At 34.0% G+C, this 60,948-nt stretch overlaps 3 protein-coding genes and 1 long non-coding RNA gene across 8 annotated transcripts; 1 reads left to right on the top strand and 3 right to left on the bottom strand.

The window, feature by feature from the left end:
* Positions 1-9,232: 9,232 nt before the first annotated feature.
* LOC125479166 lies at positions 9,233-13,309 on the top strand. 3 transcript variants are annotated; one of them, XM_048588227.1, is made up of 5 exons: positions 9,233-9,820; positions 10,221-10,846; positions 10,973-11,017; positions 11,441-11,502; positions 12,842-13,309. In XM_048588227.1, exons 2-5 carry the CDS (start codon positions 10,632-10,634, stop codon positions 12,904-12,906), a joined length of 387 nt encoding a protein of 128 aa, XP_048444184.1. In that variant the 5' UTR covers positions 9,233-9,820; positions 10,221-10,631; the 3' UTR covers positions 12,907-13,309. The 3 variants fall into 3 exon arrangements, 1 of the variants encoding a protein (XP_048444184.1); XR_007259834.1 differs by having other exon boundaries at positions 9,236-9,601; positions 9,765-9,820; positions 10,214-11,017; positions 11,441-13,309; XR_007259833.1 differs by having other exon boundaries at positions 9,238-9,601; positions 9,765-9,820; positions 10,221-11,017; positions 11,441-13,309.
* A 913-nt stretch (positions 13,310-14,222) lies between these two features.
* On the bottom strand, positions 14,223-18,050 carry LOC103955439. Of its 3 annotated transcripts, XM_048588228.1 has the most exons (5): positions 17,714-17,769; positions 16,688-17,310; positions 16,517-16,561; positions 16,032-16,093; positions 14,223-14,692 (listed from the first exon to the last, which is right to left on the bottom strand). In XM_048588228.1, the coding sequence occupies exons 2-5, from the start codon at positions 16,897-16,899 to the stop codon at positions 14,628-14,630; spliced, it is 384 nt and encodes a 127-aa protein (XP_048444185.1). In that variant the 5' UTR covers positions 16,900-17,310; positions 17,714-17,769; the 3' UTR covers positions 14,223-14,627. The 3 variants fall into 3 exon arrangements, 1 of the variants encoding a protein (XP_048444185.1); XR_007259836.1 differs by adding an exon at positions 17,933-18,050 and having other exon boundaries at positions 14,223-16,093; positions 16,517-17,317; XR_007259835.1 differs by adding an exon at positions 17,933-18,050 and having other exon boundaries at positions 14,223-16,093; positions 16,517-17,310.
* Positions 18,051-20,133: 2,083 nt separating this feature from the next.
* Positions 20,134-25,258, bottom strand: LOC103955437 (NEDD8-conjugating enzyme Ubc12). The gene is given in 7 exon segments (XM_009367333.3): positions 20,134-20,448; positions 20,450-20,560; positions 20,684-20,800; positions 20,906-20,984; positions 21,070-21,178; positions 21,453-21,566; positions 21,670-25,258. Coding segments are annotated over 6 exon segments (717 nt in total). The 5' UTR covers positions 21,562-21,566; positions 21,670-25,258; the 3' UTR covers positions 20,134-20,256.
* A 14,992-nt stretch (positions 25,259-40,250) lies between these two features.
* LOC108867610 lies at positions 40,251-41,443 on the bottom strand. Its single transcript, XR_007259839.1, has 2 exons — positions 41,049-41,443; positions 40,251-40,502 (listed from the first exon to the last, which is right to left on the bottom strand). It is a non-coding gene; the product is annotated as an uncharacterized LOC108867610 (long non-coding RNA).
* Between the last annotated feature and the right edge of the window lie 19,505 nt (positions 41,444-60,948).

The raw sequence follows: 60,948 nt of genomic DNA, 5'->3' as shown, positions 1-60,948 counted from the left end.
TTTGTCGTGAATCGTGATTGAAGATTTTGATGGTTTTCTGGGATTTTGAGAACCTGTTGGTTATACTGTAATATTCGATTTCGATATGTTGGTTATTTCCTTGTTGGTTTTGAGAACCTTTCAGAAATTGTAATTTGTAATATTTGATTTCGATGTGTTCTTTCCTTGTTGGAACTTGGTTATACATGTTGATTTTGATTTGATAATTGATGTTAAAGACTTTAACATCAGAATGAATGTTGTAAAACTGTGCTTGTTGTAAACTAAGTCAGAATGAATGGTTGGTTTGGGATAAACTAAGTCATTAATTGCATCAGTAAAACTGTGCTTGTTGTACAACTGTGGATCTGAATGGTGATTGTGATTGAAGTTAAAACAAACTGGATCAGTGGATCTGAATGGTTCTTTGCTGCAAGCTTGCATCTGAATGGTTCTTTCCTCTTCATGTAAAACAAACTGGATAGTGGATATTACAAAATGTCTGCAAGTTGTTTTCATATACTTTTTTTTAAGCTACTTGGAAAAAAAAAAAAGAAAAAAAAAACACCGAACCGGGCCGAAACCGAACCGAGAAAATCAAACCGAATACAAACCGAACCGAACACAAATCGATAAAAAACTGAATCGAACCGAACTAAACAGTAATTTCGATTTGATTTCTAGTTTTCGCAAAAAATTAAACTGAACCGAACCGAACCGAACCCACCGCTACATATGCTTTTTCATATCAGTTTTTCTTTCACCTTTTAGAGTTATTTTACTAATTTTGAATGACACTCGTTTTCACGAATACGTAAGAGCAACTCCACCCCAATCCACTTTGCGCCAGCACCCAGCCCATTTATCCACTTAATTGAACAGTAACAGACTCAATGAACAGTAATAGGCCAAAACATCTCCACCCAAAAAAAAAATGTGCTGGCACCTAGTCTAAAAATGCGCTGGCACAAACGATCTCCACCCCTACAAAATGTGCTGGCACCCAGTCCATTTAAAATATTAAATAATTTTTTTATAAAATAATTAAAAAAAAAAAAAGTTTTAATTTCGGATAGGATTTTTATTCAAATGTAGAAAGTGTAGAAAGTGTAGAAAATATTGAAATATGGTGTAAGGTGGAAGATGAGGGTTATGTATTTATAGAAAAAAAAATTAATTTTTTACAATTTTTCTGTATTTTTTTTAAAAATTTTTGACATTTTTTAATTAATTTTTAATAAATTTTAATGTTGTAATTAATCTGAACCGTTGATCTTTGATCGGACGGTCCAATTTAAAATTGAAATTGAAATTTTTTTTACCGTTGGAAATCCAACGGCCTACAAAAACTAGCCGTTGGAAATCCAACGGCTCTGAGGAGGGCCACGTAGCCCTTTGACAGACTCAGTCCACTTGCCCTGCACCGCAGGCCCCACTGCCTGCAGACGCTGTCGGCTACTCGCCATCTCCACCGTGTGTTGTGCACGCGCCAAGAAACGGACCGGCCTCTGGGTCTGTTCATTTTGGGCTGGCCTGCTGCCTGGCGTGGGCTGGGTGCCAGGCTGTTTCACGGGCTGGAGGGTGTGGACTGGGTGCTGGGCTGCTAATTTGACAGGGTGCTGGGCAAAAAAGTGTGGGGTGGATCTGCTCTAACTGCAAACGAAACTCAAATCGAAAGTTTGAAAGGACAACTACGCTTTAAACAGTGAAAATTTTAAATGTTGACTGATGGGACTAAAGACAGGTCTTTGTGCAGTGCGCTCCACTGCCCGTCTGAAACCAGAGACATGCAGGGTCAGACATCATTTCTTTTCCATTTATTAATTACACTCTTTTCTCTCCTACCACCGAACTCTATCTCATTAATTGCACTCTTGTCATCCATCAAACCTCAACCTTCACATCCACCGACATCTCTCTCTCACCTCTCAAACTCTCTCCCGTAGCTCTCGTAATCTTTTACCCTACATTTTCTCGCTCAAACTCCCCGTTTCTGTGAATATTCTTAGCATGCATAGTTTTGATGAACACATAGATACGATTCCTAATCCATCATGTTTTTTTGGCAAGTTGCTGGATTTTTTTTTAGAATAAATTGTAACAATAGTCACAATCGTGATTCTGCCTAACCAATGGATGGAAACGCTTGGTTGTGTCCGCAATATTGCAATACTAATTCATTTAAACATTTTCGTTACATGATTGAACGTATGAGTCACATATGGTTGAACGAAAGTTTAATTTAGGGGTGTTTCGAATGGGTCGGATCATAATAACGTTTTTAATTTTCAACCAGTAATTTTGAAATATGATCGAAACATAATTTTCGGCACGTAATTCAGAAGTTCATATATTTTACAAGCTTTGGAGTATTCTCAATTTTTTATTACATGTCATTTATTTGGTGTTATACTAGTATGATTATTCATTTTAATATTTACAGGGATGATTAACATAAAAGACATGAACAAACTATATCTAAAACTAAAATGCAGAATTGATAACACATTTTATAATCAAGGAGACAACCATCAGAAATCTTAGGTGCACACTTTGAAAAAAATTATATCGGAAATTCCTAGTTATCATAATTGCTCAATGCTTTTTGATTTTCATTTTAACTTTTGAGAAAACATTCAAATTCCTAGTTATCATAATTGCTAAATGCTTTCCGAGTTGAACTCTACATAATGGATTTTCTTCGGATCATTTCCTTTTAATTTAAAGTTCAAGAATTCGGATCATTAAAATTTGATTAAACAGTTAAAATTATTATAACTTTTAAAATGAACCTTTATTTATAACTGTTGAATTAAAATTTAATAACCCAGATTCTTAAACTTGATGAATAAAAAAAAAAAGGGAATATGAAGAAAATCCATTTCCGAACTCTAGCCTACCTTGAAATAATAATCTCATCTTTATCACAAACCGAATGTCGTATCCACCATTAGCTATTTATGTTTGAAACTTCAAAAAGTGGAGTTAATCATCATGAGTTAGCTATCATTATCTCTGGCTATTTACAGAGTTATTTTCTTCATTTTTATCCTGTGCGCCTGTTTTTCTTACTTAACTGTAGGACCATCGGAGGATGGGGAGGGGAATGGTCAGCGGGTTCAATAAGCAGGCCATAGTCAACAAGGGCGCGGCTGCCGTGGCTGTCGTCAACAAGCATGCGTCGGCTGATACCCAAATTACTATCCTACCATTGCATTCCTTTTGCAATCAACTTTATACATTTTATGGATAATATTATTGTTTTTGTCCATGTAGACAAGCTAGATTTTTAAACTCGGTCACATATATTCATTTTACGCAAAATGTTACTGTTTTTGTTCATGTAGCTTCGACTTTCACAGTAGTACATATGCATGTTTTATTTATGTCGTACAAGAATTATAAGACTGTTTATGCAAGTTGAAATAACATATTTGGATATGCTTTAAATTCACTTAACTTATGGCAAGAGAAATTTGAACTCGAACGTTCGAAACTCGTTTGCATAAACATATACCATAAGACCTGCTAGGCAAGTCGAAACAACGTATTTTTGCAGCCAATATTAACACACTAGAAAACCTATGACAAATATCAAGTGATTTAGGTTTGATTATTAAATGTGAGTTTATTCATAAATTTTAATTTTGTTGTTAATTCCAACTTTTACTTGATGATAATTATGAAATAATAATAAATAAATAAAACAATCTACCTTTAAAGTTGGTTTTAAGTCATATGAAGTTATTTTGACCGTTCTCCTATTACAATTTAATTCATCATAGCACACATGATAACTTGGAGAGATTTTTGAAAATCTATCAGGAACAATATTTGGTACAACAAAATGTATTAACTCAATTAGTTGGAAACATTAAAAAAAAAAAAACCTACTAATTGCATATAACATTTGGTGTAATGTATGTTTGTATATTATGCTAAGACCTATTGTATCAGAAAGATCAATCAATTCTAGAGCTTTCAATTTTCCTTTTCAATCTCTCTCTTGTTTCTCTCTATATCATCTTCTTTTGAACTAATCTTTCATCTTTTGCAACATAGTTAACAGTTTCACCAGCTAAATTATGTGTACAAAATTCCATCTTCTAGTTTTAGGTTTGGTATATGATCGAGGGCTTGGTCTTGGAGACTTATTAAACCATCTTCAACCAAAGGCTGGCCAGATGGCTCGTTTTAGCTCTTTGGCCCTCGAAGATATTAATATTTTAATGAACAGTACAATTTCATATTTGCTTCCATCTCCAACCGAGGGTTAAAGGGCCATTGGGCTCGTTTTAACGCTGTCACAAAAAACATTCTTTAATCGATGACCAAAGGGCCAAATATAATTTATTATTTAAATTTAAACAACTACAACTTATGTTTAAAAACTACAACTTAAATTTATAGGGAAAAAATGAGAAATTTTTAATATTTTTTTACAAATTTTGGCCGAAAAAAATTCAAATTCAAATTCATAAGGAAAATGATATAATCCTTTACAAAAAAATGCATATAAAAATTTGTTTCATGTTACTTAATTTAATTTAATATTGTATAATGGCATAGAAAGTTATAGGAAAAAAAATATAAAACAAATTTTGTAAAATAAAGTTATAGGAAAAAAAATTGTAAAAAAAGAATAATAAAAAAATAAAACAGTAAAAAAAAAATAACGGACGTTGACGTCAGCTAGCCATTGTATTAAAATTTTGACCTATCATTCCTGTCGGATATATCCAACAGGAATACTCAAAATTCTGGCTCAACCCCAGGTTGGCTGGCTCATTTAGGCCAGTCGATTGGTACTTTGGCTCTTTTTTGTCTAATGAGGCCCACGAACCCTTTGACATAGCCTCGGTTAGAGACGATTTTCGAGTATTTTTCTACCTTGTGCACCTTTCGGTTGAAGATGATCTTAGGAGAACTCAACGTGTTCTTCTCACGTCTAGGTTAGTCATTAGCTGGCATTTTGGAGGAAGTGTTCAGTGTGTCCATTTCAAAGGACTTGTTCAATGTGCCACGAAAACGGTATATTATACCAAATGTTATAATATAACTGATGAAATTTATTTTTTAAAGTATCCAATACTCAGTGTACCTGACATAGTATTTGGTGTTGTCTTGCTTTTTGTGCTTCTGAGCTCGGAGATTAGTTATTACTATATTGGTAAATCTTATTTATCTGTATTTTCGTAATCGAAAACTGCGACACAATGAGACCTATAATCCAAAAGGGTTACTGAGCCTAGCATGGAGTTTTGCAGGTGCAAGTCATGCCCAATAGATGAAACGATGTTTCATGATCTAATGTGACATTTCTTGGGCTGCGCATAAAAAATTGTGCCAGTACCCCTATCTGACTACATGAAACAGGATTATCATTTCATTTACACAAAACAGTAACATTATCCATCAAAGCTGCACTAGGTGCTAGTCAGATAGGGGCTAGGAAAAATTACACAAAAACAGTAACCTTATCCATCAATGCTGCACTAGGTGCTAGTCAGATAGGGGTTAGGAAAAATTACACAAAAACAGTAACATTATCCATCAAAGCTGCACTAGGTGCTAGTCAGATAGGGGTTAGGAAAAATTACACAAAAACAGTTACCTTATCCATCAAGGTTTCACTATTTATACAAAATTGCAATTGTATATGAATATATACATCATCCTCAAAACAGCAAATAATGACTTCATCTCTCAATTATTTACACAAAATTGCAATTTTATATGAATCTATATATATGTGTGTGTATCAATGCATAATACATAACATTACTACAGGTACGCAAATTTAAATTGTCATGATCAATGTCATTGTTGTGAGATCTCAAACCTATTATTTATTATCACGAGGAAAAATTAATCAACAAAATAATATGTAATTGATTCAAAATACTGTTATAACTAATGACATCTTAACGTTTAAGATGCAAGTAAGTTTCTATTCGCGTAGTATAAATAATGGCGAATGATGATCTCCTTATTTAGGTATGCATGGGAATTTCTATTGCTTTATAATTTCTCTATCAAAATTTAAGCTGTGCTTTAATTGGACAATGGGATGCATGCCTACTACGTACTAAATCTCACATATAATTATGTACATGCGATCTCTATCCTGCCCAGTGTACTTTTGTTGGGGTCTCATTAATTTAGTGTACTTTTGTTGGGGTCTCATTAATTTAAGTCCATTTTTGCATGTTTGGTTGCTAGAAAATGGTACAAAGACTACATCATATCATAAATAGGACTCTCACAGTTCTTCTACTGTACAAATAATTTCCAAGTTTTATTCTTTAACAACTCAAATATACTTATATTTAAATGATTAATTATGTTTTAAAATGTATAGTTTTGTTGCTATATGTATTTTTATTTTCCGTATCCATAGCGTATAGTATCTAAATTTTTATAAATTTTTTGTGTCATCTTATCATGTTATATCGTATTGTTATATCAGTATCTATATCCATACTTCATAGCTCATAAATAATGCCCGATCACTAAGTTCAACAACCTCCATCCATTGTGGACCACATCAAATATCACACTCCAATTTGATCACTCGAAATCCTTTTGTCTTTAGGTGACTCAGTGTAACTGAAGGTCCATCCAAGCATAAGCCCTTATACCAAGGATCGGCCATTAAACAGGTTACTTGTATAGGCTTGTATGCAATCTGCCTTATCATAAATAACTCCATAAACGCAAAATCCTGTGGTAGGTGAACGAAATCACAGCCATTGTAATGCTGTACTCTTGATCCATGATGTTCAACGAATTTGTACCAATTGGACGTCTCCACTTACATCAGCCACAGACCAGGTCAATGAGGTCATAGTCTGAGGAGATAAGCTGCCTACATCGTACCAAAATCCGAGGAGATAACCTGATCTTGTCCAATCTGAGTCTTAGCTCGGGGGTGCCTACCCCTGCCCCTACTCTAACCCTAATACCATCTTCAATAGTTTTTTGTTCTTATTTTTTTATCTAAAATTTTAGTTTCAGATTATTAAAAAATAATTTTAAATTAATTTTTTTCTTAAAGTAGTTTTTTTAAAATAAAAAATTATATAAACTATTATAATTTAATTTTATAAACATTTTAACATAAAAATATTTAGATTCTGACAAATAATGAAAAATCATTAATTGACATCATAAAACTTGTTAAACACTATGAAAACTTCCTATAACATAATACCACTATCCCTCTCAGTCCACTGATAACCAGAATACCATTATGCCCTTGCACTCCTTTAGCAATTAACTTTATACATTTTATGGATACTAGTACTGTTTTTGTCCATGTAGTCATGCAAGTATGTAGAAAAGCTAAATTTTTAAACCCGGTCACTTGCATACATTTCATGCAAAATGGTACTATTTTTATTCATGTGTCTCATACAATAATCATAAGACCGATCATACAAGTTGAAATAAAATATTTAGATATGCCCTAAATTCACTTAGCTTGTGGAAAACAAAATTTCAACTTTTGAAATAAAAAAATTTATATCGAAAATTCCTAATCAGAATCTCTAAATCCATTATGATTGTCATTTCGACTTTTGAAAAATTTATTGTCGAAAATTTTTGTGATGAGATTCAAAAAATTTATTGTCGAAAATTAAAATCCCATTCCGACTTGGACCCCTAGTTGAATCTTATTGTTTAAATCATGAAGATATCAAACGAGCTGAACTCCGGTCTACCTCGAAATAATAATTTCATCTTTATCTCAAACCGAATGTAGTTTCCACCATTAGCTATTAATGGTTTGAAACTTCAAGAAGTGGAGATAATTACTAATTAGTATGTGATATTCGTTTGACACGGACAATGGTGATATTATATGTAAAACCTTTATTTAAATTCTGACCCATAAACAAAATTCTTTGCTTCCACATCTTTTACTTGGAAATGCCAGTTGAACCTATGAAAGATGTGACAAGCTATGACTGATTGGCTGCCGGCTGGGAGGGTCACAACTTTGATTGACCTATTGGCTCATTACAAGTTCAACTTTCACAATTGTGCATGTCCATGTTTTATTTGTTTCACACAAAAATTATAAGATCAATCATGCAAGTTGAAATAATATATTTCAATTTGTCCTAAATTTACCTGACTTATAAAAAGAGAAATTTGAACTCGAACGCGTTAGACTCTTTTGCATAAGCAAATTTCATAACATTGGCCATGCAAGTTGAAAAAATGTATTTTTAAGGCAATATCTCGTCCCTGCAAGGGTATACTTCATTCTGAAACACAAGAGGCTTTTTAGCATCGTTTCCCGACTATGAAAAGGTATTGTATCCCATATCTGAAATGTTGTAATTGCTTCTGTTGATCCTAGATTTTATAATTTGTAATTTTTTTTTAAGATTTATGTATAAAATTTGCTAGTGTGATAAGAGATTTAAAGTCGGTGAAAAAAAAAGCAGGGCACAAAAATAACGAATGAAGGATTAATGGTCTGCAGACTCTTTCGGATCCTTTCTGATATGTCGACGACAATGGTCAGGAAGGAGAGCAATTGCTGAACTGATAAGTTAACCGGAAAGTAGGTGCTAATAAAAAATTAGAAAATTGTTACCTCATCCCCAAATATTTTGTGTCAACTTGATAATTTTTCACCGTTTCTGTTTGAGCATCTCTATATTTTGCCTAATGCAAAACTTCAATTTTTTATCATACTAGTAATTAGTGCACTTTTCCTACGACTGGTTCCATACCGACTGCTATAATTTTTATGAAATTTCTTTCAAATCATCCTTCGGCGATTAACCAAGCAGTTTCTGGGATGGTGACAACTGACAAGGCCGAGCCCTCTCTTCTCTCTGTTTTCTAACCCGAAACGCATTGATGTGAATAAAGCAGCAGAAAGTAAAAACAACAAAATAGTGCGTACTGAGAAGTCCTGGTTGGTTGATCAATAACGTGATTTCGTTGCATGCATGCACGTACTCCATTGATATGCCCTACCAAATCCTTGGTCCCTTGTCGTATATGTTATACAGACACCACCAACTTTATGGTAACTTTAAATGAGTGTCATTACACCCCAGTACTCTCACCCACCAACCTCCTCACATACTTCAATTGCAAAACCTACCGAGTATTCTTTTTTCTTTTACCAAGATATCCCCACCACTCATGTCAAATTATTCGATCACCCAACCTATTTTAGCGGATATTCATCGGCCATTACAAGGTTAATTTGGGTAGTGAGAGTCGGGTAACCTGAGACATTTTTTATATATAGTAAAGCTCAGCGGATGGGTACTGCTCATTTTATTCATGGTTTTTGGACTTTGGTGGAATTGTGCTGTAACTTGGCTATTTTGCCCTTTCATTTTTGTTTGCAGCCGTTGCTCCCGTTTGAAAGGTGCTTTTTGGTGTTTTTGGTTGAGCTTTGGCCACCTTGCATTTTATAGGAAAATTTTATGATTGATCTTCGACCTTTTCTTTTCCTGTTCTTTTTTCTCTCTTCGTTCCGTTTCTCTTTAGTTTTCCCGTCTGTCTTTTGATTTCGGTTCCGATCGGGTCTTCTCGAAGGTGTTTGGCCTTTTTTTCCCTTGTTTTGTACAAACGAATCGCTCCCGTTCAGGTACGTTGATACATGTGTTGGTTTATTTTCTGTTTGGTTAGGAAGAAAATTTTATGATTGATTGTTGTGAATTTGGGCTATTCGGCTTTTTTGCCCAGCGATTTCTTTGTTTTTTCGCGCTCTACGTTTGGTTGTTATATCTGATTTTGCAATGTGGTTGCAGGAAACATTTTTCTTCGAGTTTGAGGGTTTTATTCTTCCTAGCTTTTTCTGGGTCAGGTATATAATTTATCTCTTTGGTGTTGTTTTTTTTTTTTTTTTGGGTTTTTTGATTGTTTGTGCTTCGATTTTTCCCTCAAACTTAAAAAAAAAAAAAAAAGAAAAAAAAAACGAGGAATACTGATGATTAATTTTTGGGTTTTGCTTTGTATGTTTCGGTTTTGTACTGTGAGTGAGGAATTTTTTATTTTGGTGTTTTAATTAAGGGCTAAACATTTCCAGCAACACAAATGGATGATCATGATTAATTTTTGGGTTTAATTTAGCTGTTGATGATTGTGGATGAGTTGCGAAACGTCTTTTCGATTATGTGATCTGTGCCTGTTATGTTGTTCTTATCTTGATTATATTTGATTGAGGTCATGATGATTTATGGGTTTTTTTTTAAAATAGGATCCAGGTCTGAGCATTCTGGTTAGCAGGCCCGCTTAGTTGAATAAGCTAAGTTTCATGGCTGACATCGACGTACTGCTTCCACTGCCTTTGTTATGTTTTCTGTTAATTCGTAACTCATCTGAGAGATCATTTTTTTTTTAATTGAATTCAATTGGATAAGTTTTTTATTTGAAAACCTGGGTACCTAGATGCTCTAGAGAGCATTTTGAGTCATCGATACAATACTGTTGTAATTTAGTAGTTGTGCAGTTTGAGAACTGGTGTGTAGTTGTTTCTTCAGCAACCTGACTAACCTGATCTACTCAAGAAACCAAGCTAAACTGCTTATTTGGGCATTATTGACAACCTAAATGGTTTGGTTTGGCTTGGCTATAATTCATATGAATCTGAAGTCGTTAGTTCTGGTGTTAGGAACATGGAGCAATATGCATATGTACTGGTGAAAATACAAGGTTGTGAGTGTGGTACTGATTCTTTCTTTGTATTAATTGAGCTTATAATATATTTTAAGGCCTCAAATATAGATTTGTTTTTCGTATCAATTCTTAACTTATCGGTGTTAATAGAACTGATTTGGTTTTGTAGATCAGAATTTTTAAACGACAAAATTAACCTGCAAATTCAGTTCAGGTATCAATGTTTGCACTTATTTAGATTGTTGAATTTATCTTTACCTTTACTAGATTTTATTTTTCTATGTTGTTTGATGCATTATCGTGTTACTTTATTATTAATAAAACTAATTTGGTTTTGTAGATTAAGATTTTTTAGTGAGAGAATCAAGTTCAAAATTCAATTGAGGTATGAATCTTTTTGCTTATTTGGCCTGTTGAATTCATGTGTGCAGTTTGCCTTTGCTGCATTTTATTTTTTACAGTTTGGTACATTTTGGTATTAATTTCATTGTAATTTTATGGATTTGAAGTCGTTATTTGGATTTTGGACTGTGAGAAGGATCTGGTGGGTATAAATCTTCACTTCTTTGTATTGCAGCTCATTTTGATAACATTTATAATGGTATATAAATCTGCTGGATTAATATTCCTGTTTAATAGTGTTGTTTATTATGTGTGACAAGTTATATTAGTAACATTTACACTGTTATCTGTCGTAGTTAGACTTGCTGACCATTTTTATCCTGTTTATGACATTTTTGTCCTAGGGTTTTTGAGCTTTGTTACTTACCCTTTCGTTTATTTTTTGGTTACTTGATTTGTTTTGCAGGTTGCATTTGCAAAGGGAGAACAACATCTTAGATGGTTCTTGTGCTTATGAAACATTTGAGGGTAAGATTCACATGGTTATTTAAATTTGTGGGTTTTGTTTCTTTGATTTTAAAATGGAAAAAACTTAAACATTTTTTTTCCGTAGATTTTAATTAGAATGTGTTGTAAAGCTTTTTATGCATTGCTGTGGTTTATTGTAATAAGTTGGCAACTATGTATAAGGAGCTATTAATTTTGGATTTACAGAAATTAGGTGTTCAATTAGTTTGAGATTATTTGGTTTCCTTTCAATTTTCTTTGTTTTCTACTTTCTCTTATTGTCATCTATTTTTGTGACTTATTCTTATTCTGCGGTTGTAGGATTATGTTAGTTTTGCAGAACATTATTATTTAGTCAGTGGTGGTTCTGTTTATGCCTAGAAAATGGTTAGCTAAGTGTATTGACACATGGTCTTTTTTATCAATGTGTTGTAAATTTTTTTATGTGTTGTGGTTTACTATGGTAACTTTTTGCAAGTATGTATAGGGGGAAATGCTTTTGCTTTCCCCTGTTTCCTTTTTTTTTTTTCGCAGAAAAAAAAATTTCATGCAATATTTTTCTGTTTTTGTTAAAATAATGTCCTGATGCGATTAAGTGCCTAAAGGTTACACAGTTGGCCTAAGTTTTATACTCTAATATATTAAGTATACATGAAATATCTAGTTTATCTTATTTATTGGCTATATATGTGCTGCTTAGCAATTTGATTAGCTGAAAAATTTAGCCAGCAAGGCAAATTTTTTTATGCTAAAACTGTTGCAGAGATGTTAGTTAACAAAAAGTGGGTCACTGTTTTTATCTTCTCAATTAAGTTTTAGAGAAACATTTATAATTTTTTGAGGCATTATTTCATCCTTTTTCCATTTAAGTTTTAATTGGCATTTCATCTTTATTTGAATTCTTTTTTTCGTTTCAAATTAACATTGCTTCCCACTTGACTACATGCTTTCTGTACAGATTTCATTTTGTGGCAAAAAAATTTCATTATATATACCTATCATTAGTCAAATTCAAACTTAGCAATAAGATAACTTTTTCATTATATACCTATTAATTCTCAATTCCGTCATCAGAATTGCTCTTAATCTCAGTTTCTCAATTCTTTAGCGTCTAGAACACCCATTCCAAAACACTAGCTTCATTCTTACTAATAGACTTTATCTTTTATGTTTAGCATAAATTAGATAACAATGCATGATAATGAATTACAAATTGTTTTTTATTTCTTATATTCAAATTTAGTTTTTGCTCTTTCATCCTACGTATGACTCCTTGTTTCCATCCATCTCAACTAATTACTATATATTATTTATTAACTGCCATAGAACCCTTTTTTAACACTGTATTTTACAATTTTAGGGGAAAAAAAACAGCTAATTCAGCATGGGATATACAACATTGACAAATACAGTTTCAAGCAATGAAGACACAAATATTCAAAGGTATGTAAAATTAATTAATTGTTTTGTTGACGTTCTACATTTAATTACAATTTTTACTAAGCTTTCTCTTTAGGCGAATTAGCTATTACTAATATATAAATATATATATGTATATATACACTAGCTTCTTTTCACTAGAGATAAAAGTATAAAAGTTGACATTTGCACTAGAGATTTACCCTCTCCACATATTTTAATTTAATATCTTCTTTCACAGATTTACAAAATATGGGCAGGATTTATCTTTAGTGGAAGGATGTCTGTTTATACTTTTGAATATTGGCCTTAAATCTTTCACTAGACAAACAAATAATAAGCCATGTATTCACAATAAGTTAGAAGAAGAAAGTATCTATATAAATTGATAATAGTTAATTCCTCTGAAGAGAAGACAAATGATTATTCTTACTCCAGATAATCAAAACTAAGTTACCAATTTGCATAAATCTGATCCATCTTAGAGCACCATTTAATTTTGTTTTAAAAATTATAAAATTGGCAAATAAACTGCTATTTAATCATAGCATGATTTGCAACACTTTTGTAACTCTTATATACCGCTATCACTAAAAATATTTTATTGCATAAGACACCAATTTCCATCTTTGTTGTACTAAATTGCAACAAACTTATCTTTTCTTGGATGTTATTCAAATTCTCATTCCATGTATGTATCCAATTTCACTTACTCTTTTTTTCTCAATACATTTGTCTGTATAAATTAATATAACATTAGCCAAAACTGTACAACTTACACAATTATGTTTCTAGTAAAAACCCTAAAACCTTCCGCTTCTCTAATACTGTATAATAACACAACCACCTTCCTATTTCTAAATCATTCTAAAACACGAGGCTTTTGTTATATTAATTTATACAGTATTAGAGAAGCGGAAGGTTTTAGGGTTTTTACTAGAAACATAATTTTGTAAGTTGTACAGTTTTGGCTAATGTTATATTAATTTATACAGACAAATGTATTGAGAAAAAAAGAGTAAGTGAAATTGGATACATACATGGAATGAGAATTTGAATAACATCCAAGAAAAGATAAGTTTGTTGCAATTTAGTACAACAAAGATGGAAATTGGTGTCTTATGCAATAAAATATTTTTAGTGATAGCGGTATATAAGAGTTACAAAAGTGTTGCAAATCATGCTATGATTAAATAGCAGTTTATTTGCCAATTTTATAATTTTTAAAACAAAATTAAATGGTGCTCTAAGATGGATCAGATTTATGCAAATTGGTAACTTAGTTTTGATTATCTGGAGTAAGAATAATCATTTGTCTTCTCTTCAGAGGAATTAACTATTATCAATTTATATAGATACTTTCTTCTTCTAACTTATTGTGAATACATGGCTTATTATTTGTTTGTCTAGTGAAAGATTTAAGGCCAATATTCAAAAGTATAAACAGACATCCTTCCACTAAAGATAAATCCTGCCCATATTTTGTAAATCTGTGAAAGAAGATATTAAATTAAAATATGTGGAGAGGGTAAATCTCTAGTGCAAATGTCAACTTTTATACTTTTATCTCTAGTGAAAAGAAGCTAGTGTATATATATACATATATATATTTATATATTAGTAATAGCTAATTCGCCTAAAGAGAAAGCTTAGTAAAAATTGTAATTAAATGTAGAACGTCAACAAAACAATTAATTAATTTTACATACCTTTGAATATTTGTGTCTTCATTGCTTGAAACTGTATTTGTCAATGTTGTATATCCCATGCTGAATTAGCTGTTTTTTTTCCCCTAAAATTGTAAAATACAGTGTTAAAAAAGGGTTCTATGGCAGTTAATAAATAATATATAGTAATTAGTTGAGATGGATGGAAACAAGGAGTCATACGTAGGATGAAAGAGCAAAAACTAAATTTGAATATAAGAAATAAAAAACAATTTGTAATTCATTATCATGCATTGTTATCTAATTTATGCTAAACATAAAAGATAAAGTCTATTAGTAAGAATGAAGCTAGTGTTTTGGAATGGGTGTTCTAGACGCTAAAGAATTGAGAAACTGAGATTAAGAGCAATTCTGATGACGGAATTGAGAATTAATAGGTATATAATGAAAAAGTTATCTTATTGCTAAGTTTGAATTTGACTAATGATAGGTATATATAATGAAATTTTTTTGCCACAAAATGAAATCTGTACAGAAAGCATGTAGTCAAGTGGGAAGCAATGTTAATTTGAAACGAAAAAAAGAATTCAAATAAAGATGAAATGCCAATTAAAACTTAAATGGAAAAAGGATGAAATAATGCCTCAAAAAATTATAAATGTTTCTCTAAAACTTAATTGAGAAGATAAAAACAGTGACCCACTTTTTGTTAACTAACATCTCTGCAACAGTTTTAGCATAAAAAAATTTGCCTTGCTGGCTAAATTTTTCAGCTAATCAAATTGCTAAGCAGCACATATATAGCCAATAAATAAGATAAACTAGATATTTCATGTATACTTAATATATTAGAGTATAAAACTTAGGCCAACTGTGTAACCTTTAGGCACTTAATCGCATCAGGACATTATTTTAACAAAAACAGAAAAATATTGCATGAAATTTTTTTTTCTGCGAAAAAAAAAAAAGGAAACAGGGGAAAGCAAAAGCATTTCCCCCTATACATACTTGCAAAAAGTTACCATAGTAAACCACAACACATAAAAAAATTTACAACACATTGATAAAAAAGACCATGTGTCAATACACTTAGCTAACCATTTTCTAGGCATAAACAGAACCACCACTGACTAAATAATAATGTTCTGCAAAACTAACATAATCCTACAACCGCAGAATAAGAATAAGTCACAAAAATAGATGACAATAAGAGAAAGTAGAAAACAAAGAAAATTGAAAGGAAACCAAATAATCTCAAACTAATTGAACACCTAATTTCTGTAAATCCAAAATTAATAGCTCCTTATACATAGTTGCCAACTTATTACAATAAACCACAGCAATGCATAAAAAGCTTTACAACACATTCTAATTAAAATCTACGGAAAAAAAATGTTTAAGTTTTTTCCATTTTAAAATCAAAGAAACAAAACCCACAAATTTAAATAACCATGTGAATCTTACCCTCAAATGTTTCATAAGCACAAGAACCATCTAAGATGTTGTTCTCCCTTTGCAAATGCAACCTGCAAAACAAATCAAGTAACCAAAAAATAAACGAAAGGGTAAGTAACAAAGCTCAAAAACCCTAGGACAAAAATGTCATAAACAGGATAAAAATGGTCAGCAAGTCTAACTACGACAGATAACAGTGTAAATGTTACTAATATAACTTGTCACACATAATAAACAACACTATTAAACAGGAATATTAATCCAGCAGATTTATATACCATTATAAATGTTATCAAAATGAGCTGCAATACAAAGAAGTGAAGATTTATACCCACCAGATCCTTCTCACAGTCCAAAATCCAAATAACGACTTCAAATCCATAAAATTACAATGAAATTAATACCAAAATGTACCAAACTGTAAAAAATAAAATGCAGCAAAGGCAAACTGCACACATGAATTCAACAGGCCAAATAAGCAAAAAGATTCATACCTCAATTGAATTTTGAACTTGATTCTCTCACTAAAAAATCTTAATCTACAAAACCAAATTAGTTTTATTAATAATAAAGTAACACGATAATGCATCAAACAACATAGAAAAATAAAATCTAGTAAAGGTAAAGATAAATTCAACAATCTAAATAAGTGCAAACATTGATACCTGAACTGAATTTGCAGGTTAATTTTGTCGTTTAAAAATTCTGATCTACAAAACCAAATCAGTTCTATTAACACCGATAAGTTAAGAATTGATACGAAAAACAAATCTATATTTGAGGCCTTAAAATATATTATAAGCTCAATTAATACAAAGAAAGAATCAGCACACTCACAACCTTGTATTTTCACCAGTACATATGCATATTGCTCCATGTTCCTAACACCAGAACTAACGACTTCAGATTCATATGAATTATAGCCAAGCCAAACCAAACCATTTAGGTTGTCAATAATGCCCAAATAAGCAGTTTAGCTTGGTTTCTTGAGTAGATCAGGTTAGTCAGGTTGCTGAAGAAACAACTACACACCAGTTCTCAAACTGCACAACTACTAAATTACAACAGTATTGTATCGATGACTCAAAATGCTCTCTAGAGCATCTAGGTACCCAGGTTTTCAAATAAAAAACTTATCCAATTGAATTCAATTAAAAAAAAAATGATCTCTCAGATGAGTTACGAATTAACAGAAAACATAACAAAGGCAGTGGAAGCAGTACGTCGATGTCAGCCATGAAACTTAGCTTATTCAACTAAGCGGGCCTGCTAACCAGAATGCTCAGACCTGGATCCTATTTTAAAAAAAAACCCATAAATCATCATGACCTCAATCAAATATAATCAAGATAAGAACAACATAACAGGCACAGATCACATAATCGAAAAGACGTTTCGCAACTCATCCACAATCATCAACAGCTAAATTAAACCCAAAAATTAATCATGATCATCCATTTGTGTTGCTGGAAATGTTTAGCCCTTAATTAAAACACCAAAATAAAAAATTCCTCACTCACAGTACAAAACCGAAACATACAAAGCAAAACCCAAAAATTAATCATCAGTATTCCTCGTTTTTTTTTTCTTTTTTTTTTTTATTTTTAAGTTTGAGGGAAAAATCGAAGCACAAACAATCAAAAAACCCAAAAAAAAAAAAAAAAACAACACCAAAGAGATAAATTATATACCTGACCCAGAAAAAGCTAGGAAGAATAAAACCCTCAAACTCGAAGAAAAATGTTTCCTGCAACCACATTGCAAAATCAGATATAACAACCAAACGTAGAGCGCGAAAAAACAAAGAAATCGCTGGGCAAAAAAGCCGAATAGCCCAAATTCACAACAATCAATCATAAAATTTTCTTCCTAACCAAACAGAAAATAAACCAACACATGTATCAACGTACCTGAACGGGAGCGATTCGTTTGTACAAAACAAGGGAAAAAAAGGCCAAACACCTTCGAGAAGACCCGATCGGAACCGAAATCAAAAGACAGACGGGAAAACTAAAGAGAAACGGAACGACAGAGAGAAAAAAGAACAGGAAAAGAAAAGGTCGAAGATCAATCATAAAATTTTCCTATAAAACGCAAGGTGGCCAAAGCTCAACCAAAAACACCAAAAAGCACCTTTCAAACGGGAGCAACAGCTGCAAACAAAGGGAGTATTTGAGCTTTGTTAGACTTGCTCAAATTATCAAAGGGAGTATTTGAGCTTTCTGTCGGAGTTCGACTTGCTGACCATTTTTATCCTGTTTATGACATTTTTGTCCTAGGGTTTTTGAGCTTTGTTACTTACCCTTTCGTTTATTTTTTGGTTGCTTGATTTGTTTTGCAGGTTGCATTTGCAAAGGGAGAACAACATCTTAGATGGTTCTTATGCTTATGAAACATTTGAGGGTAAGATTCACATGGTTATTTAAATTTGTGGGTTTTGTTTCTTTGATTTTAAAATGGAAAAAACTTAAACATTTTTTTTTCCGTAGATTTTAATTAGAATGTGTTGTAAAGCTTATTATGCATTGCTGTGGTTTATTGTAATAAGTTGGCAACTATGTATAAGGAGCTATTAATTTTGGATTTACAGAAATTAGGTGTTCAATTAGTTTGAGATTATTTGGTTTCTTTCAATTTTCTTTGTTTTCTACTTTCTCCTATTGTTTTTAAGGACCTCGTTGTTGTCGCAGTGCTTGGGCAAATTGAAGTTCCCTGAGCTCGGAGGCCGGCGAATATCTTCGCCGCGATGGCTCTCCTCCTCCGCTCTCTCCTCCGGTTGTTCTCCCTCTCCCGCCACGACGGCTTCCTCCGCGCCGTCGTCGCCGCTGAAGTCGCCCCATCCGACGTCATTCTTCGAACCAATTAGCTCCCTCTACCTCTCTCTCGGCCGCAGAGATTGTAAATGGTCGAGCTCAGGTGCGTCGCAGGGGATTTAAACCCGGCAGAATCACGAGGAATGCGCTTTCGCTTTTTCGCTGGTTTGTGTGGAAGAATCTCTCTCTTCTACTTCTCTCTCCTCTCAGTGTTAGCCGAAACAAAAAAGAAGCCGAGAAATGATACCACGCATTGCGGGTGCACTGAAAGGCCTTGAGGTCGGCGTCGTTGCACTCATAGTCGTTTCGCGACAACTAATCAAGGACCGTTAGTTTAGGATCGTGGTATATATACGATCAGTGATTGAAGACCTATCTTTTGCATGGTGTTTCTGAGCGCAGGTGAGCGGGTCTCCGTTGCGAGTGTGTGAGAGAGAAACGCTTTTCGCCGCGTGGATTTTGATTAGATAACTGTTTTTCCCGATGAACTAATAATTCTCCCGCGGGTCCGGCCGTTTCAATGGGACCCACGTTTCTGGTTGGGTTTTTCTACTTTGAACGAGCATTCTCTCCGGATGTTGTAAATTTTTCAATTACATTCGTTCATCGTAAATTATATGATCAATTTTTGTTATGTACTGTTTATATTTAATTTTAAATAAAAGATTTACAATAATTTTTTATTACACAATATACGATAAACGGATATGATTAAAAGATTCATGATATCCTAAAAAAGAGGATCCTCTTTCTTCTGATTTGTTGTCCGCATGGGGATTTGGGTTTGCACAGGTGGAAGAAAGAAAACGGCTTTTGGGTAAGATAATGGGCTTTCAATTCTAACATTTAAAGCCCATTTCACCAGGCCCAACCCAAAATAACAGGTTATGGATCAAATCAAACACGCTGAAAAACTGATTGCAATTTGCATTCATGCATCTTTGGGAGAAGAACTTGCATACAACTAAAATACTAAGGTGATAATGTTTTAAACTAATCATGAAATATTATTTCAATAAATTAAAGCACATGACGATGCATAAGGGATTGGGATACCACCACTATGTAGTCCCATTTCTCTAAAGTTTCGTATGTTTTCACTTGTTTAATCTAATACTTCGAATGAGCAAAATGTTAAATCATGCATATAATAGTTATGATTTTATACATGCACCCCCAAATTATGGCCCGAAAATTTGCCACAGGACAAGACCGTAAATGATTGGGGTTGAATTAGGAAACACGATATGTTTTGTTGTTTTATTAATAACTGCACCCCCAAATTATCAAACAATCAACAAACAACGGCCACGACATTGATTCAATTAAATTGATATAGTCAAAGTCAAAATCAAGCCTTAACATGATGCCATGTTATTAATGGAAGGAAGATCAAAATTACACTAGTACACACTCTCCTGCTACAAGTATGGGCTGAAAATGTGCCACAAGACAATCCCCCACCAAGTACTCACCCGAAATGCAAAAAACACCCCAAAAACACACAAACCTTCAACCTCATACAACCATGGTTGGACCACGGAGAAGCAAAACCCTAGATAAACCGAATCAGTAGAAGTCGCCTGTTTTGCACCCAGGGAAATGGGCGCCTCCCACCCATATGTTTCCCTCGATCGATTTTCTCACGTTCAATCCGAACAATTTTGGATTGTCCCTCAAAAGATCTGCTGCTTCTTGATTCAAGGGGTCCTCATGGTTAGGTTCCTGCATTAAGAAACTAAGGATTTGAGTCCACACAAAGTACACATCCAAATAAAACCTAGCATAAAAAGAACGGATAATTTGTTTGGGGTCACGAAATATATTTAACGTTATGATTAGAGATACCGTGAATAGGTGATACAATCCGTAAATAACAGTGTTTATATTCAAGACAGGTTTCCAGTCTTCCCGAAGAATGTTAAGGCAAGTGTTTCCTTCTAAGTCGATGTTGGGATGGTAGATCTGCGCAGATTGGTATGCATTATACAACACCAGATATATAAGATGGTTTGGATCGTAACCAATAGACTCGAAAGTTTAGTTCCGATATAACTTAGGTTTCGTTACCTTGGTTTTGCACTTGACCTTCGGAGGCTCGTGAGGGTAGACTGCGGGAACTTTAAATGTGAAGACAAACCCACCACCCCTACGAAAAGAGGCACAAAATGTCGGATTCAGCAAGATGACATCGAAGTTGCAAAATCCAAAGCTTCAGATCAAAGGTTACTTACATATAATATCCCCGATAAGGTGTAATGGTGATCTCAAAGTCCATCAAATCATCCTTTCCATTGGGGAATGAAATCTTGCATTCTTCTGGCATGTTCAACTCACTTATATCTACAAGACAACAACATAATACAATTGAAGGACTACAACAACAACAATAATAAAGCATTTTCCTATTAAGTGGGGTCTGCTATATGAATTATAAAACGTCATTGCGCTCGGTATTATGTCATAATACAATTGAAGGACTAGTTGAAGGAATTGAAATAAACATTGAAACCTTGCCTTTACGTACTTTGGAGTTAAACGTGTATTTAGGAACTTAACATGCGTGCAAGAGTATAACTTTGTACCACATTGCAGTCCTAAAATTATATTAATTTACCTCTATGAAGACGTAATTCTCCTGCACTTTGCTTCTTTACGAGACCATTCTCCTTCGCGTTTTCAGCTGTTTCCTTTTGCTTTTCTTTCACTTTGAACAACCTGATCATGGTTTCTGTAATTAAAAGAAAAGCACACATTTAAAACGGATAATAAGATGAACCATACATGTCTGTTGCAAGTGTAAACAATTCGTGAAAAAAACCATCGAAGAAAACCTGCTCGACGAAATGCCGCCGAAAAGCAAAAGGAAAGGAAATGGAATGGGAAAGCAAAGACGGGAGAGACACAACGAAGACGGACAAGGAATGAAATGGATTTATAGTCTTCCTTTCCTCTCTATTCTTGTCTTCCTGCTACTTGTTCGCGCGGCCACAGGCTACATTTTAAAACTTTAATTATTTAGTTAATTTGATGGTGCTTAATTTCAAATAAAGCTCTTGAGAATTCTCCTGTTTTCATAAAAACCCCCTAAATTTTAAAAACCAGACAAAACTCCTTCAATTACATAAGACTTGTAACATATGCAGAGATGTGTATGTGCCTCTAGGAAGTCGGATATACATTTTGGTATACCAAGTGTAATAACATAATTGCTTGGAAATTTAAAGAAAAAAAAAATATTTTCAACTAATTATATTAGAACACTTAATATACAAAACTATAACTACTTTTTTTTTTTTTTTTTTTTTTTTTTAACCGAGCCATATGTTATACACTAAAATTTTCTTTAACACATGTGCATAATAAGTTAAAATTACAAAAAAAAACAACCTCGCAGATTTCAACTAGTGTTTAGTTAATAAATTTTGATTAAATCAAGTAAAATCTCCGAACAACTCGGCCAAACCCTCCTATCCCATGCATGAGATGAGATTCTTCAAAACCATTTTCCTACGTTTATGGGGAAAGTATAGTTTTCTTGTTTAATTTAAATAGCAGTCGACCATACCATATTTCATATTGGGAGAGAAAAACTAAATATGGGTCTACGAGGGAAAAAATAATGAAAAAGAATAAAAAAATAGCATACAGATTTTGAAACAAATAAAAATAACGACTAAGAAGGAGCTATAAATAACTATAGTATATTAGCACTCCACATGTGACATCCAGTCGTAAAAATTTATTTTATTTCATTTTAAATAGTAATAAAATTATCAAAACGCCTGTGAGATGCTATGTACGCCTCCCACTTCAAATTTTTTTTTCACTTTTTATTCTTATTTTACTACTTTTAAATAATACTTATTTTTACGAACACGTAACCGCAGACCTAATTCAAATCGAATTTTCAAACAGCCAAATTAAGCTAAAAACAGTGAAAATTTTATTTTATTTCATTTTAAATAGTAATAAAATTATCCAAACGCCTGTGAAATGCTACGTACGCCTCCCACTTCAATTTTTTTTTTCACTTTTTATTCTTATTTTACTACTTTTAAATAATACTTATTTTTACGAACACGTAACTGCAGGCCAAATTCAAATCAAAGTTTCAAACGGCCAAATTAAGCTAAAAACAGTGAAAATGCACTCTTTTCTGTCGTACTACCTCACTCTATCTCATTAATTTGTCATCCAACAAACATCATCCTTCACATCCCACCAACGTCTCTCTTAATCTTTTATTCTCTTCTCGGCCAAACACAACAAAACACCATCACCACCTCAAAACTCCACCAGGCGTCAGCAAACACTCTCATAACTATCCGGGACTCTGCAACTTTTTGGCCATGTCACACTCGGAGGAAAACGAAAATTTTCCGTCTTAATATCATTGAAATCCGACGAAAACTGAATCGTCTTGATAAGGCTTCATTTTCTCACTCAAACTCCCCCTTTTATGTGAACATTCTTAGCATGCATGTTCGTTTTAGTGAACAGATAGATATGATTCTAAACCCACCATGTTTTCTAGCAAGTTGTAGGATTTTTTCAAGCTAAACATTGTTGAATTAATCGAGTTTGTAAGAAGGCTTCCCACAACCCCTAGGCTACAGAATTGAGTTTCGAACAATAAACCTGTCTAGAAAGTCTGAATTTGGCAGCCTTCTAGGCCATTTATTTTGTTTATTCCAACCATCTCAGCAATCACTCGTAGCTGGGTTCTTAGATATTTTAGAGAATTAATAGAGGTAATTTTATGGGAGGGCAGCTTAGATATTTTAGAGAATTAATAGAGGTATTGTTATGGGAGGCAGATTTTTTGCCCTCCCACCCCCTCCTGTTTTGTTTTGTCTCTTCCTTAGCTTTCTATAAACTCAGTCCCTCTCTCTTTTCATTTTATAAAATGAAAGCTCGTTTAGATATCATTCTTCTTTTTATTTACGCAGCTATTTTCTTGTATCTCATTATGTACGTCCGATTTTCTTACCTAACCGAAGAAAGGGGAGGGGAATAGCCGGGACAACCATTGATTCCTAAGTCACATAAATAACCACCGGTTCCATGTCGGCATCGATGGCCAACAGGGGGAAGCAGTTACTGAACTGGAAATCATATTCACCAAGGCAACGGTATCCTTTCATATCTTTCACATATTCATCGTGTCCTCTATTACGATTATTCCAACTTTCTCAGCAATTACTTAAAAGTAGTCGGGTTTTTTAAAAATTGAATACGGTAGAGAATTAAAATAGGTATTTTTATAAGTTAAGACTGTATTTACAGATTATACCTGAATACATAATATTCATTTTCATTTTCCGTAACATTTAAAATAAGATTAAAGATATCAGGTAATATGAAAAGTTACGCGAAATGAAGAGGAATATTATGTATTCAAGTTTGATGATGTTCTGTAAATACAATCCTAAAACTTACTAAAAAAACGTATATTAATTCTCTAACATATCCATTTTTCAAAAACCCTGACCACTTTCATGTAATTGCAGAGAAAGCTGGAATAAACAAAATAGAAGGCACATCAAATACATGAAAGATATAAAAGGCTACCGTTCGCTTGTTGAATTTGATTTTTACTTCAGCAGCTGCTCGCCCTTGTTGACCACCGATGCCGACATCTTACTCAGGAACTGATGGTTACTCATGCAACTCAGGAGTCATTGGTTGTGCCGGCTGAGCATTCCCCTTCCCATCCTCTGGTGGTCCTTGGGTTGGGTAAGAAAATCGGGCGTACATTATGAAATACAAGAAACTAGCAGCGTAAATGGAAGGAAAAATGATATTCACACGAGCATCCATTTTAGAAAAGGAGAGGGAGAGAGTATAGAAAAGATAATAGAGGGGGAGACGGGGCAGGAAAGGAAGGAGAGACGGACTCGAGAGAGAAGGTGGTGAGTGAATGGGCGGAGGAGAGTAGCTGTATAAATAGGGATTTGTTGTACGTGGCAGCTGGCAGGAATGGCGTACTACAGATTTATTTGGACAAGTAAAAAAGGAAAATAGAAAAATAAAAAATATATAGCCAATGTGACCGCAACGGCACACTCAAAACTTCCAGAACCCAATGATTTTTTTCGTTTAAGAAAGGTACATTTTAACACTTTAATTATTTAGTTAATTTAATGGTGCTTAATTTCAACTACATGTCTTAAAAATTCTGGTGTTTTCACAAAATCTCCTAAATTTTAAGAAGTAAACAAAACTCTTTCCATTACATAAGACTTGTAACATATGGAAAGATGTGTCTGTGGGTCTTGGAAGTCTGGTATATATTTTGGTATACCAAATGTAATAACATAATTACTTAGAAATTTGAAGAAAAAAAATATTTTCAACTAATTATATTAGAACACTTGATATACAAAATTATACCTACTTTTTCTTTCTGTTTTTTTACCAAGCCATAGGTTATAAGGAAAACTAATGAAAAATGGTTGAAAACTTTAAGTTTTAATGATAAAGATAAAATAAAGGGTAAAGTGAATAGTATCAAAATTGATTTTTTAATGTAAAAATATGATTTTTCATTAAAACGAATAATACCGAAAGTTTTTCATTAAAGTTCTATATATTATATGCTAAAATTTGCTTTAACATATGTGCACAATAAGTTAAAATTACAAAAGACACCATCTCATATTTCAACTGGTCAAAGTGTGTAATAAGGGTCCCATAACTCATCAAAGTGTGTAATTATGATCTTTTTCATCAACTACGTCAAAAATTTTGTCAAAATGAGTTATGTTGGAATGATCATTACTACAAATTAGGTTAAAATTAAGGAATCATTTCTCAAGTTGAATTAAAATTGATGGATCAATAATAATGAATTTTTAATTAAAAGATCATAATTGCACGTTTTGATGAATGTCGAAGGACCATAGCCCCTAAACCACATAATTGAGTTTCGAACAATATACCTCTGTCTAGAAAGTCTGAATTTGGCATAGGCCATTTATTTTGTTCATTCCACCTGGTCTAAGCCATCACCACGTAGTCGGGTTCTTAGGAATTGAATGTCGAATTAATAGAAATATTTATGGATTTTAAGATTGTATTTACAGAATATTATCGAACACGAATGCATAATATGCTTCTCTACTTTATCAAACTGTTGGTATTACCTAATTTCTTTTTATCTTATTTTTTAAGATATAAGAGAGCCCTAAATTTTCTGATCTTTACTATCAGAATAAATACTGTTATTTTAATATACTTCATAAAACTAATTGATAAAAATAAAAAATTTAGGAATTACGAATATGAATTATTTAGTTTATCAATTACAACTTCCATCTTTATTTTTTGTTTAAAAAACATCAGGAAACTGTGATAGAGAAGATTAAGAATCCACAGACCGTTTTTTCATTTTTAGACATTTGTTTTTACGCAATTCGCAGAATGTATATGAAATTGGTTGAAGATTAAATATACTGCCAGTGTAATTTATGCTGTCGCTAGAGCATTGAACCTAACGACAACCCGAACCATAAGGGTAGAAAAAATAAAAAATTTCACTAAATTTAATTCATGTTCAGCGAATTGTATAGTAAGTGTGGAGGCACATAACTTAAAAATGAGAAAACAGTCTGCAGATTCTCAAATCTCTGAATTACAGTTTCCTGATAACTTTTAAACAAAATAAAAGAGATGAAAGTTGTAATAGATAAACCAAGTAATCTATACTTGTAACATTTAAGTTATTTACCATTATCAAATATACTAAAATAAAGATATTTATATCTAGGGTAAAGTCTAAAAAAAACAAAAGTTAAGAGTTCTAATATGTCTTAGAAATAGGATGATAGAAATCAGGTAATATGAACAATTTAGTAGGATGAGGCATATTATTCTAGGTCGATGATGTTTTGTAAATACAATTATAAAACTCATAAAAAATCTACATTAATTCCCCAACGCATCTAATTTTTAAGAATCCAACTAATTTCGAATTAATTCTGGGAAAGTTGGAATAAACAAAATAGAGGGCATGATGAATACGTGACAGAATATAGCCACTCTGGTGAATATAATTTCCACTTAAGCAGCCACTCCTCTTCTTGACCACGACGCCAACATGTGGCTCAATAATGGTTGTTCATGCGATTCAGAAGCCAGTGGTTGTCCTGAGAGAGCATTCTCCTCGCTCTCTCTTAACTTTCTGTAGACTCATGTCTGTAGACTCACATGAGTCTACAGAAAGCTAAGAGGGAAAAGAGGAGAATGCTTAGACGGGACATTGGCTCCTGAGTTGCATAAACAACCATCGGTTACCGAGCAACATGTCAGCGTCGGTGGTCAAGAAGGGAAGTAGCTGCAAGTCTACATAAAGCTAACAAAGAAAGGAGAGGATATAGCGAAATAAGGAAGGGAGAGAGAGATTGAGTCTACAGGGAGAAAGAAAAGAGGGTGAGTGAATGAGTTGAGGCGAGTAACTCTATAAATAGGGCTCTATCAAATTGTCATATCCAACTTTCTTTAAAGAAAAAATAATAAAAAAGGTTAAAAAAACATTGAATTTTAAAGATAAGGATAAAATAAAAGGTAAAATGAATAATATCATGATTGACTTTTTAGTGTAAAAATACGATTTTTCGTTAAATAAACAATAGTGAAAGCTTTTCATTAAAATTACCTTTTCTCTAATACATATAAACACAACTCTCAGTTATTATCTGCTTTGTTAAGAAACAAAACCAAAATCCGTGTTGATTTTATGCTGAGAAACAAAACCAAAAACATTATCGGTTAAAATTATTATAACTTTTAAAATGAACCTCTATTTATAATTGTTGAATTAAATTTTAATAATTTAAATTTTTAAATTTGATGAATAAAAAGAAAAAGATCCGAAAATAATCCTTTTCGAACTCTAACCTACCCTGAAATAATAATTTCATCTTTATCACAAACCGAATGCCGTATCCACCATTAGATATTTATGGTTGAAACTTCAAAAAGTGGAGATAATTAGTAAGTGATAATCGTTTGACACGTACAATGGTAATATTATATGTGAAACCCGTATTTGGATTCTGACCACAAACAAAATTCTTTGTTTCCACATCTTTTATTTGGAAACACCAGTTGAACCTACGAACCTATGAAAGATGTGATAAGCTATGACTGATTGATTGCAGGCTGAGAGAGGGCAGCCTAGCATTTTCTGACCACAACTTTTCTTTACCTATTGGCTTAATTGCATGTTTAATTTATGCATTTTGAGGGTATCGCTACAGTCTTCTACTAACTCACTCTCCCCCTACTCATTCTCTCTCTTAGCTCTTTGTAGACTCACTGTCTTTTTCCTTCCTCTCTTTCTCTCCCTCCTCCTCTCTTAGTATCGTCTCAATGCCTCATTCCTTGCTGCCAACGTATCCTCATGAGTTAGCTATCATTATCTCTTCTATTTACAGAGCTATTTTCTTCATTTTTATCATGTGCGCTTGTTTTTCTTACCTAACCGTAGGACCATCGGAGGATGAGGAGGGGAATGGTCAGCGGGTTTAACAAGCAGGCCGTGGTCAACAAGAGCGCGGCTGTCGTGACCGTCGTCAACAAGCATGCGACGGCCGTAGACGAGATCAACAAGATGTCGGAGATGGTGATTGTTGACCTCGTCTACAACCATCGTGCGCTTGTTGACGACAGCCACAGCCGCCGCACCTTTGTTGACCACAGCCTGCTTGTTGACCCTGCTAACCATTCTCCTCCCCATCATCCGATGGTCTTACGGTTAGGTAAGAAAAACAGGGTTACACAACAAAAATAAGGAAAATAGATCCGTAAATAAAAGGGATAATGATAGCTAACTCATGAGGATACAATGGCGGTAAGGAGGCATTGGGACGATACCAAGGGAGGGAGAGGAAGAGAGGGGAAGAAAGAGGCAGTGAGTCTACAGAGAGCTAAGAGAGGGAAAAAGAAGAGGGAGAGAGCGAGTGGAGGACTGTAGCTGTATATAATGGAGGACTGTAGCTGTATATATAGGGCTTTAAAGGTAGCAGATGGCAGGAATGGCGCACTAAAGATTCATTTGGACAAAGGAAAATTGAAAATCAAACAACATGTAGCCACCGCAACGGTATACTGGTGCAAAACTTCCTCGACTTAATACCAAAACCCACCCACCTCTCAGTCCACTGATACCCATCATACCCTTGCATTCCTTTTGCAATCAACTTTATACATTTTATGGATAATATTACTGTTTTTGTCCATGTAGACAAGCTAGATTTTTAAACTTGGTCACGTATATTTATTTTACTCAAAATGTTACTGTTTTTGTTCATGTAGCTTCGACTTTCACAAGTGTGCATGTTTTATTTGTGTCGTACAAGAATTATAAGATCGTTCTTGCAAGTTGAAATAACATATTTGGATATGCTCTAAATTCACATAATTTATGGCAAGAGAAATTTGAAATCGAACGTTCCAGACTCCTTTGCATAAACATATATCATAAGACAGGCCATGCAAGTCGAAACAACATATTTTTGCAAGCAATATTAACACACTAGAAAACGTATGACAAATATTGAGTGATGTAGGTTTGATTATTGAATGTGAATTTATTCATAAATTTTAGTTTTATTGTTAATTCCAACTTTTACTTGATGAAAATTATGAAATAATAATAAAAAAAACAATCCACATTTAAAGTTGGTTTTAAGTCATATGAAGTTATTTGAGCTCAAATAAAATCTCTCTTTTAAAAATCTAGGGAATTTTGTTTAAACACAAAAAATCTTAAGAGGGGTATATATTGAACAACATTAAATTAATTTAATGATTAAAATTTTAATCATTCTTAACCCTCTAACCTAACACCAACATATCTACTATTCTTGCAAACCAAGCTCCAGCTTCTCCCTCACATTTGCCCGCCACCTTGCTCTCCCACAATACAAACCAAAACAACGAAGCAGCCACCTATTGCTAGACCAAAATTGTTGGAGCAGGCTTGGCGTTGTTATTGAAAGCAATTCCGGATAATAAAAAAAGTTAAAAAAAGGGTTATGAGGCGGCATTGAATCGGAACCCGAGATCGTCGTCTTTGTCATTTCCGGACCATGACCTGTTTTGTAGCTGTTTGGACAAACAAAAAATGGAAATAGAAAAGCAAAAAAAACGTGTAGCCAACCTCCTCCTCCTCCCACCTCCTCTTCACACCTCAATTGGAAATTTGGATTTCAATTCAACTTTGTTTAAGTATATATATGGTATTATTGTTTCTTTAAAAACATTGTTAAATTCAATCTTCGATTATTTTAATTACACTCTTTTCTCTCCTACTACCTCTCTCTATCTCATTACACCCATCCATCAATTTAAAGACATCAATCATTTCTTTTCCATTATTTTAAATACATTCTTTTCTGTCCTACTGCCTCTCTCTATCTCATTACACTCATCTATTAATTCGAGGTATTTTTTTAATATAATTAGAACATCTAACGAGACGTCACATATTATTAATAAATAATCAAATATATACATTAAAAAATTAATAATTTAAAAAATATAATATTTCATTACTTACATAAAAATATGTAATAAATTACCATGTTCAAATAAAAAAATTTCTCCATCAATTCCATCAAACGTCAATCTTAACATCCCACCAACATCTTTCTCTCACCTCTTAAATTTCTCCATCAATTCCAGCAAACGTCAACCTTAACATCCCACCAACATCTTTCTCTCACCTCTTATCAATTCCAGCAAACGTCAACCTTAACATCCCACCAACATCTTTCTCTCACCTCTTAAATTTCTCCATCACTTCCAGCTAACGTCAACCCAACATCTCTCTCTCACCTCTTAAATTTCTCCATCAATTCCAGCAAACGTCAACCTTAACATCCCACCAACATCTCTCTCTCACCTCTTAAATTTCTCCTTAACATCCCACCAACATCTCTCTCTCACCTCTCTTAAATTTCTCCTTAACATCCCACCAACATCTCTCTCTCACCTCTTAAATTTCTCCATCAATTCTAGCAAACGCTCTCAACCTCTCAACCTCTCTTCCGTAGCTCTCTCAATCTTTCACTCTCTTCTTCTCGGCCAAACACAACAAAACACTACCGCCACATCAAAACTCCACCAGGAGCCAGCAAACGCTCTCATAAGTACCTGGGACTCTCTGCAAATTTTTGGCCTGTCACACTCGGAGGAAAACGAAAATTTCGTTCTTAATATTATCGAAATCCGTGCAACTGAATCGTCTCCGTAAGGCTTCATTTCTCACTCTCGAAGTCCCCTTCGAGTTTTCTGTGAATATTCTTAGCATGCATGCTTGTTTCTATGAACACAGATGAATCCTAACCCACCGTGTTTTCGGCGAGTTGTAGAAATTTTTCAAGCTAAACCCGCTCAAACTTTGTTGAGTTGATCGAGTTTTAAGGTGTAAGACGACTTCCCACAACCCCTAGACTACAGAATTGAGCTTGCATGTTCGAATATCCCTGTGTCTAGAAAGTCCGAATTTGGCATTGGCTTATAGGCCATTTTCCGAGCACCTTCGGCCAATCTTTGGTCCCCAATGAGGTATAAAAATGTTCTTTTCGTCCTAAGCTTCGTGTTGATACTTCTTATGCATAAAATGGTTGAAAAATGACTTTATTGTGCTAATTTGGAATTTTCCAGCGGAAATTCTGTTCTTGAGCAAACTAAAGGAAATTAGGTTTATTACATTAATTATTATTAGTTTAATAATTAGTGTAGTAATTTTCTGTATTGGAGAGGACAGACCGGAGGAGTACCGCAGGTAGAATGGTTGGGCTGTTATGATTTACATGTACTTGTGAGTGGGCTTTTCGTTTTTACGTTTGTGATTTTTTCTTGACTACTGGTTTTATATACCATGAGCAAACTAATTGTCATTAGTTTAATAATTAGTGTAGTAATTTTCTGTATTGGAAAGGACAGCCCGGAGGAGTAACGCAGATAGAATAGTTGGGCTGTTATTATTTACATGTATTTGGGGGTGGGTTTTTTTGTTTTTACGTGTATATATATTTATATATATATATATGTGTGATTTTTTCTCTACAATTGTTTTTATATACTATGATGTGTAATGTCATGTTTATTCTTATAAATAGACTTTTTGTACACTTTATGTTTATAATATAATTTGTGAGCATGAACTTATGGCGTCACATTTTTACGTTTTATTTGCTCATTATTACATATTTGCACGGTCTTAGTTATTTGCATTATCGTGGGCCAATGGCTACCTTCACATGTAGTTCACATGCACTGTTACATTTGCTTTAGATACAATATTAGATGCCAGCTGGTCCTTTTGTGTGATGTTTTGGATTCGTATGTGATGCGATTAGCGCAGCTCAGGTGATGTATTACCAGAATGTAAAATCTACCCCTAGCTTGTTTCCTTGTCTGAATGTCTCTACAATGGACTTGTGTCTACATAAATTAATGAACATTGATTTCTTGTGATAACGAATTAAGATCTGATGTTGATATACCTTGTTGTAGGGTTCTACAGCCATTGACTCACTTGTGTTACTAAGTAACTATTACATACTATTATTATAATATTTTTGGTAAAGTATATACTTGTTTTACAATGGGGTTACACATTTTCGAAAACGGTCAACAAAACTTTATTTTTCAGGCCTACTCAAATTTGTTTTCTCATTTTCAGAATTTTAGTGGCAAAGAGTTTCATGACGACGAGGATTGCTGGTAAAACCTGTTCTGTGGGAGACTTATCCTTTCGGTATAAATGTTCTTACTATTATTTTACAGCAATTTACTAATGCTCTAAACATCACTTATGCGAATGGGCCGATCACCCTTACATGCGGACTTTAGAATTAGTTACTTTAGGTTTAAATTAGTAGTACTTCCCACATCATCATCACTTAATGACTTGGTCACCCTTCAAGTGTCGGCCAACATAACTTGATCCGCATGTGCAAGTGGATATTTCGGGTTAGGATGTGTCACCACAAATCTTGTTTTGTACTTTAAACTTTCTATAGTTAAAGATAAAAATATAATTTTGGAGTGTAAAATGAGATTATTGATGAGTTATTAACAGTTCTCATAACAATTATTCAAAATACAAACACATATAGTTATTATTCAATTCAAATTATAACACATGATTCTATAATTTGGTTATGTATGTGCATTTAATTATTTATTTTGAAGAAAAAAACAAACCATTTACTCCTATTTTAATTATGCTTTGACCCCCAAAAAAGGGAAGATAACAAGTAAATTAACATTTTCAATGTGTAATAGGTTCGGTGTTCAACCTAGACACTTTAATGAGCAATATGGTTATATTATCAGCTTGAAAACTGAAAACTATATGGAAAATATGATCAAGTAATTGATATATTGAATACCAATTTGTGTTCCAAAAAATAAAAAGATTGAGCCAGGATATATGAGTTTTGATTATGGGTGGTCAAGGGATAGACCTTGTTTCATTGATCTTAATTAAAAGAAATTTCCATTGAACATGTAATTTGTTATTAGTGCACGCTACTCATTAGTTCTCAATATGCGGATATACTGATGTGGATGTAAGCTCTGGTCACAAGAAAGAAGATGAACGGAAGTGAGATGGCCTTCATCTGCAAACCATTATTATTACTTTCTTTGTTGATCGAGTCTAATTTTTTCTTACAAAGCAATTGAGCAAGCGAATTTAAAAAATACCATGGAGTTAGGTATGTTACCAGAGTGGAAGAGATGACAAAAAGTTGAATTGAATGTGCATATCTATTGGGGGTTTATATACTATGCAACTTTTATGTGCCATAGAAAATAAAGGGCTTATATCTAGGTTGGTGACAATTGACAAGGTCGAGCTTTTTCTTATCTCTTTCCAACCCGAAACGCATTGTTGTGAATAAAGCAGTAGAAAAAGAAAACAACAAAATAATACGTATTGAGAAGTCTTGGTTGGAAGATCAGTATTGTGATTTTGCTGCATGCATGCACGTACTACATTGTTATGTCCTACCAACCTTACCAACTTTTAATGAGGATCATTACACCTCATTACTCTCATCCACCTACCTTACCTCTTAAGCTCTAATTTCAAAACTTACATAGTTTTTTTTGTTTAACTAGGATATCTTCACTACTTATACCAAATTATGCGATCACCCAACACATTTTAATGGATATTCATAGATCATTACAAGGTTAATTTGGAAAGTTAGAGTCAAGTAACTTGAGAGATGAAAACCCTAAAACCTCTCGTTTCTAACATTGTATAATAATGCTACCATCTTTCTAATTCTAAATCTTCTCATACTTTCTTTAGACCATCATATTTTACTAATTCATTCTGCAATCCTCATGCTTCACTTTTTCTATTCTTAATTCCTCCCAACTCTCGTCCCTGCAAGGATATACTTCCTTTTAAATCACGAGGTTACCGACTTTCAAGAGGCTACCACCTTTCTCATCCCTGCAAGGATATACTTCTTTTGAAGCACAAGAGGCTACCGACTCTCTTTCTTCTCAATTCCTCCCAACTCCTGACTCTCTTCTCAGTTCATCCTCACTCTTGTTCCTACAATACCTTTCCATATTCGAAAATAATGCTAAAGTCTCTTGTGTTTCAGAATGAAGTATATCCTTGCAAGGATGAAAGTCGGGAGGAATTGAGTAGAGAGAGTGAGACAAGAAGATTGCATAATGAATTAAGAAAAGATGAGGGTCTCAAGAAAGTATGAGATGATTTAGAATTGGGAAATGTTAGTGTTATTATATAGTGTTAGAGAAGCGAGAGGTTTTAAGGTTTTCATAGGTCATTACAGGGTTAATTTGAGAAGTGAGATTCAGGTAACTTGAGAGATGAAAACCTTAAAACCTCTCGCTTCTCTAACACTATATAATAACACTAACATTTCCCAATTCTAAATCATCTCATACTTTCTTGAGACCCTCATCTTTTCTTAATTCATTATGCAATCTTCATGTCTTACTCTCTCTACTCAATTCCTCTCGACTTTCGTCCTTGCAAGGATATACTTCATTCTGAAACACAAGAGACTTTAGCATCATTTTCGAATATGGAAAGGTATTGTAGGGACAAGAGTGAGGATGAATTGAGAAGAGAGTCAGGAGTTGGGAGGAATTGAGAAGAAAGATAGTTGGTAGCCTCTTGTGCTTCAAAAGAAATATATCCTTGCAGGAATGAGAAAGGTGGTAGCCTCTTAATAGTCGGTAACCTCGTGATTTAAAAGGAAGTATATCCTTGCAGGGACAAGAGTTAGGAGGAATTGAGAATAGAAAAAGTGAAGCATGAGGATTGCAGAATGAATTAGTAAAATATGATGGTCTAAAGGAAGTATGAAAAGATTTAGAATTGGAAAGATGGTAGTATTATTATGCAGTGTTAGAAACGAGAGGTTTTAGGGTTTTCATTTCTCAAGTTACTTGACTCTAACTTTCCAAATTAACCTTGTAATGATCTATGAATATCCATTAAAATGTGTTGGGTGATCGCATAATTTGGCATGAGTGGTGAGGATATCGTAGTTAAACACAAAAAACTATGTAAGTTTTGAAATTAGAGCATAAGGGGTAAGGTTGGTGGATGAGAGTAATAGGGTGTAATGATCCTCATTAAAAGTTGGTAGGGCATAACAATGTAGTACGTGCATGCATCAAAATCACAATACTGATCTTCCAACCAGGACTTCTCAATACGTATTATTTTGTTGTTTTTTTTTTCTACTGCTTTATTCACAACAATGCGTTTCGTGTTGGAAAGAGAAAAGAAAGAGCTCGACCTTGTCAGTTGTCACCAACCTAGAAATAAGCCCTTCATTTTCTATGGCACATAAAAGTTGCATAGTATATAAACCCCCAATAGATATGCACATTCAATTCAACTTTTTGTTATCTCTTACTCTCTGGTAACATACCTAACTCCATGGTATTTTTTAAAATTCACTTGCTCAATTGCTTTCTAGGAAAAAAATCAGACTCAATCAACAAAAAAAGTAATAATAATGGTTTGCAGATGAATGCCATCTCACTTCCGTTCATCTTCTTTCTTGTAACCAGTGCTTACATCCACCTCGGTATATCAGCATATTGAGAACTAGTGAGTAGTGTGTACTAATAACAAATTACATGTTCCATGAAAATTTCTTTTAATTAAGATCAATGAAACAAGGTCTATCCCTAGACCACCCACAATCAAAACTCATACATCTGGGCTCAATCTTTTTAATTTTTGGAACATAAATTGGTATTCAATATATCAATTACTTGATCATATTTTTCATATAGTTTTCAAGCTGATAATATAACCAGTATTGCTCATTAAAGTGTCTAGGTTGAACATCGAAACTATGACACATTGAAAATGTTAATTTACTTGTTATCTTCCCTTTTTTGGGGGTCAAAGCATAATTAAAAATGAAAAGTTAATTCTCGTTTGTCAAGAGCCTAGCCTACTTCTAGCCTAGAGTTTAACCAACTCGTTTCACACCCATCCGGAGTAACGACCTCAACAGTATAGCAGATACATTGGGAATATGTATTATAATTTATTGGAAGGTATTTTTATGGTGTGACATTGTCAACAAAGAAAGTAATGGTTTGCAAATGAAAACCATTTCATATCCGTCCATCCTCTTTCTTGTGCCTAGAGCTTACACCCCACTCAGTATATCAGCATATCGATGAGTAGCGTAGTGTTGACTAATTACATGTTCAATGGAAATTTCTTTTAATTAAGACAAAATAAACAAGGTCTATCCCTAGACCACCTATAACCGAGTTGCAAAGGTAAATCAAAGCTCTTATATCTGGGCTCAATTTTTTTATTGTTGGGAACACATAAGGTCTTCAAAATATGTTAGTTATTTGATCATACTTCCTTCCGAAACACAAGAGGCTTTAGCATCATTTTCCGACTATGAAAAGGTATTGTATCCCATATTTGAAATGTTGTAATTGCTTATGTTGATCCTAGACTTTATAATATGTAATTTTGTTTTAAGATTTATCTATAAGATTTGCTAGTGTGATAAGAGACTTAAAGTAGGTGAAAAAAAAAAAAGGCAGAGCACAAAAATAACGAATGAAGGATTAATGGTATGCGGACTCTTTCAGGATCCTTTCTGATATGTCGACGATAGTGGTCAGTAAGGGGAGCAATTGCTGAACCAGTGAGTTAACTGGAAATTAGATTCACCACAGCAATGGTTTGCTTCCATATCTTTCAATGCGTATTAATTGTGCTGTTTATTTTAATTATACCAGCTATCACAACCATAACATCCTACATATATCACCTTTGTATCATGATTCCATTTGTGATTTTGGATTTAGTTATAGTGGGGATCATCCATCGATATAGGGCAAAAATCATCCGAAGGTAGTTGAGTTCTTAGGAATCAAATACTTCAAGAGAAGTAATAGAGGTATTTTTATGGGCTTTAGGACTCTACTTACAAAATATCATTGACCTCGAATGCATAATTTGCCTCTTCACCCTACTGAACTATTCGTATTACCTGATTTCCTTTGTTCTGTTTCTGAGACACACTAAAGTTCTAATTGTTCTGGAATTTGCATTAGAAATAAATGTCGTTATTTTAGTACATTTTTAGAAAATTGATTCATAGTGGCAAAAAACTTAAAGGTTACGAATATGGATTATTTGGTCTATCAATTACAACTTGTATCTCTGTTCTTTTGTTTAAAAGTCATTAGTAAATTGTGATAGATTGGATTGATGATCTGCGGACTGTTTTTTCTTTTTTACTCATATTTGTCTTCATCCCTACTAGGCGATTCGCCGAACGTACTTGGAATTAGGTGAAAATTAAGTCTACACAGTTTCCTAATGACTTTTAAACAAAAGAACAAAGATGCAAGTTGTAATTGATTGACCAAATAATTCATATTCGTAACCTTTTAAGTTTTTTGCCACTATCAATCAATTTTATAACATGTACTAAAATAATGACATTTATTCCTAGTGCAAAGTCCAGAAAAGTTAGAACTGTATTATGTCTCAGAAATAGGACAAAGGAAATCAGGTAATACGAATAGTTCAGTAGGGTGACGAGGCAAATTATGCATTCGGGTTAATGATATTCTGTAAGTAAAGTTCTAAAGCCCATATAAATACCTTTATTACTTATCTGAAGTATTCAATTTCTAAGAACTCGACTACCTTAGGAGTGATTTTTGCCCTATATCGATGGATGATCCTCATTATAATTAAATCAAAAATCACAAATAGACTTATGATACGAAGGTAATATATGTAGGATGTTATGGCTGCGATAGCTGAAATAATTAAAATAAACAGCACAATTAATACGCATTGAAAGATAATGAAGCAAACCATCGCTGTGGTGAATTTGATTTCCAGTTGACTCACCGGTTCAGCAATTGCTCCCCTTCCTGACCACTGTCGTCGACATATCAGAAAGGATCCTGAAAGAGTCTGCATACCATTAATCCATCATTCGTTATTTTTGTGCTCTGCTCTTTTTTTTTTTCACCAACTTTAAATCTCTTGTCACACTAGCAAATGTTATACATAAATCTTAAAATAAAATTATAAAGTCTAGGATCAACAGAAGCAATCACAACATTTCAAATATGGGATACAATACCTTTTCATAGTCGGAAAATGATGGTAAAACCTCTTGTGTTTCGGATAGGGCTGCACTGCCCCAAGTTTTGGCTACACAAAGACTTGAAGCTTCAATACGATTACAATATATATATATATATATATATATATATATATATATGTACGTGTGTATGTATATAGGAAGTTAAGCAATATAAAGATCCTTACATACATGAGAAGATATGCAAGCATGAATATTTATGCCAGCCAAATGATAGAGTGTCAGGTACTACTAGTTGATCAAATTTTAGTATTCCCTAATAATGTAAACTCAGGAATCAATGGCTACTTTTTTTCACCCCAACTTGATCACAATTCTTAGACAACATATATATATATAGTAGGATGACATCCCTATGTCTTTATCATTAACCACCCCACCCCAAATTGTAGATTCTTGTATCCCGTCATATATAACTACATTACCTGTATTCATTACATGATTAGAGATATAAATATAAGAGGATACACTCCGATTGTGAAGATTTTTAGATACGTACAAGTCTTAAGAACTTGTGTGATACGTATGCAAATTGATAAACTTTTCAAACCCATGTATGTCCATCGCTAATATTGTCCTAACTTAATCACCTATTGCTGGATGTGTTTTATAAAAAAAGTCTAAGTGATATTAAGTTTGGAATCTCTCATACATTAATTGTATATTATTTTTTCATATGCATGTTGTGTGATCCAATTCTCAAACAAGCCCTTGTTGAAATTAATTTTTTTGAATCTATTGAACATGATTTAATTAAAATATGCATCGAGATTTATTTAATTAAAAGGGATCCAAACTACAAGCCTAAAGTAGGAATTGATTAAACAAGACGCATGGGACAAAGCCCATGGCGTCAAACTCTATAAGGAGGTGTGGCATGGGTGATCATAAATATCCATGCGTTTTCTCATATACCCCTAATGCTATTGTGAATGCAATTAGTTTTGTACATCAGAACGAAAAAAAAAAATAGAGAAGGAGAAAAACAGTGGCATTTGGCATAAAATGCATATACGTGACCGAGTTTAAAAATCTAGCTTGTATACATATTTGCATGACTACATGGACAAAAACAGTAATATTATCCATACAATGTATAAAATTGATTGCAAAAGGAATGCAAGGGTATTTAATGTATTTTGGATATAAATGGACTACGAGGGAGAGTGGGTTGTGGTATTAAGTTTTAGGTTGAGGAAGTTTTGCACCAGTATACCGTTGCGGTCACGGTGGCCACATGTTTTATTTTTGTTTTTTTTCTATTTTTTTTTTATTTGTCCGAAGGAATTTTTAGTTCGCTATTCCCGCTAGCCGTCACGTAAATCAAGGCCCTATGGTACCGTTTGGTATGCAGACGAGACGGGACAGGACGGAACGGAACGAATGTTCTATGTTATATTTGATATGCGCAGGACGGAACGGAACGGTTGTTCCGTACTACGTTTGGTAAGTGTATGACAGCATGGAACCAAACGATTAAATGACCAACTTACTCCTGTTTCGTTTATTGTTTGGTAAAATGTTTATGTGTGGAACAGAATGAGACAGTTTTATTTTATTTTATTATTATTATTATTATTTAATTTTTTGAAGTTGTTCATATTTGAACACATATTACATATATGCTTAAATGTTTTAGGGTTTAAACATTCAGAATTTAAACAAAGAAAATGAAATCCCATAAAATTGACTTGAAATCCTCATCAACCAACAAAAATGGAAGCAAATTAACAAAGACCAGCATCATGCATCAGAAGTCCATTAAAATTCCACATTATATAGACAATTCTGTTATTACAACCCCAGAACATCCAAACAAGCCAAGAGGTTCTGGGAGGTAGTAGCAAACTTAATACAACGGTAACAAACTCAACTACGACTCCATGTCCTCAGAACCCATGAATCTTGATCTAATCCTTCTTGACAATCTTGGCTTGAACGAGAAACTGCAGTACGGCCTTGCACTGATCGCCTTGGAGCTGACTATGCAAAGCCGTCAAATGTATATTGTAAGATACATGTATATTGCACAATATGCAAAGCCATCAAATGTATGCAAACCGATAACTAATTTAATTCTCGGTATTTAACATTTCTAATCATTCGAGTGGATATCCAAATCATTATCACAACATATTAAGTACACTATCAGGTTCAAAAACATGGATCTATAACTCTCAGATAAATAGAAAACTACTAATCTTACCCAAACTTTTTGTACAAATTTTCCTCACTGTGATTATCATGCAGCATACAGAGAAGTAATTTAGTTACCATCATTAAAAATTTAGTTGAAGAAATCAAACCAGAAAGAAGGAAAAAAAAAAAAAAACTTCAAAGGATGTAATGCAAACTATACATACATCTCACCAAGAAAGCAACTCAGAACTTTCACTAAAACAGGAAAAAGTAAAAAAGCATAAAGTTTAATGGAATCGCTGCAATCTATCAATCCAAAGAACCCAAGTAGCAGATTGAAAGAAAAGGGTTGTATGCTACAGCTGAAGAAAGAGAGAGAGAGAGACCGTTCTTGTGCTCGATGAGGAGGGTCCAAGTCTGAAACTTGACACCGATGGTGGCCATGGAGTCTAAGCTAAACTCGTTTCAATAATATCTGGCCAGAATATGAAACTTGCCCACAGCAGAGTCACCTATCAGTACCACCTTGAACACATAGTCTACCTCATGGTTTCAATTGAGTCAGAAAATATTGTGAAAAAAAAAAAAAGAGATTGGAATTGGATGCAGAGAAAAGAAAGGCTATGGGAGAGGATGAGGACAAAGGTTGGAGAGACCTGTGAGAAACGAGGTAGCGGCAGAGAAGATGGAAAAAAGATGATAGAATTTTAGGGTTTGTTTTGTGATTTGGTTGGTGTAAATATTGAAAAAGATGAAGGGCATTTTTGTCTTAAAATTTCAAAATTTTGTGTTGCACGGATGTGGAACAAGTCGTTCCAGGGGGTTAAGGTGGAACAAAAATTCAACCAAATTTCGTCCCGTGGAATAGCGCGTTCCACTGTTTTCCGCGCACCAAACGTAGGACGAAACGCCTCGTCCCACTGCATTTCGTCCCGTCCCACGTTCCGCGCACCAAACGTAGGACGAAACGCCTTGTCCCACTGCATTTCGTCCCGTCCCACGTACCAAACGGTACCTATATATATAGCTACAATCCTCCACTCACTCACTCACTCTCTCTCCCTTTTCCCTCTCTCTCTTTTAGCTCTGTAGACTCATTATCCCTTCCATTTACGTGGCTATTTCCTTACATTTTGTCTTGTACGCCTGTTTTTATTATCTAACTAGGACCATCGGAGGATGGGGAGTGGAATGGTCAGCGGGGTCAACAAGCGGGCCACGATCGTCGCCGTGGTCAACAAGGGCGTGGCGGTTGTGGGTTTCGTCAACAAGCGCTCGGCAATGGCGGTCAAGAAGCGGGAGTTGTTGCTGAACCGGTGGGTGAACCAGAAATCAAATTCACCACAGCAACAATATGATTTCATGTCCATCAATGCTTCTTTACAATCCCGTCTATTTTACTAATTCCAGCTGTTGCAGCCATCACATCCCTATAAATTACCTTCGTACCATAGTTTCATTTTTTATTTTTTATATAATTATGGTGGCGATCATTCATCGATATAGGTTAAATATATAAAAAAATCACCACCATAATTATATCAAAAAACACAAATGGAACTATGGTATAAATACTTTCTTTCCTTTTGTAGTCGGGTTATGATGGTTATATACAGAAACAGTAAAAGAAATACATTGATACATTCTTCAGTTTCCTTTTCAATCTCCCTTCATCTGTACATTTGTTGATTTCTATAGAATTCTTCATTGTTATTAAGAATAGGCCCAGTCGTCGTAGAATCAGTTGCATAACATCTCCCGTGAGTTTATTGGACCAGGGGCTGCTGTCCTCTACTTTCGAGATGATCATTCTGAACTTCCGGCCAATGAAATCGAGAATGACCAACACAAACATTCTTGATAGGCGGTAGTATGTTAACATAGGTGGAAGAATTCTTTCAGGATATGCACGAATAAGTGCCAACGATCCAAAAAACACAGCGTAAATGATTATGCCTTCCACGAAATTCACAGTTATAATCTTGTCACGCCTTTCTCTGCGGCACATAGAAAAACAGAAAATGGATTGTTAGGAACGGAATGTGTAAGGCTAGCCAGATTAAATGCAGGAACAAAAAATAATTCTCCTACAAAGCAACAATTAAGAACAAAGAATAATATAGTGATTTAGAGCACATTTGCATATACATATATTGCACATAAAACCTCCAATTGACGAAATATCTTTAGTTTGTTATTAAAATTGCAGACTTTGAAGCTTATTACCATCACGAATGAAATATTTGTAGTTTCCAAATCAATTATCTACAAAGTAACATATGAGACATACATTAATACGTGATTATCAATCACAAGGGCAGTAACCGAGTGTGCATGTGATTACCTCATTTTTTCGTCAAGGTAGACCATCAGTAGGCGCCTCATCGTGAAAGTTTTGAAGAAACCCTAACTCGAGTAAGACTCTGAAAGTTTTGAAGAAACCCTAACCGACCTAATTAATAAGGATCTTGACTTGCGTGTGCACCCCTGGTTGGAAATGAGCGAATTTATATATACATACGTGCTGTTCCCATGCTTTAAAGTCTTTACGTGTTTATCTCTAATTTTTTGACAGAGTCTTGGTCTTATCCTTGATCTCTAGTGAAGATAAGTAGTATCACTACTTTGGTTTAATTTACCCATTAGAATCACTTGTTATAATTAGATTTAAACCCTCAAAATTTGAATTTCTTTTATTAAACATTCATGCTTTTTAGAATTTTGATCAAGACGCTTTGATACATTAGGCTACATCAGTATTTCTTATTTTTTAAATTAAAAAAAAATAATTGTATTTTTTTAAATTAAAATTTTACATATTGATTTCTAAATTTGTCCTTTTAATTAGTTGAGAGATTTTTTTTTTATCCGGCTATTTTTTTATTCATGTATTTTAGGAGTTGTGGACTCTTTTTTAATTAGGAGATAATTTTGGTTTTTTCGCTCAACGTATTTTTCCAATTATCTCTTTTAGTTTTTGTTTTCGTTCAAAACATTTTTTTTATCCTAAAATTGAAAAAATAATTGAAATGATGGACACTTAGATTTTTTTTGTTTGTTTTTTATTATTTAGTATACTTTTTTGTTAGATAATTATTTTGTATACATTTGAATTTGTACATATCATTGATTAGTGATAATGGTACGTTTATTGTTGATTATCATATATTCGTTTTGTATTGATTGATACGTTTATTTTTAATTTATGGGTGTACATATCGTTGATTGGTACGCTTAGTTTTAACTTTTGGTATGTTTTGTTTTAGCTTTTGATATGTTTAGATTTAGCTTCCGGTACGTTTAGTTTTGTTCTCGTTGATCGGTAGGTTTTTTTTACGATTTTATTACGATTGTTTTTGTATACATTGTGGATTGTACCATTTAGTATCATATGGGTACGATTAATATTATACATATCGTTGATTGGTACATTTACTTTTGTTCTTCAACGTTGTTTACTAGTACGTTTATTTCCGGTTTTAGTAGGTTTGTTTTCATACATATATTTTTTATTGGTACGTTTGTATTATTCTCGATGTTATTTTCTTATATGAATTACTACAAAAATTTATATATGGATTACTACAAATATCTTAAATGGTGTTTTATTTCTTCATTGAAAGGAAAAAAAAAAATCAAACGGCAGGGCATTTTATTCCTGAATAAATTGTATATATATAATCTTCTCTTTTTTTTTTTGCATAATTATCTTTAGAGGGAATCAAGGGAGCTAGATTGTAGGAATTTGTTTCAATAAAGGATATTTATGATAGACGAGACTCCAAATTTGTAGGAAAATTGTTTAATTAAATCTCTAAAACCAACAAATGTTTTGTCTATAGAGTTGAAAACTCAACCACTTATATCAAAACGCCCCTTAAATAAATAACTATACTCGTTTGTGTTTTGAATACAACAGAATTTTTGTTGATTGTGCTAGCTCTTTCTTACTAGTTCTTTTTATTTCTTTGTCATTAGTTTTTTCCTCCTCTTATGATATTTCTGCTATTTAAAAGAAGAAAAGTATACTTTCCATAAACGTAGGAAGAGCAATCCCTATGTACTGAAAAGAGGGAAAATGGTTTTGAAGAATCCCATAGAAGCATGATGGAAAATGAAGTCACAAGTCCTTTATGATGCATGTCACTTTCATTCGAATTCAAATCTCTCTTTTCATAAGTTAAATGAATTTAGAGCATCCAAATATGTTATATCAACTTGCATAGCCAATTATACACCTTGTACAACACAGAGAAAAAATATACATGTACAATTGTGAAAGTCAAACTTGTGATGCGCCCGAGCTACATGGACAAAAAACAATTAACATTTTGTATAAAATGTATAGACGTGACAGGATTTAAATATATAGTTTGTTTACGTGCTTGCATGACTACATGGACAAAAACAGTAACATTATCCATCAAGGTTGCACTAAGCGCTGGTTGCTAATGAAGAATGTCTCCAAATGGACATGAATATTGTACACCAATCTATTTAATAAATAAAACTGAATTCATTTCCTGGTTCGTAATCCCCAAAACAACAAATAATGACTTCATCTCTCAATTATTTACACAAAATTGCAATTGTATATGAATATATACACACACACACACATACATATATACGAATCCTTTAACAAGAGGGATTCTCATTTTTCAAAAAAACCATGCATCACAATTCGACTGTTTTGTTTCATGTAGCTCAGGAGCATCACAATTCGACTTTCATGATTGTACATGTACACTTTCTATTTGTATTGCACAAGGATCATAAGATCAACCATGCAAATTGATATAATATCTAGATGTGCTAAATTTATCTAGCTTATAGAAGAGAGATTTAGACCCGAAAGCAAATTATCATTTGTATCTTTTAATTGTGAAATTATATTTTGAAAAAATTGAAAAACCAAATGAAGAAGGAATCAAAGGGCTGGGACTGGGACTTTTTGTGGTGGTGGTGGTTGGGAGGAGAAAGGTAGGGGGTTGTTTTCTTGGTAGTTTGGGTTTTGGAATCCCAACCCTTTTTGGGGGTTTTGGGCGGGGATTTTTTGAGGTGTTTAACAATTTCAGAGCTGTCAGGAACGAGGATCGCGATGGGAGGCCGTGCTGATGAGCTGCGTTGGACCGGGTAACCGATTACATTGTCACATTAAGGGTATTTTGGAGATAAAGTGAGTGGGAAAAGAGTAGAGTTTATTTTAACTTTTTATGGTAGGTGGTATAATAAAAAAATAGGATGGGCATAAAACCATTAAAATATATAGTTTGTCTACATGCTTGCATGACTACTACATGGCAAAATCAGCAACATTATCCATCAAGGTTGCACTAAGTGTTAGTCGGATGGAGGCTAGGACCTATTGCTTAAGCGGATTATGTATAAATTAGTACCTGCTTATTTTATAAACTCGAATACTATATGAATTATAATTTACCACATAAAAAACCGATTCATTTGCATAAATAGATATCTTAAGTACGACACATGCCAATTTTTATGGGCCCGAATGTCTGTCCACGGTTTGTAGCTTTGGATATGTGGCAGGAATGGCACACTAAAGATTCCCAGAGTCTCTAAACGAATTTGTACCCATTTGAACAAACAAAAATGGAAAATAGAAAAAACAAAAGACATGTAGCCAACGGTGATATGGTGAAAAAAGGAAAAAGAAAAAACGAATTTGTACCAATTGTACGTCTCCACCCATCATTCTTTAGCCACCTCCTCTTCACTCCTCAATTGGAAATCTGGATTTCAATTCAACCTTGTTCAAGTATATTTGGTATTATGGTTTTTTTTTATTGGTACATCAAAAATAATTAGTACGAATACTTATTGTATTAGAATTTAGTAGTATACTTTATTATTGTTACATTCTTTTGATAAAACAAATGTGTCACTTTACATACATTTTTCCTTAAAGCATTGTTAAACTCAATCTCCTATTACTATTTTGACTGTTCTCTTATTACGATTTTATTCATCATAACTCACATTCTAACTTGGAGAGGTTTTTTTTTTTTTAAATATAACGAGAGCAATGTTCTTACATTACTCTTGCTACCTTGACCACACCATATTTCATAAAAAAATAAATAACATAGAACCTAGAGTAATCACTTGATTTACAAACCTGCATGTTGCATCCTATCCTAACCTTTTATTTTCTCAAATACCATAGTGTGTGAAATCCACGTTGAGGCCCATCAACTTTTTACAAGATCCAGCCCAACTCAAGAGGCTTAGTGGACCGAGTCATATGGCTGACTAAACTTTTAGTTACCCACTGAGTTGAGAGTGCTGATGTGTCCACTTTTAGGCATGGGACTTTGAAGTCATTTGGGTACCGTTTGGTACGTGGGATGGGATGGAATAGAGTGGGACAAGGCGTTCCGTCCCACGTTTGGTGCACCTAAAACGGGTGGAACGAGCTGTTCCACGGGACGAGTTTTGGGTGAATTTTCGTTCCACCTCACCCTCCTGGAACGACTCGTTCCACATCCGTGGAACACAAAATTATAACCTCTCCGTCTCCTTCTTCTTCCTCCTTGTTTCCATCCGAGAGCATCTTTGCTCCCGCTCCGTTCTGTCCCGTCCCGTCTGCATACCAAACGATACCTAACGGAACTGCCACGTCACAAAACGTGACCATTCCACAGAAATTTTTCACTGTAACAAAAGCATGGTTTAGTATACTAAATGTTATATATAAATTTAAAAAAAAAAAAAAAAAAAAAAAAAACCTTTTTCAAGTGGAATCATGATGCAAAGGTAATATATGTAGGATGTGATGGCTGGAATAAGTAAAATAGACGGAACAATGAATACGCATTGAAATATACGGAGGCAAACCGTCACTGTGGTAATCTGATTTCCCATTCACTCACCGGTCCAACAACTGCTATATGTAGGACTTGCTTGGTCAATAGATTATCTTTTGTAGCCCAACCACAATGAGCATGGACTGTTTTCTTCTAGCTAGGCCTTATGCCATTTCTACTGGCCCATTCAGCTCAGACATTTTTTTAGATTTTATTTAATCCCAAAATTTTAATCAGACTTTTTTTCTTTTTTAATTCCATAAAAATCAGTGAAGCTGCTGATGCATGCCATCATCCCTCTTAACATAAGCAATTTCTCTGTGGGTACATATTTTATTATGAGCATGTCCATTGAAATCTCAAGTGTTAATACAATCATTAACTGATGATCATATATATAATTTTTATGAATACATGTATTCAATAAAATTATTATCGACTATTAAGTTAATAATCATATTAGATACATTTAACTATTAATGAAAGGAACATCATTTCCTTCCATTAGTTGCATTGAGAGGAAATTTATACAAAAAAAAAGCATACCGACACATGGTGTTTTAGTTCAATAACACTCCATTATGGTAACAAGACATCAATGTAACGGTAAACTGATTTGATATAGTTCATTTCCTAACAAAAATATATCAAACACCTCAAGAAAACGGGGCTAATTGGATAATGTTTACTGTGAAGCCCAAAAATTGTCACTAGATCATTAGAATTAACGGGCCTTTGCAACTTGTTATTATTCATACCCAAACCTTCATGACAACTAATTGAGAGAAGGAAAAACAGAGGGAATTTGTTACAAAATATGCTTATAATCCAACACGACCGATAGGGTTTCTCTCGATAAGACCAAGCTTGCCTTACAAAAATAAGAAAACAGGGTACACCTAGCTTAGATGAAATGAAAATTGTAAGAAAAAGATTCAGAGAATTAAGAAAAACAAAGGGAAATTTTTTTCAATCAATTTTCGACTACAAACATGAAACAATATCATTTCACTTTATTGAGCATAAAACCATCACAGCATCAAAATGCCAGCCGTTGTCTTACCCCGACGTGAGAAGAATTCTTTAAGTTCTCCCAACAAGTCACCAAGACCAAGCCCTCGATCACATACCAAACCTGAACCCAGAAGCCGGAATTCAGAACACACGATCCAAATTCTGGTGGAACATCAGCGAGTTTCTAGACCAGAAGTATATAAATAAACTGAATACTACGTGCCTTCTATCTGGTGGGACTCTGCAAGAGGAGTTCGATCTAGTGCTTCATTTCTGATCGCACGATCCAAAAAGTAGTATTTTGGGGAGCAAATGGTAGTTTCTTTGAACAATGCAAAAGAAACAAAAACGACTACAAATTAGGGTTTAAAAAACGCTTGAAGTGCTTTATGCAAGAAACACTAATTATGTGTTTCTTCCAAGTACTTTTCCGTAATTTACTTGTATTTTTACTAACGATTGTTTCCAAAAATATTTTCACAAAAAACGCTTTCAGTTATTTTAAAAGCACATTCAAACTGGCTCTATGAAAGTTTCATCATTACTGGAATGGGTCTAGTTTTTATAGTTTACTTATTTTCAACACAACTTAATCTTGTGTAAGTTTCTTTGTAATCAACTCTGCCTGCATTCACCCTTAATTTTTGCTTAAATTGCATGTTCAGCCACAATATATATATATATATATATATATATATATATATATAATTATCATCACATTTTGTGATTAGGACTGTAAAAATGAATAAAACAAATGCCATTACAAGTTTCTACTAATTGTTCATGCAAGAGTTGTAAAGCAAACACAGAATCAATCAATATAGCACTCGCACAGACATTCAATATCTCTATTGTATCAACATAACATGCATGCATCAAAAGCCATGAACACTTACCTGCAGGCATGGTCATCCTTACTGGAAAGTCGACGCAGTCTTCTACTTCCAACACCCTATATGAACTCTACTCGGAGAAAAGGTTTGTAGTTTTTGAGTTTCGAATGGTGAGGAAGCAGGGACTACAGACTTGATAGATGTATAGCTAGGGCTTCGATCAAATCCATCCTATTATTGGATAAAATCTCAACCCGATCTCTATTACCTAATTAGAGTCCCATCATGATTCTGTATCTTTGCATTTACTTCATAAAGACCTAAATAGGTTGGAAAAGAATAGGACTCCAATATATTTATTTTATCAAGGCACCGAGAATTCTTGTAAGTCAAGTAACTTCTAACTTGCAAACCAAGTTAACTAACTTCCAAGCTTTCTCGACATCATCCATTGTCATTCATATTAGGACCACTTGCTTATATTGGTGCTCACTCAGTCCACTAAAGTATGCAACCATTTCTCTAGTAACTTGTCACTCTAAAACCAAGTGTAGAACCATGGAAAACAAAATGCAGATTAGGCTTCATTCCCACTCCATGATTACATGCACACTTAGTTCAAAAGTACAGTGTTACCAACAAAGTCATAATGTCTAGTCGCTGGTACTCGAAACACCAATGCCACAAAACAAAGTGATTTGGATATCAGTACAAAATGAACTGTCAAAACAACTTTAAATTATTAAGAGCAAATACATAAATCAATTATATAAGTTCAAATAGCTAAGAAAATAAATATTAACTTTTAACTTAATTTTGTTGATCGAGTACTTACTCCCACTCATTAATTGAAGCAGCTTAAAAGCCTCTCTCCGTCCCCAATATTAGCAACAATGGTGGACAGTAAGTCGCCTTTTTTTATTCCAGACTGTACTAACGACAAATATTCCAGTAGGCCGCTATTTTTAATATATTAGACTGAGTTTGAAGAATTCTCAAAACCCCTTCCAATAAATATCTTACTTCTTCTCTTAGACCTACTCCAAATCGTGGAGTAAAACTTAAATTTTAAGTTCTAAACCTATCACAACTTGCCCTAACTCATTTCTTGGGACAAATTTAGGCCAAAAGTCCCATTGAGTTAGTGGGCCGGTCTACCATATACATGTATTTTTTTTAGTTTTATATTTTTAAATTCATTGAATTCAATGATTAAGATTTAACATGATCAAATTTAATGGTAAAAGAAAAAAAATCTAATGGTCAAAATATAAATCCAATGGTTACAATAATTAAAAAAAATATATCTTTTATGTGTTTCATATTCCACAAGTTTCAAGGTATCAATTTAGTGACTTTTCAATATATATCCGAATATAAATATTTTTTAGTTAAAATATTCATAAAATTAAATTAGGATAGTCTACATAATTTTTAGGTTAAGATATTCATATTGATATGTGCAGATTTAAATTCAATTAGACTCGGATGGTAAACAAATACACTAAAATCAGAGGCGCAGCCACCGACCAAGGTAGGCTCATGTCTATTCTCAAAGTTTTTCTTATAAACTTATACTACACCCTATCAATTAGAATTTGACCAATATAATACCATTATCAACTTGAGTTTAGTTGTATTTGTCAGTTCAATTCAAATAGTTAGTTTCAATCCAACAAAGAAATCCAAAGGTTCTAATGATATTAATTAATCGTGTCCTCTCTTTTTTGCCTTCATTAGAATATAAAAATAATTCGCCTCGTTCACGGACTCTATTATTTTGTTTAATTTCTCATCTCCCTATATTATAGAATCTACGAAATCAAGAGAGAAAAAGAATTCTCATGTCCAAATTAGCACAACAAAACCCTTCAAATTCTCGCATAGTTTATGTTTCTACAAGGTCACAAGGAGAAAATGAATTCATGGTCACTCGTCTTAAATTTGATATCAAGAATAAATATAAATGGATATGCTTTTAAAGTTTATCCTCAATTCTTGATTTCAAATTCAATAGTGAGTTACTATGTATCCTTAATCAGCAAGATGATCGACCAAAATAACATGACTATATATGTTTCTATATATTTCAGTTAGGAAAATTTCATTTATCCAATCTAAATTTACCCCTCCTAAAATGAATTTTTGACTTCACCACCGACTAAAACCCGTTTTTTGTAGGCGTGTATAACCATTTAACTTATCAAATTGTCTTATCCAATTTTCTCTAATATATATATTGACAAAACTCTCTGTTATTTTCGTTTTTGTTAAGAAACAAAACCAAAATCCGTGTTGATTTTAAGCCGAGGTGTCGAAAAGTTACACCGCTCTTTCAACTACATGATCAAACCCCTTTCACTAAAAGTCTCAGCCATCCAACGGTCACGACCGTGGTCCTGCCTAACCAACGGATGGAAACGCTCGGTTTTGTCCTCAACAGTCAACATACCATTACCAAGTCATTTAAACATTTTCGTGACCTGGTTGAACGTATGAGTCACATATGGTTGAAAGTAAGTTTAATTTAGGGGTGTTTTCCGAATCGATCGGATCGGAACTACGCTTTTAAGTTCCAACCCGTAATTTTGAAATAGGATTGGAACACAACTTTTATACTCAAAATTTTCAACACGTGATTCGGAAGTTCATATATTTTACAAGCATTTGAGTATTCTCAAATTTTTATTACATGTCATTTATTTGGTGGTAGACTAATATGATTATTCATTTTAATGTATACAAGTATGATGAATATAAAAAACAGTGAACAAACTATATCTAAAACTAAAATACAAAGTGGATAACACGTTTTATAATTGAGTGCCAACTATCAGAAATCAAACATTTTTGGTATCAAAATAAGTTAGGCGCACACTTTGAAAAAAATTATATCAGAAATTCCTAGTAATTAGGATTGCTAAATGCATTCTGATTTTCATTTCAACATTTGAGAAAACATTCAGATTCGAAATTTTTGCGTACGGATTCAAAAATTTTGTCGTCGAAAATTAGAATCCCATTCCGACTTGGACCGCTAGTTGAATCTTATTATTTAAATCATTAAGACATCAAATGAGCTGAAGTCCAGTCTACCCTGAAATAATAATTTTATCTTTATCACAAACCAAATGTCGTATCCACCATTAGCTATTTATGGTTGAAGTTTGGTTGAAACTTCAAGAAGTGGATATAAAATTAGTAAGTGATAATCGTTTGATATGGCCAATGGCAATATTACATGTAAAACCTTTATTTGGATTCTGACCATAAACAAAATTCTTTGTTACCACATTTTTATTTGGAAACGCCAGTTGACCTATGAACCTATGAAAGATGTGACAAGCTATGACTGATTGACGGCAGGCTGAGACAGGGCCACAACTTTTCTTTACCTATTGGCTTAATTGCATGTTTAATTTATGCATTTTTGAGGGTGGGCAGCCTTGGATTACGTGGGAATTTCAATTGACCAGTAAAATTTTATTGTCTCACTTTAGTCTTCAATCATCAACTTTGCATGGATGACTTCAAGTTACGTTAACGCGTACAACTTTTTGCATGTCTTTTTGTTATACTTATGTGTGTAGAGAAAAGATAAATTAAAAGCATATTAAAAATTACAACAGCAAACTAAACATTCATTCATATTGATAATAAGGCTTAATACATGAATAATACCAAAAATTACAACCGAAAGTAAGGGTGCTAGACGGCTTCCGCTCCGTCTCCCAAACAGGGAACGAAACAAGCATTGACAACCCAAGTACGAGCAACATTAAAATAAAATTTCAACCAATTCGGAACAACATTACAGCACCAATTCGGAAGAAAATTGCAGAACCAATTCGGAACAACATTGCAGACCCAATTCTGAGCAGCATTGAGTTTAATTTGCATCCAATTCTTAGCAACAGGATAGTTAATTTTCACCCAATTCCTAAGAAGTATGCCCTTATTCCAGCAATATTCCAAGAGTCGCCTAATAGGTGTGAAAATATATATACCTAAAATTGAAAATATAGTCCGGGGATTCTCGATCCCCCCTATTACACTTTCTTGATGGCTTTTAAACAAAAGCACAGAAACGCAAGTGGTAATAGATAGACTGAATAGTCCGTATTCATAACCCTTAAGTTTTCTTCCACTGTCAATTAATTTAATGAAGTAAACTAAAATGACTGCATTTATTCCTATGGCAAAATCTAGAAAGGATAGAGCTCTAGGATGTCTCAGGAATAAAACGAAAGAAACTAGGAAATAGGAACAATTCAGCAGGGTGAATAGGCATATAATGCACTCGGGGTCAATTATATTTTGTAAATATAATCCTAAACCCCATAAAAATAATTCCATTATTTCCCTAACGTACCCTATTTCTATGAAGGCCACTAATTTTGGGGTGATATTTGTTTTTTGCTTCCAGATAATCAAGAGAAACAGTGCATCTAACATCATAAAAGGAATGATAAGAAGGTAAAAGGTGTCGGATTTGATGACTCTTGACACAGGTGGAATAAACATTATCGAAGGCATGATGAATATGCCTTGAAAGAGGTTAAAGAATACCGTCGCTCGGCTCAAGACGATTTCTGGTTGTTCATGCTGAGGATTCCCCGCATTCCCCGCATTCCCAGCCACCGGAGGTTGTCCCGGCTGAGCAGCATTCCCCTCCACCGGATGTTGTCCCGGCTGAGCAACATTCCCCTCCACCGGAGGTTGTCCCGGCTGAGCAGCATTCCCCTCCACCGGAGGTTGTCCCGGCTGAGCAACATTCCCCTCCACCGGAGGTTCTCCCGGCTGAGCAACATTCCCCTCCACCGGAGGTTCTCCAGGCTGAGCAGCATTCCCCTCCGCCGGAGGTTGTCCCTGCGCCTCCGCAGCTTGGCCTTTGGTTAGGTAAACAATACAGCCATACAGTATGAAAATCAAAAAAATGGTTCCGTAAACGGAAGGTAGAATGATAGCTAGCACGGGATGTTCCATTTCAGAAAAGGAGAAGAGAGGAGGGAGGGAGAAGAAGGAGAGAGAGCAAGAGAGGAAGGCGATGGAGGGAGTGAGTACAGAGAGCTTAGAGAGAGAGAGAGAGAGAAAAGGAGGGAGAGTGAGAGACTGAGAGAGTGAGTACAGAGAGCTTAGAGAGAGAGAGAGAGACAAAAGGAGGGAGAGTGAGAGACTGAGAGAGTGAGTGAGTGGGGGTGAGTGAGTGACTGTAGCTGTAAATATAGGCCTTCAAACGTGACAGCTGGCAGGAATGGATACTAAGGATTCCTTTGGACAAATAAAAAAGGAAAACAGAAAATCAAAAAACATGAAGCCACCGTGATCGCAACGGTACACTGGTGCAGAACTTCCTCAACCTAAAACTTAATACCACAAAAGCACAAACCACTATCCCACTCAGTCCACTGATACCCAGAATACCATTATACCCTTGCATTCCTTTTGCAATTAACTTTATACATTTTATGGATACTAATACTATTTTTGTCCATGTAGTCATGCAAGTATGTAGAGAGGCTAAATTTTTAAACCCGGTCACTTATATACATTTTACGTAAAATGTTACTATTTTTTATCATGTGTCGTACAAGAATTATATGACCGGTCATGCAAGTTGAAATAAAATATTTGGATATGCTCTAAATTCACTTAACTTGTGGAAAGAGAAATTTGAACTCGAACGTTCAAGACTTCTTTGCATAAACAAATATCATAAGACCGGCCATGCAAGTCGAAACAACATATTTTACAAGTATGATTAATATAAAAATCAGTGAACAAACTATATCTAAAACTAAAATACAAAGTTTGATTAATATAAAAATCAGTGAACAAACTATATCTAAAACTAAAATACAGAGTTGACAACACATTTTATAATTCAGTAGAAAACTATCAGAAATCAAAACATTTTGGTATTGAAATAAGTTAGGTGCACACTTTAAAAAAAAATTATATCGAAAATTCCTAGTTATCAGAATGTCTAAATCCATTCTGATTTTCATTTCAACTTTTGAAAAAACATCATATTCAAAATTTTTGTGTGGAGATTCAAAAATTTTATTGTGGAAAATTAAAATCCCATTCCGACTTGGACCCCTAGTTGAATCTTATTATTTAAATCATTAAGATATCAGATGAGCTGAACTCCAGTCTACCCTGCAATAATAATTTCATCTTTATCACAAACCGAATGTCGTATCCACCATTAGCTATTTATGGTTGAAACTTCATGAAGTGGAGATAATTAGTAAGTGATAATCGTTTGACCATAAACAAAATTCTTTGTTTCCACATCTTTTATTGGGAAACGCCAGTTGAACCTATGAACATATGAAAGATGTGACAAGCTATGACTGATTGACTGCAGGCTGAGGGAGGACCACAACTTTTATTTACCTATTGGCGAATTACAAGTTCAACTTTCACAATTGTGTATGTGCAGCTTTATTTGTTTCGTACAAGAATTATAAGATCGGGCATGTAAGTTGAAATAACATATTTGGTTTTACGCCAAACTCACTTAACTTAAGAAAGAGAAATTTGAACTCGAACGCTCCAGACTCCTTGGGCATAAACAGACATTATAAGATCAGCCATGCAAGTCGAAACAACATAATTTTGCAGACAATATTAACACACTAGCAAACGTATGATAAAGATTAAGTGATGTAAGTTTGATTACTAAATGTGGGTTTATTCATAAATTTAAGTTTTGTTGTTAATTCCAACTTGTACTTGATGATAATTATCTCTACTAGTTAATAAAACATTCATTGTCAACCAAAACGCTATGAAATTACCAGTTGAACCCTCTAATCAAAACATAACAGAAATAAGAAATGTGGGGTAGAAATGTAATTTCACACAACTAAATTTTGCTTTTTTTTTTTTTCAAAACATCACCTATATGCAATCCTAACATATCTCTAACTTAAAAAAAAAAAAAAAAAATATTCTTCCTACTCCCACATTCTCTATCACTATCTTCCTCTCCACTTCTATTTCAAAAAAAAAAAAAATAAATAAATAAATTTCTCACACATTTAGTGAATGCATAGTGAAATAATTAAAAAAACAATTCATATTTAAAGTTTTAAGTCATATGGAGTTGTTTAAGCTCAAATAAAATTTCCCTTTTTAAAACCTAGGGAGTTTTGTTAAAACACAAAAAATCTTAAGAGGGGTATATATTAAACAACATTAAATTAATTTAATGATTAAAGTTTTAATCATTCTTAACTCTCTAACCAAACACCAACATATCTACTATTCCTGCAAACCAAACACGAGCTTCCTCACATTTGGCCGGCACCTTGCTCTCCCTTAGTAGAAACCAAAACAACGACGCAGCTACTGCATTCAAGGATGCAAATTCTATCCCGCAGCTTCTTCACACTCGGCTACTGCATTCAAGGATGCAAATTCTATCCCGCCCAACACTCTTGTGTAATGACGGCCTCCCGTGTCCCGACTAATTGTATTGGTAGTGTGAGGAAGGACGCTTTAGCAATAGGTGCGGCGTCTAGATCTCCTGTCACCTCCTTGCACAACCTTTTCCTAGTTGTTTTTTAAGCTGTTTGCCTCGTTGTAGGCCTTCGGGTACTTTTGACATCTTTGTCCGGATAATGCTATATCCTGTTTTCCAAAAAAAAAAAAAAAACAACGACGCAGCCACCTATTGCTGGAGCAGCCTTGAATCGAAACACGAAATTTTGCTGTTTTGTACCCCTTTGGACAAGCAAAAGAGGAAAATAGAAAAACAAAAAAACGTGTAGCCAACGGGAATATTGGTCAAAAAAACGTCAACCGAAACCCTAATAGCTAATACCACGAAAAAGAAAAAATAAAATAAAATTTGTACCAATTGGACTAAGGAAAATACAAAAACAAAACATGTGGCCAAGTGACCGGTCCGCAACGGTGCACAACATCACCATCAACTGTATGCCCAATAACAAAATTGGAAAGAAAAAAAAATAAAAAAATAAAAACCAAAACTGGTGGTGGGCCCCCAATAAAAGTTACTTGAAAAAGGAAGGCATGCGGGCCCAAAAACTTGTAGGGCATATCTGGAACGAGAGTATAGAGGCATATCTGGAAGGAGGGCATAGAGGCATCCGCGAGTGAGGGCGAGTGGGGATATTGGATCGTTTTTTCTTACAGTGTTTGATATGTCTTTGTTAGGAAGATGAACTATATGAAACAGGATTATCATTATATTGACTTCTTGCTACAATAATACAAAGTTATTGAATCAAGACTCCACGTGACGTTAAATTTATTTTATATAATTGGATCTTAATGTAGTTATGTTCCTTTCATGAATGATTAAATGTAATGATTGTATTAAATACACATAATCATTTGATTTATATATGTATTAAGTGCATATAAGTACGAGATGTAAACAATTTTCATAAAAATAAAAATAAAAAAGCACATCTTTCCAACTAAAAAAGGGAAACAAAACAAAATTTAATTAAACTAACCTATCAAAGATTGGGTACGAACCATAAAGGTGCAATATGCAACATGTACGAAGAACGACTCTTGGAGCTACTAAAATGCCTAATACTCTTATTTGTGAAGGAAAATACTCCAAAGTCACATTCTGTTAATTCGTAACATGGGTAATCAAAGGCAAAATAAATACTGTTTCTTTCAACCTTCTGACCATGGGGGTACGATATAACAGCGGAATGGTGGTTGCTCACAAATAATACACGATCACCAAGTTCAACAACCTCCATCCATTGTGGACCACCATCAATATCACACTCCAGTTTGAACACTCGAAATCCTTTAGTCTTAGGTGGCTCAGTGTAACGAAAGGTCTTTCCAAGCATGACCTTATGCCAAGGATCGGATAGTAAATACGTTTCTTGTTTAGGCTTGTATGCATAGTCTGCCTTACGAAAAATCATAAACAACTCCATAGATGCAGAATCTTTTGCTAGGTGAACGAAATCACGGCCTTTGTAATGCTCTACTCTTGATCCATTGTAATCAATTTTAACGAAAGGAAGTGGAAAAAAGGAAGGACGTGTGTTGGGATCAAGGGTTATCAACTTAAGGACCCTATAGCTAAGAGGACCGCCATTGCCTTTGGTGTCTTCGATCATCTCAAATACCATTAAAAACTTGGACTGTAAGGACGTTGTAGCATATAACTTACCACCCAGTATAACTATATCATTAACAAATGGTACGTCCTCATCAATCGAGCTCCATGATTGATCCCTTGGCCTACAATAAGTCAGATGACCCTGTTTGCAAAGACAAACCACAAAACATGGCTCCTGGCTGATTGTTTTTGGTTCCGAAGAGGCAATAATTTTAGAAACGGAGAAGTCAGGACCATTGATGCAGTGGCATGGAAGGGTGGACTGCGACGAGGGGAGCATCACTCGATCACCAGATATTGGATTGAAGAAGAAGAATTCTATTTTAAAACTAGGGTTCTGACAATTTTTTAGGTAGAATGACCAAGGTTTCATAAAACCCTCTGGACGCCTCAACGCACTGTCGACCATGATCAACCATCCCTCTATTGAGCCAACACAATCCATCCTATTCATTTTACAATAAAAAATTGTATTTGGCCATGATCGTAGAAATTTATGATCTTTCCAATCACCTGGACTTAAAACGCGATGATCTCTGGTGGACATGGGATGAGAGCTTAACATAAGCCATGGAACTTGATCCTGAGCAAGGGGACGGCGCGACTGAATATTGCTTTTAATAATTGCTTGCCATGAACGGCATACTGCAGCACATCGAACGTAGTCTGATAAGCCCAGTCGTCGTAGAATCAGTTGCATAACATCTCCCGCGAGTTTATTGGACCAGGGGCTGCTGTCCTCTACTTTCGAGATGATCATTCTTCTTCTTCTACATATTATGAAGATGATCATTCTGAACTTCCGGCCAATGAAATCGAGAATGACCAACACAAAGATTCTTGATAGGCGGTAGTATGTTAACATAGGTGGAAGAATTCTTTCAGGATATGCACGAATAAGTGCCAACGATCCAAAAAACACAGCGTAAATGATTATGCCTTCCACGAAATTCACAGTTATAACCTTGTCACGCCTTTTTCTGCGGCACATAAAAAAACAGAAAATGGATTGTTAGGAACGGAATGTGTAAAGCTAGCCAGATTAAATGCAGGAGCAAAAAATAATTCTCCTACAAAGCCACAATTAAGAACAAAGAATAATATAGTGATTTAGAGCACATTTGCATATACATATATTGCACATAAAACCTCCAATTGACGAAATATCTTTAGTTTGTTATTAAAATTGCAGACTTTGAAGCTTATTACCATCACGAATGAAATATTTGTAGTTTCCAAATCAATTATCTACAAAGTAACATATGAGACATACATTAATACGTGATTATCAATCACAAGGGCAGTAACCGAGTGTGCATGTGATTACCTTGTTTTTTCGTCAAGGTAGACCATCAGTAGGCGCCTCATCGTGAAAGTTTTGAAGAAACCCTAACTCGAGTAAGGCTCTGAAAGTTTTGAAGAAACCCTAACCGACCTAATTAATAAGGATCTTGACTTGCGTGTGCACCCCTGGTTGGAAATGAGCGAATTTATATATACATACGTGCTGTTCCCATGCTTTAAAGTCTTTATTGTTTATCTCTAATTTTTTGAAAGAGTCTTGGTCTTATCCTTGATCTCTAGTGAAGATAAGTATTATCACTACTTTGGTTGAATTTATCCAATAGAATTGCGTGTTATAATTTGAATTAAATAAATAATTACACGTGTTTGTGTTTTGAATACAACAGAATTGCTGTTGATTCTCTTTCCATAAACGTAGGAAGAGCAATCCCTATATACTGAAAAGAGGGAAAATGGTTTTGAAGAATCCCATTGAAGCATGACGGAAAACGAAGTCACAAGTCCTTTATGATGCATGGCTAGGATTTTATGAGATCACTTGAAAGGATTTTTAGGGTTCGCCTTCAGAGGATTTTTAGGGCTCGGCCGAGTAATATTCGGGATTTTAATTGATTATCAACCACAAGAGCAGTGACCGAGTGTGCCTGTGATTACCTTGTTCTGAAAGTTTTGAAGAAACCCTAACTAGCCTATGGCTCTTGACTTGCGTGTGTACCTCTGGTTGGGAAGGAGCGAATATATGCATAAATTGGGTTCTTATCTCTCATTAATTTCCATTTCTCATTAATTGAAATTTGAAACCTGTCTGATTTTTCGATTTTATTAAGGTATTTTGACTTTTGTCCATGTCATTATTCTAATATTAAATTATTACATGTCATCGTATGTCAATTTCAAAAAATGAAAAACTTATTAATGATGTCTAGATATATCTTTTTACAATTTTTCATATATTTTTGTTTTTAATTTGTACTCATTTTCAAATTTGTACCAATATTCTCTTTAATTTCAATTTGTACCCATAATTTTAAATTTAATATGTACTCATTTTTTCAATTTAATTTGTACCCATTTTTCTTTGTATGTTTCATATATTTCTACTCTTAATTTGTACCCTTCTTCAAATTTGGACCAATATTCTTTTTAATTTCAATTTGTACCCATAGTTTTAAAT

This window comes from the organism of the source record quoted next, unplaced genomic scaffold, assembly GCF_019419815.1.
Source record: "Pyrus x bretschneideri cultivar Hongxiangsu unplaced genomic scaffold, Pyrus_bretschneideri_v1 Contig28, whole genome shotgun sequence".
In the NCBI taxonomy this organism is placed as follows: domain Eukaryota; kingdom Viridiplantae; phylum Streptophyta; class Magnoliopsida; order Rosales; family Rosaceae; genus Pyrus; species Pyrus x bretschneideri.
This window is presented reverse-complemented; position numbering and strand designations above follow the sequence as displayed.

Excerpts from the sequence above, each read along its gene's own strand:
- LOC103955439 (XM_048588228.1), bottom strand. The coding sequence starts at position 16,899 with ATGGAGCAATATGCATATGTACTGGTGAAAATACAAGGTTGTGAGTGT. Across the intron at positions 16,094-16,516 it reads AAGTTCAAAATTCAATTGAG|GTTGCATTTGCAAAGGGAGA; the intron begins GTATGAATCTTT and ends TTTGTTTTGCAG. Across the intron at positions 14,693-16,031 it reads TGCTTATGAAACATTTGAGG|GGGAAAAAAAACAGCTAATT; the intron begins GTAAGATTCACA and ends TTACAATTTTAG.
- LOC125479166 (XM_048588227.1), top strand. The coding sequence starts at position 10,632 with ATGGAGCAATATGCATATGTACTGGTGAAAATACAAGGTTGTGAGTGT. Across the intron at positions 10,847-10,972 it reads AACCTGCAAATTCAGTTCAG|ATTAAGATTTTTTAGTGAGA; the intron begins GTATCAATGTTT and ends TTGGTTTTGTAG. Across the intron at positions 11,018-11,440 it reads AAGTTCAAAATTCAATTGAG|GTTGCATTTGCAAAGGGAGA; the intron begins GTATGAATCTTT and ends TTTGTTTTGCAG.